Source organism: Nicotiana tabacum, chromosome 21 (genome assembly GCF_000715075.1).
Source record: "Nicotiana tabacum cultivar K326 chromosome 21, ASM71507v2, whole genome shotgun sequence".
Classification (NCBI taxonomy): Eukaryota; Viridiplantae; Streptophyta; class Magnoliopsida; order Solanales; family Solanaceae; genus Nicotiana; species Nicotiana tabacum.
The window spans coordinates 78462018-78534106 of NC_134100.1; the positions used below are offsets into that span (position 1 = coordinate 78462018).

General features: G+C 39.1%; 1 protein-coding gene across 1 annotated transcript; it reads right to left on the reverse strand.

Annotated features, from left to right (window-relative positions):
• Window positions 1–30428: 30428 nt before the first annotated feature.
• On the reverse strand, window positions 30429–41663 carry LOC107772731 (electron transfer flavoprotein-ubiquinone oxidoreductase, mitochondrial). The gene is made up of 17 exons (XM_016592210.2): window positions 41169–41663; window positions 41019–41095; window positions 40650–40756; window positions 38311–38392; window positions 38132–38240; window positions 37532–37578; window positions 37350–37424; window positions 35967–36152; window positions 35743–35835; window positions 35253–35355; window positions 33875–33999; window positions 33540–33589; window positions 33139–33205; window positions 31855–31934; window positions 31154–31282; window positions 31002–31068; window positions 30429–30714 (listed from the first exon to the last, which is right to left on the reverse strand). The coding sequence occupies exons 1-17, from the start codon at window positions 41515–41517 to the stop codon at window positions 30631–30633; spliced, it is 1830 nt and encodes a 609-aa protein (XP_016447696.1). The 5' UTR covers window positions 41518–41663; the 3' UTR covers window positions 30429–30630.
• Window positions 41664–72089: the final 30426 nt, after the last annotated feature.

A 72089-nucleotide genomic window follows, 5' to 3' on the forward strand; every position in this document is an offset into this window, starting at 1 on the left:
CATCGGCACCATTGGCCACAAGTATACCTTTCACTATTGGCACGTTGGCCACACTTTATATCCCCAATTCACTGATTTCACTTCCAAACATCTTTATAGGTTATCAACAATAAGACATTCCCAATCAAGACTTTAGGTACACATATGAGCAATTAAGAGTCTTAAGAATATTGAGGTTTTCTCACACAATTTGGCATACTAGCTTTCATTTGAAATACGATTCAAAGCCACAACATTTTAATACGCAACCCATACTTTTGAAACTCACGGTAACATTATGGAATTCAATTCCAAGAGAGAAAGTTTAGCCAACATACCTCAATTGAGCTTTTCTTAAATTACTACAATATTCCGAAAATTCTAGCAATCCCAATCTATTTGAGACATAACAAAATTGAACCATAATTAGGAAGATATTCATGGTCTCAGCTCATTTGAGCATTTTATCAAACACTAGGTGTGCAAATTTAACCACAAAGTTCTTCTACAAGATTTTCTTCACTCCACAACCCAATCCTTACTTATTTAAGTTCAACAATCTTCCCACAATTCTTATTGGTACATGCATGTATAAATAATACTCTAATACCCATGAATCATACTCCCAATCAACCATCTTCTACCCAAATTCGAAATTGAAAGCTAGGGTATGGAACCTTACCTCTTAGATGAAGAACTTGTGGGTTTCCCTTGTTAATCTTCCAAGGTTTGAGCAAGACTTGATGAATAATTAGCCTAGGGTTTTCTCTCTCTCTAAAACACTCTCCCTTCTCTCTAAAACATCAGAATATTTGCTCAAAAATGACCCTTTGCGTGTATTTAACGAAATAGGGTCGGGTTTTAAAAACTCAAAAATAAAGCTCCGGAATAGGTTCTGCGGTGGCATATGCGACTGCATAATGGTTATGCGGACCACATATCGGTCTCATAATTGGTGTCCAAAATGACCAAAACTTTGCCTGAGCCTGCGGTCACTATGCGGTCCGCATAACTGTTCTGCGGTCTCATAGTACACCGCATAATAGTTATGCGGTCGCATAGTCGACCGCATAATTACTTCCAACTGACCCAAATAACTGTGTCACTGTGCAGCCATTATGCGGTCCGCAGAGTGATTCTGCGGTCGCATAATGGACCGCAGAAATGCACAGTTTCGCCAAATATTTTTCTTTAATTTCCGGTGCATTGTTCAACCTAAAAGGTCTGAGCTGCGGCTCGCAAACTCGCCGCGAAGAATTTCTATAATCCTCAAACACGTAAGCCTAGTCCGGCACCATGAAACATTATTTTCTTTGCAAATTTTACCGGGTTTTACACTTAAATTCTTCAAAATTTTCCGGGGTGTTACATTCTCCCCCGCTTAGGATCATTCGTCCTCGAATGAGAGTCAAAACCTATTATTAACATCTTATGCAACTCAGTTTGTTTCATACCACATTCGAGCAGCCCCAAATTTGACTAACTCCCAAAAATTTCAAATATTTCGCCAGAGTTTCCCTTGTAACTAGGCCTATCCACCTGTCAAAGAGCCCAAAAAACACACCCTAACAACATATACGTAAGCCAACGATGTAACATAATACAAGATTTCAGATTTCATAAGGCCTGATGTGACTACATATACTTTACCTTTCTTAACAATTCACACAATATATTCATAGACAAATCTTTTAGAATAACCCGTTCACTTTCTTCCATTCTAAATCTCTATGTCAAATACCGAAGTAAACCTTTGGCAACCTCCAACAATTACTTTAAGATGTACTAGCTTGAATATTACCATAAAACTTCCTATCAAATATATATGATCACTGAATGACGCTTCTTCTTTGACATGATTGAACCTTCAACCCCCACTGGTTTCTATAAATATGAACAACGAGGTTCGAGATTGGCTAAAATTATTCAAAAATCCATCAAGGTACTGAGCACGGTATTTCAGGAGGTTATATCCTAAGAGACATGAAGGTTACTACCAATAGTGATGACATTGTTAATCATTGTGATGACATCATTGATTCGACACATGAGTCATAGAGTTTCCTAGTAGGCATTGATAATGTCGGGACCATGTTCATGATTCTAAGATTTAAATAAATGAGTCATTTTAGACATGTGGCATATGGGAGGTATAATCGGAAGGATAAAGACATTAGCGTCAGTTATTCTTGGAAAGCTATGAGTCATGAAGAGGACAACTATAAATATGAACAACGAGGTTCGAGATTTACTAAAATTATTCAAAAATCTATCAAGGTACTGAGCATGGTATTTCAGGAGGTTATATCCTAAGAAACATGAAGGTTACTACCAATGGTGCTGACATGGTTAATCATTGTGATGACATCATTGATTCAACACATGAGGCATAGAATTGCCTAGTAGGCATCGATAAAAAGGAATCTCTGCCACAAGCCTACGAGGATGAAAAAGAAGTTGAGCACTTGTGATATTATTATCATTCTGACAGCTTAACCCTTCACAATAGTTGATCCTATATGAGAGGACTAGAGATATGACGAATCTGTCTTTCAATTCAACATGCTCATGATATGTGTTAGAATCTGAAACATTCACAAGTGAAACCACATAGCTAGGATATCCTAATATTGGGGTTGAGGGACTTACTTGTTGTCCCTTGACTATTGGGGCAGTGCCTTAGCTGGTGGCCCTTGACTCCGCACCCGAAACATTCATCTGTGCCACGTCGGCACACCCCCAAATGACGCCCCCCACACTTGGGACATGGGGACCTTTGTTGCAGCTGAGAATCCCCATTTGACTGGACCTGCTGATTAGACCCTTGGTTGCCTTGGTTACTATGGCCCCACCGCTTCTGATCAGGCCCTGATGCTAGTACTCTAGCTGAAGACTGAGCAATAGACTGCACGGGTCTCTATGACACTCTCTTATGTAATGCCTTTCCACCACTACCCCTGACTATATGAGCCACTAAGATTGCCCGTGGATCGGGTCTTTTTGTTATTATCTAGCTCTCTCTTTCTTTTTAACTTTCGATCCTCTGTAGCTTGAGCAAATGCCACCATTTTCCATAATTCATATCAGAATTCAAGGTAGTCGTAGCGGTCTTATTAATTACCAAGGGACTAAGCCTTTGCACAAACCGGCGCACTCTAGCCTCCATAGTGGGCAACATGTAAATAGCATACTTGGACAGGTGCGCGAATTTCATATGGTACTCCCATACACTCAGGCTACCTTGCCTCAGGCTCTCAAACTTAGCGGCACGGGCCGCCTTAGTTTCAGCATGCAAAAAGTGGTCAATGAAAGCATCGGTAAATTCACTCCACCTTGCGGGGAGCTCCCTTCTTCACGGGACTCCTCACATAGTTCAGACCAAGAATACGCCACCTCTTTCAGGCGGTAGGAGGCCAATTCCACTGACTCTGTTTCATTAGCACGCATAACTCTAAGAGTCTTGTGCATCTCATCAATGAAATCCTGGGGATCTTCCTCTGGGTTAGTACCCGTGAATACTGGAGGATCCAATTGGAGAAACCCGTTCACCCTAGAACTAGTAGAATCCCCTGGCTGACTGGAAGAAGTGGGTGCAACATTTGACCTCTGGGTCTGGGAAGCCACTATTTGTGCCAACATCTGTATGGCTCCCCTAACATCAACATCAAAAACACCAGAATCGAAAGCTGGAGTTAGAGCTGGAGGTGGAACTGGAATACCAGTTGGAGGAACTGTTGCACCTTCAGTAGGTGTAGGGACATGTGCAGTTTGATCAGTTGTAGTAGAATCAGGCAGTGTAGTAACTAGAGGAATATCCTCACTCCTTGAGTGACGCATCATCAATTATATGATCAACTGCCACTCCTGGGGTGACATTGGCCATTTGTCCAGTTCTTGCATTCTTTTTAGGCGCCATATATTGAAAGTTAAAGTAAGGCATCAGTTAACGGAGGAACAATCTTACAATCAACTTTATCACACGATTAAGGACATGAAAGAAGGGTATTATTCCTAAATGCCCATGTAGCATCCTAATTATAGATGTGGTCGATAACACACCGATAATAAGGACTCTACTAGACACGACTCTGAGACATCCTAGGATATTTTAAAATCTTAGGCTCTGATACCAAGTTTGTCACGCCCCAAAACTGAGGAGCGCGACCGGCGCTCAACCGAGTGAACCCAACTGAGCAAGCCTAATTTATTTCTACCCAAATTCGTTAGTGAATAAAGCAGAGAAGTACTCCGCTAATCAAATACTGAAGAGATTTCAATAACCGCTTCTATTTCATTCCCATTACCAGCATCATTCAATATTTCCAAAATAGTACGAGTTTATAGATTTAATGAAAAATATGTATTCAAACACCAGCAGTTCTAATCCAATTCCCAATATCAAATACCACCCATAACCTGTCTACGGAGCCTCTAAGTATAACTGAAGAATAATATGGAAATGCCGGCAACAAGGCCCCGGATATACCTCAACCACAAAGTACATAAGAAACAAAAGATACATGACCCAAAAATGAAGTGGGACTCACCAAATCGGCTGAAAGGACTGTACTGCTATCACTGATCAATGCCACCTACTGTAGAACCACCTGCATCCATTAAAGATGCAGCACCCCCGGCAAAAGGGACGTTAGTACTGTCGAATAGCACTAGTATGTATAGCTAGAAATCCTCTTTCAAAATAGAATGCCCATATGATCTATACGTGGAACACATAATATAATGTAATTGAAACAACCTGTACAAACAAGGACAACAAAAGGGGCACCTATTGTCTGCATTAATAATATGTCTCATTAGACCGTCCTTAGTGTTCACATATCATATTATACACTTATGTGTTTCATAGACCGTCCATAGTCTTTATTCATACCGTACACCTATACCTCTTATACGCAATGCACCTATGCATTTCATAGACCGTCCATAGGATTTCATAACACAATGTACCTATGTGTTCATAGACCGTCCACAGGATTTCATAACATAATATACCTATGTGTTTCATAGACCGTCCACAGGATTTCATAACACAATGTACCTATGCGTTCATAGACCGTCCACACGATTTCATAACACAATATACTTATGCGTTCATAGACCGTCCACACGATTTCATAACATAATATACCTATGCGTTTCATAGACCGTCTATAGGGTTTCATAGCATAATATACCTATGCGTTTCATAGACTGTCCATAGGGTTTCATAACACAATATACCTATGCGTTTCAAAGACCGTCCATAGGGTTTCATAACACAATATACCTATGCGTTTCAAAGACCGTCCATAGGGTTTCATAACACAATATACCTATGCGTTTCAAAGACCGTCCATAGGGTTTCATAACACATTGCAAACAAAAGTACAAATACGTACATCTCATAACCTTTCACATCACATATCACCTAATCCGTACTTTCAATCACTTACAACATTATTATTTCATTGGCTCTCTTGGCCAAACATATGATTCTTTATTCATGGCGCAATGGCCGTATTTTATATTCCACACTTTCATTTATTCCCTTTCATAGATCATCATCATAATTATCAACAAGTAGAATATTCCGGAAATCACAACTTTAAGTTCATTAGTAATGAAGGCTTTAAACATAATTGATTTCTTTCCAATAAATGGAGTAAAATGATTGGCAATCGAAGCACAAATTAAAATCAAACACAATTTTCACTCACGAATATGTAAGAATGCAAAGCACATTGAATATTACTTACAAAGCATAGCATTAGCTAAAACAGCCACATATGGGCATCACTTAAGTTCATAAACTTTTAGCCGATTATATTGTCGAAGTCAATTTTGGAATAGTTGAGTCAAAGCTCATTTCATAATCTTTCTCACATTATTTCATTACATCGGCACCATAGGCCACAAGTATATCTTTCACTATTGGCACATTGGCCACACTTTATATCCCCAATTCACTGATTTCACTTCCAAACATCTTTATAGGTTATCAACAATAAGACATTCCCAATCAAGACTTTAGGTACACATATGAGCAATTAAGAGTCTTAAGAATATTGAGGTTTTATCACACAATTTGGCATACTAGCTTTCATTTGAAATACGATTTAAAGCCACAACATTTTAATACGCAACCCATACTTTTGAAACTCACGATAATATTATGGAATTCAATTTCAAGAGAGAAAGTTTAGCCAACATACCTCAATTGAGCTTTTCTTAAATTACTACAACGTTCCGGAAATTCTAGCAATCCCAATCTATTTGAGACATAACAAAATTGAACCATAATTAGGAAGATATTCATGGTCTCATCTCATTTGAGCATTTTATCAAACACTAGGTGTGCAAATTTAACCACAAGGTTCTTCTACAAGATTTCCTTCACTCCACAACCCAATCCTTACTTTTTTAAGTTCAACAATCTTCTCACAATTCTTATTGGTACATGCATGTATAAATAATACTCTAATACCCATGAATCATACTCCCAATCAATCATCTTCTACCCAAATTCGAAATTGAAAGCTAGGGTATGGAACCTTACCTCTTAGATGAAGAACTTGTGGGTTTTCCTTGTTAATCTTCCAAGGTTTGAGCAAGACTTGATGAATAATTACCCTAGGGTTTTCTCTCTCTCTAAAACACTCTCCCTTCTCTCTAAAACATCAGAATATTTGCTCAAAAATGACCCTTTGCGTGTATTTAACGAAATAGGGTCGGGTTTTAAAAACTCAAAAATAAAGCTCCGGAATAGGTTCTGCGGTGGCATATGCGACTGCATAATGGTTATGCGGACCGCATATCGGTCTCATAATTGGTGTTCAAAATGACCAAATCTTTGCCTGAGTCTGCGGTCACTATGCGGTCCGCATAACTGTTCTGCGGTCTCATAGTACACCACATAACAGTTATGCAGTCGCATAGTCGACCGCATAATTGCTTCCAACTGACCCAAATAACTGCGTCACTCTGCAGCCATTATGCGGTCCGCAGAGTGATTCTGCGGTCTCATAATGGACCGCAGAAATGCACAGTTCCGCCAAATATTTTTCTTTAATTTTCGGTGCATTGTTCAACCCAAAAGGTCCCAGCCGCGGCTCGCAAACTCGCCGAAGAGTTTCTATAATCATCAAACATGTAAACCTAGTCCGACACCATGAAATATGATTTTCTTTGCAAATTTTACCGGGCTTTACACTTAAATTCTCCAAAATTTTTCGGGGTGTTACAAATAACTAAAATGTGCTAGTCATTTATAGGCAAGAAAAAACACATAACGTGGTATGTAACCGCGCTATGCTTCGCGTGCTAATGATTCTTTACGATACAATAATGCTTTTCCAGAAGACAGCTTTTCCAGAACGGCGGCTTTATCAGGTTGACAAGACAAAACACACAACGTGGTAAGTAATCGCACTATGCTTCGCGTGCTAATGATTCTTTACGGTACAATAATGCTTTTCCAGAAGATAACTTTTCCAGAATGGCAACTTTATCAGGTTGACAAGACAATACACATAACGTGGTATGTAACCGCGCTATGCTTCGCGTGCTAATGATTCATTACGGTACAATAAGAAAGCTTCTTAAACTGAACCAAGTCATATGTATTTGAAAGACCTTTTGAATAAACATTAAAGCATCCATTAAAAAAATGCCACTACGTGTATTAATGTTAAATATCAAAAATATTATTTTGAAGGTTTTTTAAAAAAAAATGCGTTTATGTTAGATTGTTGTATTGAAGTATTAATGTTAAATATCAAAAAATTTAACATCAATGGAAACATAATTTTATTTCATACATTCTGCAAGATAAACAAGTACTTACACTTATTACAACCACATAACAGAATAAAAACACTATGTGTATCCTTGATTGTTGGGCACATTAGATGAACTTCCACCAGGAGCAGGATTACCACCGACACCCAAACCAGCTGAAGGACATTTACGACGGTCGTGTCCTGTTTGCGAGCATATGCCACATTTACGCGCATAAACGATATCACCAACATCCATTTGGTTCTGTATACGCTTTCTTTTTTGCACTTGTAGCTTACGCAAATACTCCTTATTACACACCATTTTAAATGGTTCCGGCGGCCAATAATGCTCAGCACCCACTGGTTGCAACTGGCCACTATAGGTATTTAAGTATGCAGTAACACTATATTGCTTATCCACGTACCGGGTTGCCTCGAAACCTGTATGTTGAAAGTACTTCATGGCATGTGAGCACGGTATATGGTAGATGGACCATTTCCCACAAGAACACAACCTGCTGGCTTCATTTATGGTGTGTGTATTATTCCCCCGGTTTTGATGGATAGCGGTGCGAACTTCAAAAATATTTCGCTCGTTGGAATACTGTAAAAATGAATGCCAATGTGCTCGCCTACTGTATTTCTCAAATATTTTCATTGGTATTGGCATAAATTCAACACCCCTCTCCATCAATTCTGATGCACCTCTATGCCTTTCAACAAACCTCTCTGCCATCTGTTTGAATGACATCCGCACCATGGCAGTGACAGGCAATCCACGTGCAGACTTCAATAACCAGTTGAAAGACTCTGATACATTTGTAATAAGGGTTCCCCATCGTCTGCCACCATCCGCATGCAATGTCCACTTGTCAAAGTCATGTCGCATCAACCAATGATAAGCTCTTTCGTCTTCCTGCCTGATAGATTCCATGCGCCTCCTGAATTTGCACTCCTAGTGATCAATTGCATCCATCCACATTAAATCATGCAAGTCCTTGTTGGGATATGCCTTCTGGAATATGGCCTTCAGGTGCCTCACATAGTAACGGTGGTATGCATACGGTTCCTTCCATTCAGGCAAATACTGTACAGAACTTAAAATACCGCCATGCCGATCAGATATTAGACAAATACCTGAACGTTGTTTGACAACGTGCTGCTTCAAGTGGTTCAAAAATAGCATCCACGTCTCTTGGATTTCATTGGCACAAATAGAAAAAGCTAGGGGAAATATTTGTCCATTAGCATCTACTGCAACGGCGATCAATAGCTTAATATCATACTTTCCATAGACATGAGTGTCGTCTATGGATATTACCGGCCAGCAATGCACAAAACCATCAATTGCTGGTTTGAAGGCCCAGAACACGTATCTGAATATATATTCTGGTATTCACGGACTCTACTCAAGCTTCCATTCAACAATAGTCCCGGGGTTAAAGTGTTGCAATGCGGCCATGTACCTGGGTAGAGATGCAAATGACTTATCCCAGTCACCGTAAACAATTTCAAACGCACGTTTGCGCCCGAGAAATGCCTTTCTTTTGGTAATGGTACACCCATATTCCTGGTGGACAAATGTAATACACTCTTTGATATTGTACCTTATGGAGGCTTCAATGTGTGGAATCAAGACAAGAGAAATCAAGTCAACATCCAAGTTAAAGTGATTTCCGTTAAATGTGTCCATTTCACAATTGTGGGTGCCAATGTATTTACCCACAACCCACATATCTGTTTTCTTCTTCCTCACACGCAGCATCCAATTACAACCCGTAAACCATCTACGGCAAACATCCTTGTATACATCCGGAGATGACTGCCATACCATCATCTCACGGCATTCTTTTATGCTGTACATTTTCACCGCCCTGATTAGGCACGCCTTATCAGGAAAAAGCATGCCCTTTGATAGCACTGTTGGTCTAGATTCATCCCACATTGCTGATCGAATTTTGTCAATATCCCTTGTGAGGGCATCCACATCCGGCATACTTGGAAAATGATCAAGGTAGGTAATATGCCTCGAATGAAACGGCACGTGGGACTCGTATACTTTTGGTCTAATGGGAGGTAGAGCATGTTCCCTCGTCAAATCAGGTTCGGCATTCTCTTCCTCCTCAACATCACCCTCATCAAGGAAGGGTGTGTCATCTCCAGACTCATCGGCATTGTTGTCATAATCACTATTCTCTTCCTGACTCTGCGCATCTACCAGATCCCGATTAAATACGCTGTCTTCGGGCAATTGAGTAAGGGCAGGACCATCAAGTTACTCGTTTCACTGCACAACCAAAGAAATAATGAGTTACTCAAATTGGTCCAAACAATACATATAACTTTATATATTCACTTACAAATCATAATGCGTTGATATCCTAGGATGCACATTATCTTGTTGATGCTGACTCCCGGATGGACCGCCATGATCCAACACACCAAAACTCAGCATATTCCAACTCACCGTTGGTTCTTAACTTGTAAAATTCGTATCTGGTCGGTACCCCAGTGGAATATATGAGTGTTAATACAAATACAATACACAAAAATATACATCGTAACACAGTAGGAAAATTGAAGTTTACCTCTCTGCTTGTGGATTATGTATACTAGGGGAGAAATTATTTTCTCGCTCCTCATTCACTCGTGGAGATGAGGTTAGATCCGGCCAAACTCTTTCAGCCGGAACCTGTTCGGCTAAAACTGCTCCAAAATAACCACCCGATGATTTTCCTACTTTGCGCAACCACATTATTACGAACATCTTCAGCCTTGACGTACATTTCCAACATTTTTATCACAATAAATTCCCGGTATTCATTTGAAGTCCTCAAAAAATCTCTCAAAGTTTCATCGTCTTCGATGTTAAACTTAGCATAACAAGCAACTCCTTGCGGAGTCACAGATTATGGATATCTTCCGGTTATTTTAAGATTCACCGAACGTTTGTTCACACTTATTTTTTTACATAACAACGATACCAATGTATCGTACTCCATTGTAAGTGGCAACTTAACATGAGACTGTGGAGATAAACTATAGCTTACTGAGTTATTCACCACCACAACCTCACCCCCCCCCCCAATATAATGAAATCCTAATTCTTCGCTCTTCAGACATTATGACAAAAATGCAAAACGACTAAACAAACAAAAATTTCACAACACTTAGAGTAATTCTGAATAGATTTTTACAAAATCCTTAACGTCCTTCTATAAGGCAAAAACCATTCCGGGGGGTGAATTATTTGAGGTATAGCATCTTAGCTTAAGACGCTATACCCAGTTGAATTATTGTTATGTCAATTAAGTCCAAAAAAATTATTTGTGGGCCCACAATAATACATATAGCGTGTTTTAAAAAAATGCTATATATATAGCGTCGTTTTAAAAGACGCAATACCTAACTGGCCAAACGGTCGTTAAGGTATAACGTCTTTTAAAACGACACTATATATATTTTGGTCACTATGTATTTTTTCACATATTTTTGTTCTTTGAGTCCAAAAATGCATTATTTTGGTTCTGGACTCTTCGGGGGAAACCTTAAGTCAAGCCATCAGAATGATTCATTTAACTAACAATGAAGCATAGTACGAAGCTTTGATTACAGGGTTCGAATTGGCCCGGGGGCTTGACTCCGAAGTCATCGAAATCAAATGTGATTCGTAGTTGGTAGTGAATCAGGTCTACGGAATTTTTGACACCAAAGAAGAATGTATGCAGCAATACGTGGTAAAAGTACAGGCTTTATTGGCACGATTCCGAGAGTGGTCAATTACTCATATCCCGAGGGAATATAACGCGGAAGAAGATGCATTGGCAAATTTGGGCTCATCGACAGAAGTCCAGGGATCGGAATCAGGAATGGTAGTAAAACTGGTGAACTCAGTCTTGGACACAGATAGTTACTATGAGGTGAATTCGAACAGTTTGGTGTGGGACTAGAGAAACGAAATAATCGATTATCTCGAGCATGGAAAGTTGCCCGAAGACCCCAAAGCATCAAGAGCGTTGCACGCCAAAGCTGCACGTTATATCTTCAAAAACTGCCAATTATACAGAAAATCCTTTCAAGGCACATTGTCCCGGTGCTTAGGAGCATCAGAAGCTAACTATATCATGAGAGAAGTCCATGAAGGGATATGTGGCAACCACTCGGGTGCAGATTCTTTGGTGCTGGAATTAGTTCGGGCAGGATATCACTGGCCCCGTATAGAACAAGATGCTAAAAACTTCTTACGAAAATGTGATAAGTGCCAATGTTATGCACCACTAGTACATCAACCGGCAGAATCCCTACATTTGGTTCTGTCCCCATGGTCGTTCATGAAATGGGGGATGGACATCATCGGACCAATACCACCTGCTCACGGAAAGGTAAGGTTTCTTTTAATTTTGACTGACTATTTTCTAAATGGGTGGAAGCAGGTCCTTATCTGAAGATCGAAGAACGCGAAGTGGTCGACTTCTTGTGGAAAAACATAATTTGCAGGTTCGGAATACCAAAAGATATTGCATGCGACAATGGGTCGCAGTTTATCGGTGCATAAGTTACAAAGTTCCTTGAAGATTTGAAGATAAAGAGGATTACCTCTTCACCTTATCATCCGAGCGCAAATGGTCAAGCAGAGTCAACAAACAAAGTGATTATACAAAATCTAAAGAAAATGTTGGAAGCGACAAAAGGCAACTAGCCCGAAGAATTACCTGGGGTTCTATGGTCCTACCGAACAACGGCCAAGTCAAGCGTAGGAGAAAGTAATTTTTCCCTTATGTACGGCGCAGAAGCTTAGATACCGGTGGAAGTAGGGGAACCAACCTTAAGGTATTTCCAGGCAAACAAAGAATCAAACAATGAAGCAATGCTAATCAACTTGGAGCTACTCAAGGAATGCAGGGACTTGGCGCATGTCAGAATCGCGGCTCAAAAGCAGAGAATAGATCGATATTATAATCGAAGAGCCAACCTCCGTTATTTCAAAGTAAGAGACTTGGTCTTGAGAAAGGTAACTCAAAACACACGGGAACTCAACGCGGGCAAGTTAGGCCAAACATGGGAAGGCCCTTACCGGGTTTTCTCTATTACTGGGAAAGGATCATACGAGTTGGAGAACCAAAATGGAGACAAGTTGCCCAACAACTGGAACGTGGCTCACCTCAAAAGATATTACTGCTGACAAACAACAGTCAAACGGAAAGTATGTGCTGCACTCTTTTTCCCTTCGTTCAGTTTTTGTCCCAATTGGGTTTTTCTTACAAGGTTTTTAACGAGGAGGCGACGGAAAGTATACTACAAAGACAGCAGTGATAAGACCTTTCATAACAAGACAAACGAACAAGTTTCCACTCGGGGATGATTAGATCATCTTTTCTTCGATAGCAAATTTCCACGGGAAGTTTAGTTTGCTACCGAATGGAAGTTACCCGACCGTTCACGAACACAAACCACTAGAAGACTGTTAGGTATTCTTTTGCTTGATGGCATGGGTTCCTATGGGGAAACAAGATATGTTGTCGAGTGAAGGATTACCTAGCAATTCATTGGTAGGATCTTCGAAGATACAAGACCTCCAATGTTACAATTCACATTCTTCGCATTCGAACACTGGGGGAATGATATAAGAATATGGCAACACCGAATGCCACGTCAACTGGGGAACGAAAACCCGAGAACATAATACATCATCGGGACCGGGGACTGCGAATCCAGCCCCGTAGTAACAAGTTGTACAAGATAACCACAAGTCATTGGCAATTTCTTTTCTGCATAGCAAAATGCTTATGTACTTTTGAAAATATAAGGAATTAAATGAAATGAAATCCTTTTGTTTTATCTTGTTTCTTGTCTGAACAATGAGTTAATTTTGCATCTAAGTACTTCAAATGTTAGTGCCGTAATGTACAGGAGACGTCCTCTTTAAGAGCACCGTAAACATAAGAGGGCCATCTCTTATAAAAACCCTCACGTTAAAGGGTTGGTTCCTGAAGAATCAATGCCCGGAATCTATAATGCCATCGTGGAAAAATACACCGGAAGCCGCATACGAAAAAGACACAAAAAGCAAACTTGCGCAAATACTCATGGAAACCCTCGCAAAAAAGGGATAATACTCGGAACCAAAATGCCTCGAAGGAAAGGCATCCGAGATTACATAAAGCACGAACAGAACAATATGTGCAAAATACTTGAGCAAGTATGAAAGTTAAAGACTTGCATGAATATTCAAACGAAAGCAAGACTTAAACGATACTTGAGCAAAAATATGTTTTTATTTACAAAGACACAACAAAATGATAAAGGTACAAAATAGAAAAAGAAGGAAAAAGTTAAACTGCAGCATCTCCAGAATCAGGAGGAAGAGAAATATTTGCATCCCTGGGAGTAAAAGATGATTCCATCGATGGCTCAACGTGTTCCCCATCTTGGTCTTTGGCATCATCACTTTCCAACCCCTCTTCAGTTTTCGAAAACTTGGAACATGAATCAGAAGAACTTGGAGCATCAGACTGCTCCGGGAGTCCATTTTTTGCAGCCAACTCAAGCTCTCGGTCATTAGCAATTTAGGCATCAATGTCAATGATACCATTCTTGGCCTCTTCCAAGGTTTTTCTCCATGTACTATACATGGAATAAGTTTTTTCAACAATGAGGGAAGTCGCTCGGCGCTTGAGTTCTTCTTTGATCTGAGTAATTTCGGTGGAAAGGTTTTCCCCGGCGGACCTAGCAGACTTGAGACTAATGTCGAGTTCACGGACAGTTGAACTAAAGAGCCTATTATACTCGATAGTTTTCCTGTATTTCTCTTCTAGCTGGGCATGTTTCGCCACCACAGCAACAAGTTCTTCACTTTTGGAGTTTAAGGCTGCTTCCAAATTAATCACTCTTTCAGCGGAGGCAGCCTCACACTCAGTCGCAGCAAGAATGGTGTCCTGGACTTCAGCCCATGTCACGACCCGAAATTCCCACCTTCGAACCGTGATGGCGCCTAATATTTCACTTGCTAGGCAAGCCAACGTTAGAATAATATTATCCATTTTAAAATAATTTTTAGATTTATTAATAACAAAGAAATAAATGCGAAAGTAAAGTCTGAAATATAGTGAATAATCCATAAAACTAACGATGTCTAAATACCATCCCAGAATTGGTGTCACAAGTGCACGAGCTTCTAGAATAATACAAATAAAGGTCTAGATAAAATAAAGTTATCTGAAAACAAACACACAGCTAAAGTAAAGTAGACGGGGACTTCAGAACTGCGGACGTCGTGCAGTTATACCTCAAGTCTCCTCTAGTAGTTGAAATCCGAGCAATTCTATGGTACTCCGCTGGGACCAACTCCGAAATCTGTACAAGAAGTGCAGAGTACAGTATCAGTACAACCGACCCCATGTACTGGTAAGTGTCGAGCCTAACCTCGACGAAGTAGTGATGAGGCTAAGGCAGGTCACTTAAATTAACATGTACGCAATAATAGTAATAACCACAATAATAGTATTAAATCAGGTAACTCATTTCTAATAGTTGAAGCCAACTCAGCAGTCATAACCAATTATTATTTCAATCAATTTTCGTTGCAGCGTGCAACCCGCTCCCACAACATATTCATTTTTAATCCTCCCATATATTTATTTTAATCAAGTATATATAGACTTTTAAATAAGTCTGTTGCGGCGAACAACCCGATCCCCCAATATGGACTTTTAATAAGTCTATTGCGGCGTGCAACCCGATCCCCCAATATAGACTTTTAATAAGTCTGTTGCGGCGTGCAACCCGATCCCCCAATATATTCATTTCAATCAATTCTGTTGCGGTGTGCAACCCGCTCCTCCAATATATCTATTTACCAATTCTTATAGAAGAAATTGCCCCAATAAATGTAATAATTAATATAAAAATTTTAAGACAACAAGCACACAATAATTATGATTTAATTATGAAACAAACAATGACAAATAGTAATTTATTATGGAAATCATGGAGAAAATAGGCAGTTTACTATTTAATATGCTAAAGGTCAAGTAGCAATTAATGCACATAAATCAAATCAGCATGTAGCTATTATTGCAGGAATTCAAGAATTAATATTTGACAAAGAATATGAGAGAAACAATTATCATAACAATTAATTCGTGTATTAAAACAAATTTATGATTTTTAAATAATTATGCAAACAATTAATTTGACGATTTATAGACACTCGTCACCTCGTCTATACGTCGTTCACATGCATTTCACATAACAAATAATTTAAGGGTTCTATTCCATCAAGTCAAGGTTAACCACGACACTTACCTCGCTTTGCAATTTCAATCAATTATTTGACCACGGCTTTTCCTTTTGAATTTGTCTCCAAAAGCGTCAAATCTATTCACAAATAATTCGATATACTCAATACGAATCATAGGAATTAATTCCATATGAATTTACTAATTTTTCGGATAAAATCCGAAATTCACTTTAAAAATTGACAAAGGGGCCCACGTCTCAAATCTCGAAAAATACTTACGAAATCCGAACACCCATTTCGAGACGAGTCCAATCATACAAAAAATATCAAATTCCGATGTCAAATGGACCTTCAAATCTTAAATTTTTATTTTTGGAAGATTTTATAAAAATCTGATTTTTCTCCCAAACTTTCATGGATTCATGATGTAAATGAGCATGGAATAATGAAATATAATCAATATAGGATAAGTAACACTTACTCTAATATTTTCCCGTGAAAATTGCCCAAGAATCGCCTGACCCGAGCTCAAAAATGGAAAATGATTGAAAATGGGACGAATCCCATTTTCCAGAACATAAGTTCTGTTTCTCGGATTTTTACTCATCATGATTGCGGAAATTCGTTCGCGATCGCGTACAATACTATGCGATCTCATAGTATAAATTTTCATCCGTGCTCAACAAGCCTTCGCGATTGCGATTAAGGAAACTAGAACTGGAAATACCAGATTTTTCCAAAGTTTCAAAACACCCGTAGCCTATCCGAAACTCACCCGAGCTCTCAGGGCTCCAAACCAAACATACACACAAGTCCTAAAATATCATACGAACTTTCTCGCGCGATCAAATCGCCAAAATAACACCTAGAACTACGAATTGAATACCAAATCAAATGAAATTTTCAAAAAAACTTTAAAACAAATATTTTTTACAACCGGACGTCCGAATCACGTCAAATCAACTCCGTTTCTCACCAATTTCGGCAGACAAGTCATAAATATTATAGTGGACCTATACCGGGCTCCGAAACCAAAATACAGACCCGGTGTCAATAAATCCAATATCAGTAAATTCTTAAAAATCATTAAGCTTTCAAACTTTTAATGTTTCATCAAAATTCCATATCTTGGGCTAGGGACCTCGGAATTCGATTCCGAGCATACGCACAAGTCCCAAATCACGATACGGACCTACCGGAATTGTCAAAACACTGATCTGAGTCCGTTTTCTCAAAATATTGATCAAAGTCAACTCAGTTAAGTTTTAAAGCTCTATTTCACATTTTAATCCATTTTTCATACAAAAACATTCCGGAAAATTATATGGACTGCGCATGCAAGTCGAGAAATGATAAATAGTGCTTTTCGAGGTCTTAGAATACATAATTACTTATTGAGTTTAAATATGACACTTTGGGTCATCACATTCTTCACCTCTAAAACAAACGTTCGTCCTCGAACGGAGTTAGAAAAAGTACCTGAGTTGGAGAAAAGATGTGGATATTTACTCCGCATGTCTGACTCGGACTCCCAGGTAGATGCCTCTACCGGCTGACCTCTCCATTGTACCCAAACTGAAGGATAACTCTTAGACCTTAACTGTCGGACCTGCCGGGCTAAAATAGCCACCGGCTCCTCCTCGTAAGTCAAATCTTTGTCCAATTGGACTGAACTAAAATTTAACACATGGGACGGATCACCATGATATTTCTGGAGCATAGACACATGGAACACCGTATGAACTGCTATAAACTAGGTGGTAATGCAAGCATGTAGGCTACTTGACCCACCCTTTCAAGAATTGCAAAGGGTCCGATATACCTAGGGCTCAACTTGCCCTTCTTTCCGAACCTCATTACACCTTTCATAGGTGAAACCCGGAGCAATATTCTTTCTCCAACCATGAATGCAATATCACGAACTTTACGGTCGGCATAACTCTTTTGCCTAGACTGAGTTGTGCGAAGTCGATTCTGAATAATCTTGACCTTATCCAAGGCATCATGTACCAAATCGGTACCTAACAACCAAGCCTCTCCCGGTTCAAACCAGCCAACTGGCGAACGGAATTGCCTTCCATATAATGCCTCATATGGAGCCATCTGAATGCTCTACTGGTAGCTAATATTATAAGCAAACTCCGCAAGTGGCAAGAACTGATCCCAAGTACCTCCAAAGTCCATAACACAAGCGCAAAGCATATCTTCAATATCTTAATGGTGAGCTCTGACTGTCCGTCTGTCTGTGGATGAAATGTTGTACTCAACTCAACCCACGTGCCTAACTCACATTGTACAGCCCTCCAGAAGTGTGAGGTAAACTGCATACCTCGATCTGAAATAATAGACACGGGCACACCGTCAAGGCGGACAATCTCACGAATGTAAATTTTAGCTAACCTTTCTGAAGAATAGGTAACTTCCACTGGAATGAAATGTGCTGAATTGGTTAACCTGTCCATAATGACCCAAACTGCGTCAAATTTTCTCTGAGTCTGTGGGAATCCAACAACAAAATTTATAGTGATACGCTCCCATTTCCACTCAAGAATTTCTAACTTCTGAAGCAAACCACTAGGTTTCTGATGCTCGTACTTAACTTGCTGACAATTCAGACACTGAGCTACATATGCAACTATATCCTTTTTCATTCTCCTCCACCAATAATGTTGCCGCAAATCTTGATATATTTTGGCGGTACCTGGATGAATAGAATACCTGGAACTGTGTGCCTCTTCAAGAATTAATTCATGAAGCCCATCAATATTAGGCACACAAATACGACCCTGCATTCGTAGAACTTCATCTTTCCCTACAAAAACTTGTTTGGCATTACTGTGCCACACCATGTCCTTAAGGACAAGTAAATGAGGATCATCATACTGCCGCTCTCTGATGTGCTCATATAAAGAAGACTGATCGACTGTGCAAGCTAGAACCCGACTGGGTTCTGAAACATCTAACCTCACGAACTGATTAGGCAAGGTCTGAACATCTACGGCTAATGGCCTCTCACTAACCGGAATATACACAAGACTGCCCATACTCACAGCCTTTCTACTCAAAGCATCGGCCACCACATTGGCCTTTCCGGGGTGATACAAAATGGTGATATCATAGTCTTTCAACAATTCCAACCATCTTCTCTGCCTCAAATTAAGATCTTTTTGTTTGAACAGATACTGAAGGCTACGATGATCAGTAAATACCTCACACGAGACACCGTAGAGATAATGCCTCAAAATCTTTAGTGCCTGAATAATGGTTGCCAATTCTAAGTCATGAACAGGATAATTCTTCTTGTGAACTTTCAACTGTCGCGACGCATATGCAATCACCCTTCCATCTTGCATTAATACTATACCAAGCCCAATGTGAGATGCGTCACAATATACCGTATACGATCCTGAACCTGTGGGTAATACCAACTCTGGCGTCGTAGTCAAAGAGGTCTTAAGCTTTTGAAAGCTCAACTCATACTCGTCTGACCATATGAATGGGACAGCTTTCTGGGTCAGTCTGGTCAATGGGCTTGCTATAGATGAAAACCCTTCCACGAACTGACTATAGTAACCTGCTAAACCCAGGAAACTACGCATCTCTGTAACTGAAGTAGGTCTAGGCCAATTCTGAACATCCTCTATCTTCTTAGGATCCACCTTTATGCCTTTTGCCGATACAACATGCCCCAAAAAGGCAACTGTGTCTAACCAAAACTCACATTTTGAAAATTTGGCATATAACTGATTATTCTTCAAAGTATGAAGCACACTCTGAAGATGCTGCTCATGCTCCTCTCGACTGCTGGAGTAAATCAAGATATCATCAATAAATACAACCATAAAAGAATCCAAATAGGTCTTGAACACCTGATTCATCAAATCCATAAATGCTGCAGGGGCATTTGTCAATCCAAATGACATCACTAGGAATTCGCAATGCCCATACCGAGTTCGGAAAGTTATTTTAGGGACATCAGATGCCCTAATCTTCAACTGATGGTAACCAGACTTTCAAATCAATCTTCGAAAATACCTTGGCACCCTGAAGCTGATCAAATAAGTCATTAATTCTTGGCAACGGATATTTGTTTTTGATAGTGGCCTTGTTCAACTGTCGATAATCTATACACATCAGCATAGAGCCATATTTCTTCTTTACAAATAGTATTGGTGCACCCCAGGGCGAGACCCTAGGTCTAATGAATCCCTGATCAAGAAAGTCTTGTAACTCCTCATTCAATTTTTTCAACTCCGGCGGGGCCATACGGTATGGTGGGATAGAAATGGGCTGAGTGCCCGGAGCAAAATCAATACAGAAGTCAATATCTCTATTGGGTGGCATTCCCGGCAAATCTGCAGAAAATATTTCTGGAAATTCATGCACCACTGGTACTGAGTCCATAGAAGGAACATCCATGCTGGGATCGCGAATATAAGCCAAATACGCTAGACACCCTTTCTCGACCATACACTGAGCTTTCATATAAGAAATAACCTTGCTGGCAGAATGGCCAGAAGTTCCTTTCCACTCTAACTGAGGTAACCTTGGCATGGCTAGGGTCACTGTCGTGGCATGGCAATCCAATATAGCATGATAAGGTGACAGCCAATCCATACCCAAGATGACATCAAAATCTACCATATCAAGAAATAGAAGATCCACACTAGTCTTAAGACTATCAATAGTAACCACACACGAACGATAGACATTATCTACTATAACAGAGTCTCCCACCGGTGTAGATACACACATATATGCACTCAGAGAATCACAAGGCACAACCAAATATGAAGCAAAATAGGAGGACACATAGGAATAAGTATATTCTGGATCAAATAGAACTGAAGCATCTCTATGGAAAACTGAAATAATACCTGTGATCACAGCATCAGATGACTCGGCCTCAGGCCTAGCTGGAAAAGCATAAAATCGGGGGTGAGCCCTACCATTCTGAATTGCGTCCCTAGGATGGCTTCTAGCTGGCTGGCCTCCACCTCTAACGGTCTGACCTCTACCTCTAATGGCCTGACCTCTACCTCTATCTAGATGAGCAGGCGGTGAAGCAACCAGTGCCGGTATGACGGCACGAGAATCCTGCCAAGATCTATTACTCACCAACCTAGGGCAATACCTCCTGATGTGACCAATGTTCCCGCACTCATAACACCCATCCTGATGTCGGCTGCTGTTACTGCTGACCCGAACGGGCCGAATAACCATTGTAGTGACTCTGGAGTGGTGGTGCACTGATAGGAGCTGAATGTGCAATAAATGTTGGCTGCCCAGAGTAAGGCATAATAGGATCGTGACTCCCTGAAGCACCGGGAGATGCATGAAGTGCTGAATGAAATGGTCTGGGAGGATAACCCCTACCAAAATTACCCCTGCCTCCAGGCGAGGCACCACTAAAATTACTGAACTGACGAGGCCTCTTATCAGACCTCTGCCCTCTCTCCTGTGCAAGAACCATCTCGATCATCCCCGTGATATTAGTAGTTGCCTGAAAAGAAATCTCGCCTCCGATTTCCTTGGCCACCTGAAGACTGATAGGGTGAGTGAGTCCCTCAATAAATCTCCTCACTCTCTCTCCCTCAGTAGGTAGTAAAAGGAGAGCATGACAGGGCCAAATCCACAAAACAGAACTCATACTGAGTAACAGTCATACTTCCCTGCTGTAGACGCTCAAATTGCTAGCGGTAATCCTATCTCAGTGTGATAGGAAGGAACTTCTTCAGAAATAGTTGAGAGAACTGCTCCCAAGTAAGTGCAGGCGATCCGACTGGTCTGGTCAATGTATAATCTCTCCACCACTTCTTGGCGAAACCCGTTATCTGAAATACAGCAAAATCAACCCCATTGGTCTCAACTATACCCATGTTCCGCAGCACCTCATGGCAGCGTTCAAGATAATCATGTGGGTCCTCAGAAGGTGTACCACTGAAGTGAACTGGAAAGATCTTAGTGAACTTATCCAGTCTCAATAAGGCCTCAAAAGACATGGCGGGCCTATCACCAGTCTGTGCCGCAACAACTAGCTAAACTATCCCAACTGGCGGGGCTACTGGAGCCTAATTCTGGGGAGCCATCTGCTCCAGAGCGGGAGTAGTGGGAGTTTGTGATCCTCCCCCAGCCTGTGAGACGGCCGGTGCCACTGGAAATGTACGATTTTGGGCCACACCCTCCATAAGACTCACCAAACGGACTAGAGGGTCCTGAAGTACTAGAGTAGCTATGAATCCTTTCGGAACCTGAACTGGTCTGACTGGTACATTCTAAACTGGAACCTCGCCTGAAGATCCACCCGAGGTTCTACAACAGGTGCAGCTGCCCGAGATCTAAATTGAGCTCTACCTCTGTCTCTGTCTCTGCCTCGGCCTCTAGCACGACCTCGGCCTCGATATCTACCCCTGGCCATAGTTGCCACCGGGGGCTCTAGTCCCTGTCCATCAGTAAATGTATTACGTATTCTCACCATCTGTGAGAGAATAAGAGTAGAATGGTTCAATCATCGATGATAGAATAAAATTGCACGATAGAATAAGAAAGAAGTGATATTGTTCCTAAACTTTATAGCCTCTGAGAGATAAGTACAGACATCTCCATACCGATCCTTCAGACTCTACTAAGCTTGCTCATGACTCATGAGACCTATGTAACCTAGCGCTCTGATACCAACTGTCACGACCCGAAATTCTCACCTTCGGACCGTGATGGCGCCTAACATTTCACTTGTTAGGCAAGCCAACGTTAAAATAATATTATCCATGTTAAAACAATTTTTAAATTTATTAATAACAAAGAAACAAATGCGGAAGTAAAGTATGAAATGTAGTGAATAATCCATAAAAATAACGGTGTCTAAATACCATCCCAGAATAATACAAATAAAGGTCTAGATAAAATAAAGTTGTCTGAAAATAAACACACAGCTAAAGTAAAGTAGACGGGGACTTCAGAACTGCGAACGCCGTGCAGTTATACCTCAAGTCTCCTCTGGTAGTTGAAATTCGAGCAATTCTATGGTACTCCGCTGGGACCAACTCCGAAATCTGTACAAGAAGTGTAGAGTACAGTATCAGTACAACCGACCCCATGCACCTATAAGTGTCGAGCCTAACCTCGACGAAGTAGTGACGAGGCTAAGGCAGGTCACTTACATTAACATGTACGCAATAATAGTAATAACCACAATAATAGTATTAAATCAGGTAACTCATTTCTAATAGTTGAAGCCAACTCAGCAGTCATAACCAATTATTATTTCAATCAATTTCCGTTGCAGCGTGCAACCTACTCCCACAACATATTCATTGTCAATCCTCTCATATATTTATTTTAATCAAGTATATATAGACTTTTAAATAAGTCTGTTGCGGCGAATAACTCGATCCCCCCAATATGGACTTTTAAATAAGTCTGTTGCGGCGTGCAACCCGATCCCCCAATATGGACTTTTAATAAGTCCGTTGTGGTGTGCAACCCGATCCCCTAATATATTCAATTCAATCAATTATGTTGCGGCGTGCAACCCGCTCCTCCAATATATCCATTTACCAATTCTTATAGAAGAAATTGTCCGAATAAATGCAACAATTAATATAAAAAATTTATGACAACAAGCATACAGTAATTATGATTTAATTATGAAACAAACAATGACAAATAGCAATTTATTATGGTAATTAGGGAAAAAATAGGCAGTTTACTATTTAATATGCTAAAGGTCAAGTAACAATTAATGCACATAAATCAAATCAGCATGTAGCAATTATTGCAGGAATTCAAGAATTAATATTTGACAAAGAATACGAGAGAAACAAGTATCATAACAATTAATTCGTGTATTAAAACAAATTTAGGATTTTCAAATAATTATGCAAATAATTAATTTGATGATGTATAGACACTCGTCACCTCGCCTATACGTCGTTCACATGCATTTCATATAACAAATAATTTAAGGGTTCTATTCCCTCAAGTCAAGGTTAACCACGACACTTACCTCGCTTTGCAATTTTAATCAATTATTCGACCACGACTTTTCCTTTTGAATTTTTCTCTAAAAGCGTCAAATCTATTCACAAATAATTTGATATACTCAATACAAATCATAGGAATTAATTCCATATGAATTTACTAACTTTCCGGATAAAATCCGAAATTCACTTTAAAAATTGACAGTGGGGTCCTCGTCTCAAATCTCGGAAAAACTTACGAAATCCGAACACCCATTCTGAGACGAGTCCAATCATACAAAAAAAATCAAATTCCGATGTCAAATGGACCTTCAAATCTTAAATTTTTATTTTTGGAAGATTTTATAAAAATCTGATTTTTCTCCCAAACTTTCACGGATTCATGATATAAATGAGCATGGAATCATGAAATTTAATCAATATTGGATAAGGAACACTTACCCCAATATTTTCCCGTAAAAATTGCCCAAGAATCGCCTTACCCGAGCTCAAAAATGGAAAATGGTTGAAAATGGGACGAATCCCATTTTCTAGAACTTAAGTTTTGTTTCTCGAATTTTTACTCATCGCGATCGCGGAAATTCGTCCGCGATCGCGTAGAACAACTTTTTCCCATGTTTGTTTAACTCTACGCGATCGAGTAAATGGCCATGCGATCGCAAAGAATATTTTCTCAACCTTACGCAATCGCGTACAGGCTTATGCGATCGCGTAGCACAATTTCAGTGATTCAGCTTCTGCCTCATTCCTTCTACGCGATCGCAGCTTGGCCCTAGCGTTCACAGTGCCTTAGCTTTTCCAACTGTGCGATCGCGTACAATACTATGCGATCGCATAGTACAAATTTTCATTCGTGCTCAACAAGCCTTCGCGATCGCGATTAAGGAAACCAGAACTAGAAATACCAGATTTTTTCAAAAGTTTCAAAACACTCGTAGCTTATATGAAACTCACCTGAGCCCTCGGGGCTCCAAACCAAACATGCACACAAGTCCTAAAATATCATACGAACTTGTTGCGCGATCAAATCGCCAAAATAACACCTAAAACTATGAATTAAACACCAAATCGAATGAAATTTTCAAGAAAACTTTAAAACTTATATTTTCACAACCGAACATTCGAATCACGTCAAATCAACTCCGTTTCTCACCAATTTCGGCAGACAAGTCATAAATATTATAGTGGACCTATACCGGGCTTCGGAACCAAAATATGGACCAGGTGTCAATAAATCCAACATCAGTAAATTCTTAAAAATCATTAAGCTTTTAAACTTTTAATTTTTCATCAAAATTCCATATCTCGAGTTAGGGACCTCGGAATTCGATTCCAGGCATACGCTCAAGTCCCAAATCACGATACGGACCTACCGGAATTGTCAAAACACTGATCCAAGTCCGTTTGCTCAAAATGTTGACCAAAGTCAACTCGATTGAGTTTTAAAGCTCTATATCACATTTTAATCCATTTTTCACACAAAACTTTTCAAAAAATTATATGGATTGCGCATGCAAGTCGAGGAATGATAAATAGTGATTTTCGAGGCCTTAGAACACAGAATTACTTACTAAATTTAAAGATGACATTTTGGGTCATCACAACCCATTTAGCCTTGGCTTCATCAAATCTAACCGTCAGCGGGCCAACTTCTTGGCTGAGGGTTATCACTTCTTGCTCACTTTGCTGTAAACGAGCTTCCAAAACATCAGCCTTCGTGGCTCTCGTTTCCAGTTCTGAGAGACGGAGAATGGTTTGGTCCCGTTCTAAGAAAAGCTGATCCTGTTCAGAAGTAAGTCCTTCCTTCTCACGAATCAACCTTTGAAGGCCTTCAGAAGCATGAAAGTTGGTCTGTAAAACAAGAAGAGGTAAAACTCAAAATACATTCATTCAAAAGCAGGGGAAATAACAGAGGAAGAAAGAAACGTAGCGGTGCGGCATTATGTATAGCATTGTTCAACAAACACTCTCCCGAGAGTGTTTGAATCCTTTCCCAATCCTTCTCTGAAACCAAAGGCTTCAGATAGTTAGCAAGCTCCACTGGCCGGGAAAGAAGATTGTACTCGATAGAGACCGAAAGAGTAACATTCCTCCTTTTCTGAGGATCTTCAGATGGGGCAGCATAATTTCGCCCCAAATTCCCATGAACTAGGGACTGTGGAGGAGGGATACCTTCTTTATGGTCAGGTGCGGACGATGGAGATGATATTGCTGGTGGAAGAGTGGATGAATATAGAAGTAATGTAGCAGTTGCTGGTGTTGGAGAAGGTGGTGATGAAGCTGATGGGGTAGAAGAATGAGAAACAGCTACGTCAAAAGCAGCACTGGATGTTGGGTGCTCGCCAACCGAAGACGGCAAGGACTCGGTACTCTGCTCACAGTACCAGGCACAACAATTGGGGCCCGAAAATGGGAGTTGGCATTATCTACCAAATCAAATTCTCCCCAAAGTGCCAAGACATCATCCTCGGTTGGTATGAATGTCTCAGCAGGTTGAGCATCCTGTTGAGATGATAAGGATTGTCGCCTCCAATGAAGAGAAGCTCCCTCATCACTAGCTTCTTCATCATCATCAATCATCACAGTGTCTATGACCGGCCCGAAAGGAGGACTAGGTATCATCGTCACCGGAGATAGCTCGGGGACAGCAGTCTTCACCCGCTTATTATTTTCGCCGGTCGTAGAGGAACGTCTTCTCTTTGGTTGCTTGTTCTCTAGCCGGGGACTCTGTGAAGAAACGTTTGTGCCCGAAGCAGGCCCGGAGATGCCTGTTCGAGTAAGTGCTTCCTGAAGCAGCCTCACTACAGTAGTAGGGTCAGCCAAAACGTCCTCCTCGGGGACAGTAACAGAGCCCGCAGGTAAACTTAATTTCATAAACAAGTCAGAAGAGTTCAATCAATATGCAAAGCAGAGAAATATGGAAGCGAGTTAAGTTCAAATTACCGTAATTTTTGGTCATCCACCCGTACTTAAGGGTCAGTTCTTTCCATAAACGAGTCTCGGGCGTCGTAACATCTAAGATCTTCTGAACCCACCGGCCCAAGCCTTCTACCACCGGTGGGATCCATCGAGTCATTGTAACATACGAAGGTTGAAGGATCAATACATCCATGAGAGAATATTAAGTAAGAGAAAATATATTTTAAAAAAATCTTACGAGTACGATTCCAAGCTCTCGGAAGGGATGATGTCGTTGACGGAATGATGTTATTAGTGGCAGTTGCAACGTACCGTTCCGTCCACCCACGGTCGTTGTCATCATCCATGCTAGTCAACAGATCATGGTGGCTACGTTTGCAGAGGTTTATCATACCTCCCCGAAAAATCTTGGGGAGTAAAGGTTCATCATACGAGCTAATGATAGCTCTTCCCCAGTTTCCTGACACATGCGTCGAAGGCAGGCAACCGTCCTCCATACTGAAGGGCTTAGCTGTGCCAAGTACACTTGGTAGCGAAGGCAAAATTCAGCAATCACGGAATCAAGCTCTCCCGCTCAAAGAAAAAGCATCCAAAGTAAAGGGATACGTGTAAAAGTATGTAAAACCTTCCTTGGGAAGGTTCACTCGCTCCGATAGATCGGGAGCGATGATATCCAATTCATGGCAACGGCAATCTTCCTTCATAACGGGAATTCTGGAAGGACGAATGGAAGAAGGGTACCTGCTAACAGCCCATGTACGAGGGTTAGCAGAAGGGAATTTCTCCTCAAAATCCTTTGCGGTATTGAGTCTTTTTGGTATGATGGAATCTACGGTTGGAGCGACAAAGTCATCTGTTTTGTTTTTGCCTTTCGAAGAACCAGTACGTTTTGAGGAGGAATCCATCGAAAAAGAGAAAGGGTTTTTGTTTGAAGAAGATGAAGACTCAGTAGGCGAAATGAGATGAAAGAAGTTGGAATGCAAGGGGGGAAGTTGATACGTATAAGTAAAAAATTTGGCGGCTAAATCCTTGGCTAAGATTACCTCGATAATCGGCAAAAGGCGAGCTAAATCATGGGAAGACACGTGTTCGGAGCATTAAATGCGGAGAGACAGACGTCTAATCAACCGTTAGTGGCCTTCAAAAGGAATTATAGTAATTTCCGCCAAAAGAGTGTTTCTACCAACATCCCGGTAACACAAAGTAATGTAATCGGAAAGCAGAGAAACTATCTGTATAGGAAAAAATATGGCATGACACGTGGCCGCTTAAAGGAAGGACATGTGGAACACAAGATGGAGATGGCCACTGAACAAAGCTATTCCGCTTGTCACCGGAAGGAATAAAGATCATAAAAGGAGTAGTAAATACTTTGCGTCCGGTAACATTAATACAAAATATTTTGCAGCATTAAGGATGATGGCACGTTACAAGGAATTTGGCATTTATGTCTAACGTTACATCTTCATCAATGGCCCTCATAATTGACATTAAAGAAGGGCATGATCCTAGGATTCCTTCCCTAGACATAGCTATAAATAGAAAGCTCAGTTATCATTATAAGGGACATGAATTTTCTGGCTAACTTACACTATACTCTATACAGCATTTTAATATAATTTTATTCTCTCGCTTTTGATCTCATTATTGTTGTACCCAAAAATCCAGTTCCTGGACTCATCAGCTCTGTCATTTCATCTACATTCTAAGGCTAAGTATTTTATATCTCACCAGTTATTTCGTTATCTTTTGGATCAAATTAATTCACTTGTCTATAAACCACGAACAAATTCAACTGTACCGTTTTAGGGTAAACAGCTCCTCTTACCATATTAGATACCAAAGTTTTCTAGCGATCTTCACACCCTCTACCAGACACTATATATTGAAAAATAATAAGCAAAATCCTTTACTTGATCTTAAAATATAAAATACAGCAAGAACACAAATCCAGGAACAATATATATTACCATAAATATATAACACTATATCGTGAGTACCTGATGAATCTCAGTGGACCTTGAACATTTGAATATTTTACCAATTGGTTCATAAATTACCAAATATCTAAAGGACAAGAGCGTCCGTTTGGCCATAGATTTTGACTTTCATTTTTTCAAAAAAAAATTGAAAACATTATTTGTTTATGGAATGTGAATATGTTTTGGAGGGAAAAATCAAAACATTTCAAGTACCCAAAAACTGGTTTAAGGCAATATTTGGTAAAAATAGCACGGGCTAGCCGGTTTTCGGACTGTTAATTGAAAAATAGCTAGCGTTTGCAAAGTCATTGAAAAATAGCCACTATTTTGCTGCAACACGGAAAGTTCCAGCATAATATACTGGAGATTGGTGCACCTGTGTATGAACTTCCAGCATATTATGCTGAAACTCCAGCACACGGAAAGTGACAGCATAATATACTGGAGATTGGAGCACTTGTGTATGAACTTCCAGCATATTATGTTGGACCAGTATATTATGCTGGAAGTTCACATGTAAAAAATTTGAACTCCGGTATATTATGCTGGAATATTTTTCGGATTTTGAACAGTGTTTTCGTTCAGATTTATCTTTACATGAAAAGTGGTTAAATTTCGATTACTTTTGAAATTGTGGCTATTGTTCAATTACCACTTGTAAATCTGGCTATTTTTGAATTTCATCCTGAGTGAAAATTTCTCATTTACAAAACTTCAAATTTTTTTCAAATAAAATACATGTCCAAACACAACTTCAATATTTCCAAAAATTATTTTTCAACAAAATTTCAAAAACGCTTTTTTCAAGTTTCAATCAATTCTATGTCCAAACGCTAGCGAACTATGATCAAGCACAATACACATTGACAAACACGAAGCACCACCGGTGGTCAACTCAAAAAGTGTAGGTGACTCCTATCCTTTTCAACCCTAAACTAAATTACGAGCCCTCAGGGGCGGAGCTAGTCTTGTCCATCGAGAGTCAATTAACACGCCTTAGTTAGAAATTACAATGCGTAGATAGGTAAAAAAAAAAAAGATTTTTATGTATATATAATATATGTTGAATCTGCTTTTTCTTATCTTCACATCTTTAGAACCATAGTCCAGCTCAGATAGTAGGAGCATATTCTGTAACTCAATTGCCTAATGCTACTACAAGCTCCCAAGTAACTTCTGTTTGTTGTCCTAACTAGAGATAATTGCATTTTCAAGCTCTTTAGCTTGTCATTCACAAATTGCCCAGATACTTTGCAAGAGCCACATACATTGACCCCATATTTCGATTTTTCCGAACCCATTCCCCCTTCAAAAAAGAAAAGACATTTAGGCAAAGATGCCATTTGTGGTACTAAAATTTCTAAATGTCATTGTTTTTTTATTTTCAAATCAAAATATTATCTCCGAACCACTTATTAACATTTGCTTTTACTCCCATACAGGGCCAAAATTCACTCGTCAAAACCACAAAGTGTGAAGATTGTTCATTCGTTGATTATAATTTACCTCCGTACCCACAAAATAGGCAAAAGTTCAAGGAAAGATCAAGATGGTTCTCACCATCCAAATTAAAAATGTTTTTGCAACAACCTTATTCTTGATTTCCTCTTTCTTGAATTTATTTACAATCCAGCAATGTCTATTACCCAAGATGAAGTATATGAGTGCGAAAAATTTCACTTTCGAACTTTTCTATTCATCTTAAAGGGTTATCGGAGAATCCATTTTAGTAGTTCATGAGGGATGAAAGTCATCTACATGATTGTGTAACCAGGGCCGCCTCCACCTTCTGGAACTGTCCATTCAATATTCTGTCTCGGATCTTTAATACTGCAGGCCTGAAATAATACAGACTTAATACTGTTAACCTGGATGCCAATATGAAGTGTCATCAAGTAGCCTATAAGCATAAAAACTAAGCGAGTGAACAGTAGAGTCGTTGAATTGCCATAGAACTGTCAGCAAGAACCCTTGCAGCTTGCGATGCACACAGTATGTTTTATGGATATTATTGCAGCTTAGAGATGTCTACACCGGGATTTGAAACATATGTCATGGCTTTAACATGTAAAAGCTTTAACTTAGTGCTGGAAGATTGGACCAGGGAGACAAGACAGCATTTTACCTTGCAGTGCAAGCAGTTTTGAGCATTGATCTGTAACTTTAAGTCACCCGTCTCATCCGGTATGTACCTATCATTTTGAAGAGGATAATTAAAAAAATGCGCCCCACATGAGAAGGAAATGGAAAAAAATATTATCTAGATGAGAATATTACTCATAAACTCGTGCAGGACAATATCGTGCCTCAGGTCCAGCATACTTGGGCAAGTTGACATTTTCTGGAACTGTAGGATCTTTCAGAAGAAGATGAGATGGTTGGTCATGATCATGATTTGTGTTGCTCCTACAGGAAGGCAATTAGAAAGAAAAACCAGCAGTTTATTATGAAAGAAGATCTGTCCACCAAGACAGGAGGGGCTAAAAGGAAAGATCTTTTAGTCCTTGCAGCATACAGAAAGAAGACAATGCATGGGAACTTCTTTAGCCCTGATACATTACGTGTCGAATTAGTGCTTTAACCAAATGAGTCTTACCGCACATGTATAAGTAATTTATTTGGCATGGTAATGGTGATATGTTCAACCGTGATGTAACTTCTATTTAAAAAAAATTAACCTGTCTTCACAAACCTTAATCTAGAGTTCTCACATGATGACAAGACTTGATAAGATTTCAATTGGCTAGATTAGTTCCTGATCAACTCTCTAGAAATTCTTTGTTCTGGGAAAGTATGCACCAATAGAAAAAATCTTCATCATATTGCAGCGTCTTTGACCAAACTTTTCGATTTAGTAGCTACAAATTCATTTTCATATAGGGGAAATATAGCTATAATACAATTTGCGGGAGAACGAACAAATTAATCACCTACCGGCTCACTAAGGTATCAGAAAATGTTCGTGACAGACATTTTACCTGTATAGAGAGGTCGGTACATCAAAAGATACAGCACCATCTGGCTTCGGGTACTCAATTGGTGAGAATAATTGTGCTTCCTGCAGATAAGGACAATTCATGTAATTTCGGTAGCCAAACACTTGATTTGCGAGCTATACGCTGCAATTTCAGAACATAATCAACTTCCTTCAAAAAGAGCACACTTATTCTGAGCTAGATATTGTGATACAAATGGACATGGAAGATTTCAGAATTGGCTTTGTTAGAATTAGTTCATGTATAGTGTCCCACATTGGTATAGAAGGCTTTAGGTATATGTAAACATTGAATATAAATTGGGTTGTTGTAAAACACTTGACGTATAGTAATAATATATTTTTTCCCATGCTTTCTCACATGGTATCAGAGCAACTAGTGAGAAATCCCCGCTGTGCAGTAACCAGCGAGTCCGGGACAGTCACCGTGCCTTTTTTCCGGTGAATTTCAGGCTGTTTTTGCATCACCTCTTCTCCGGTGATTTATCTTTTACGAAAAGTAACACCACCAGCAGGTGCGGAATTCTCAGGCGACCAAACCCCAGAAAACCACACCAATGCTTTTCATTTTTCCATCTAAACGGCTAAAAACTACTACTCTGCATGAACAAGAATATGCTCATTCGCAAATGAGTCCTCGTAGCATTACCAATGCTTCAGTTTCTAACTTCACTGTGACATTAATAGGCATTACTCTTTTAACCCTCAGTGCCATCAAATTTCATAAAAAACAGAAATCAATGACAAGTCAACCAGAGTGCACTCCTTGCACAATAAGCAAATCAAAGAAAGGCCCTACCACTAAGCTTCATAATTGTGCTCCAGTGTCTTCAAAAGGATGAAGAATCACTTCAAAAAAACATATAGAATTGCCCCAAAAGAAAGGAAAACAATATCTGAATTTCATTTTGCTGATGAAGTTCATGTTGGGTAATGCTAAATCCATGCAGGATCTGCTGGAAAGCTAAAAAAAGAGCAATTAAAGGGGCATGGTCTGTGGTACTGTGCAGTCTAGAGAAATTCTAAAAGATGCTACAGGAGGACTCTTGGAGGGAAAAAAGAACATTGACTCAAGTGAAACGTTTTTATGCTTTTGTACAATTGTCGGAGCTCACATGACATAACAACTTGTATAATATGATTATTTAAAGTTTGTGGAGGATACCACTTTAAGATGTCCTTCCCAGTCCACAACCAGAGCTAAATAATATATATGCTTTACCAAGCAAAATAAAGCATCTGGTATCACGATAAAAGAATTCCTTACACTTGTAGCTTCATAATCAGGTTTCCCATGCTTCAGAGTGACTGGAGATCTTCCCTTGAGTATGTAACTGCCAAATATAAGCTGATCCATTTATCATACAGGTCTAGAAGTTGGTATTAAATAAAAAACCATGAGTGTTGAAAAGACGTTGTGACTAAGAGTATGTTTGGTAAGGAAAAACACCAAAAGAATTTTGTCTCACTATCCAACATTCTAAAATTTAGAAACTATTTCAAACGGACTTTAGGAGAAAAAGATAAGCAAAGAAAATCGCTTTTCCCCTATTAATGAAAAATATTTTTTCAAGGAAAATATATTTTGGTATTTAGTAGCCAGAAAATGACTAATTTTCTGGAAATTCTTCATATCAAACACACCCTAAGCAAAAGGCAGAATCTTACTGCTCTATGGCACTTATAGCCAAACCAGGATAGAGCCCATACTCAAATGCCTGCAGCAGAGAAGTTAATAAAGAAAGAAGATTAAACGGGTAATATTAACAAACGTCCTGTAGCTAATCTAACTGAAAAAATAGTAGCTGAATTCAATATATAAGAGGCAACAAAAAGTTGGTTGCCAGAGCCATTTGTCTCACCAAAATCAGGAAAAGCATAGAGGTGCTCCCTTCCAGCAAAACATTATGCACTATTCTCAAAAAGTACTATACTTTTGAGATGATGCAATGTGATGATTACCTACCAAATATGCTCAAAGGTTTTCAAAACAGAACACTCACAGGACGATAGTTCCTTGCAGTATATAGTTCTTCCCATATCCATGAACTTCGTAAATTGTCCCAAAAATAGTCCATCTTCAAACCTTCTTGGAGCGTGCTGAATACAGATTCTGCCGCTAGCATTCCTGTCAGACAATTTGAAGTTAATAGGTGCATCATTTACTTTCTTGAGGATAAGCAGAAAAAAAAAAGTAGGGAAAATCCCATGCTTAATATCTTGTCCCGTACTCATAGGAGTACGATAAAGAGTTTTCAGATGCATCGTTAGCTATGAAGCCGTGAAGCCCTATATGTTGAAGACTTACAATTTTGGAGAATCAAATACTCGGAAATATGTAATTCTTAACCAAGCAGGCATTACAAAGTTTTTGTCCAAGGAGAATGGCCTTAGCCAATTAGAAACGAAATCTAAACTGGTTTCTCTTTTTTTCCTTTTTGGTATGCTATTAACTGTTAAAGCGACTAGTAACAGAAAAGAGAATAGTACAAGCAGTTCTAATCAATAATGAAGGTAGAATGGTACACCTCCCCCACCCCACCCCACCCCCACCCCCCCACCCCAAAAAAAAAAATAAGAAAAGCACTCCAATAAGGGAAATGTAGGCCCAAATTCTTAATTCGATTTTTACAAAATATGACACTTGTAAGTTTTCAAGTTTGCATAGTCATGGATTAGTAGAAAAAGATGAAACAAAAAGGGGGAAAGAAAAAGAGAGAGAGATAGTGGAAATTATTCTCTAAGAAGAATACAAAACCCCCTCCAACAAAACTGGGTACACCATTCAAAAGAAGAGCTTGTTCATAGTCAATAAGTTAAAGTAATCACCAAGTCAGACATTTTTTGAACTAGTTTAAAAATTGAGACGTAGTTGTTATTATTGTTGTATCAATTCAGACGTTTCACTACTCACCACTAGAAAACTTACCGGTTCATAAACACAAACACAAGAAATGACTCATGCTTGATGAAATAAACTTTCGAATTATAAGGACTACTCCCTCCATTTCAAAAAGAATAAATGTTTTCCCCTTTTTTAATCCGTTTCTAAAAGAATGACCTATTTTTAAATTTGGAAACAATGTAACTTTAAACTTCTCCTTTTACTCTTAATGAGATGATTTATGGCCACACAAATATCTATGATTGTTTTAGATCATAAGTTTCAAAAGTCTTTCATGCTCATAAGTTTTAGATCATTAGCTGCCTCCCTGAATCTTGCACTCAAATAGCTTAAACTATTAATTCTGCCAAGCAACAATTTTAAAATTACTGAACACCGTGAATTTTGCAGTAGAATAACATAAATTTTCAATTAATAGGCTATTCCGAATTCTGATTAGCCAGGTTAAAACTAAGTACAAGAACCATAGGTAATACCTGATTTCATAGCTGTGTGAGTTCCCTTAATCTTTGGTACATTTAAGAAGCCAGCTGAGCATCCTATAATTGCTCCACCAGGGAAAACTGGATATGGAATAGACTGAAATTTAACCAAATTATTTGTATTTGTATGACTAAGAATAAGTTACAAATACATGTCTCAGGTATGTCAGAATAATATGGGAAGAAAGCTATGTGCATTTGATTCAATTTATCAAATGTGTTCTCATATTGAACTGATAATCACAAAGTTCTTTAATAAATTTACTAAGCACATTTGAGTTCAGGAAAAATGGCAACGCTAGGCATCACTCATCCTTGTCAGCCACAGCATAGATGTGGACATTATTATATGGCAAAGTCCATAATGCACCAGTTCTGACTTCTGAGTACAATCAGAAACACATTGTTGAAAATGGGTGCCACAACTATGACAAGCAAGATGTGAAATCCATAAAATAATAAGAAAAAGTATTATCCAGCACACCTGATAACCTCCTTCATTTAAACACCGAGCACCATATTGGAGAACAGTTCCACCCTCAAGAAGCGGTCTAATAGCAGGATGACATTTAAACCTCTGAGATTAGGATATGAAAGGTAGGTAACTAGATGCTTAAAGCAAAAGAAACTTGAACTAATTTAAATAACTTGTTCTTTGAGCGAGGACCAAGGGGGACACTATATAAACAATAGCATCCTCATATTTACCTGATATTCCTCGTAAGGATTCAAGAAAGGGTTGTGATAATTTAGAGCAACCACAAAGCCGACCGCAACCTGTCTGTCTTTCATATGGTACAAGAAGGAACCTCCATAGGTCTTCTGGTCCAAAGGCCAACCAAGTGTGTGAAGCACAGAACCAGGCTGATGTTTGTCTACATCAATCTCCCAGACCTGAGCTAGAAACAAGTTCAGGAATCCACTAAGTTGATATAAGTTCATAGTCCATTTAAAGTTTCAAATGCAGGGTGATGTATATTTGAAATAACTCCCTCTTTATAAGTTTATGAGAACCTAAATGAACAAGCATAGAGAAAATATCTAACTAGACTGCGAAAACCAATCAATGCAGGGAGCTGGCAACTGGAAATTTCTTTTAAAGGATGAGAAGAAAACAATTACTAGTAACATAGCTGTATTGATACCTTGCTATATCAGGTTATCCATGACTGTTAATGGGAATGAATTTCTTTTTTTCCTTTTCTTATAACGTTATCTCGGGGCCAACTTGTCCACCTCGACTGTTGTATCGATTGCCTGTTACCTTCCACCAGCACAGGTACCGGGTAACTCTGCCCACCGAGGCTTAGGCCGATAGGAAAATATCACATAAGTTTTTTGTCTCTGTTGGGATTTACATCCTGGTTTCCCATGATTTTCACCCACTTCATTGACCATTAGGCTACATTCTTAGGTGCTTAATGAAAATGGATTTTAGTAATGAAGTTCCGTGTAAATCATGATATCCGTCTAAAGGAAGTTAATGTCTCCAAGAAAGCCTAAAGCACAGCAAGCTCAACATTCTCTGTCTCTTGCAAACAGACAAACAACAACAAGAAACCTAGTGAAAATTCCACAAGTGGGGCGTCTCTTTTCTGGGTTCAACAGTATTCACAAGAAAAAAGAGAAATTGAAGAAAAAAATGATTTTACTAAAAGTAAGGAAAATATATAGGTTAACTTGTTAGAAGCAAAATTGATGCAAAATGTGCGAGTTTTCCAACTCACGAATAGCATGGTGTTCTTAATTCCTTCTTCTAGATTGCCGTCCAAAATGGGACTTATCTCTAAGCACCTAATAATCGATATACGTACCAGGTCTAATAAAAGTAGGGAAGTAACGCCTGCAAAGGGAAGTTTATCTCTGGTTTAAAATTTGCATGTTGGTGAAGTTGCATTTTCTACATACCCCCCTCCCCCCTCTTTTTGTAGTGGTCAGGTCAGGAGACTAACCAGATCTTATTATGAGCTTTATGATTTTCAGGCTGAATCAGGAATTGGATAGAATGACAAATCTAATAAACAGATACTTCTGTCTCTTACATATCAAGAAGCAAAAAGGAGAAAAGAAAAAAGATTAAAAGAAAAATACCTCTTTAATTCCTAAAGCATAGGTCTGATGTTGTCCCTGCCCTTTCTCTCTCAAGTTGTACTTCTTGATTACTTTCTGTCAGGAAACATAAGAGTCAACAAACTCAGTACTAAAATTTAAACTGCTGTATAAACCACAAAAATCATTTATGATAAAGACAAAAAAATAAACTTTCTGCATACATCTGATAAAGATCCTCTACATCCTTCTGCTAGGAGTGTAACACGCCCTGCACACCATCATAGAAGATGGGCCTTAGCAAATTAGGAAGTATGGAAAAGAGCCAAATGGTATCCTGGTCTAAAGGCATACAATTAGCATTTATTTTGCTTGTCCTTCATACGAAAACCTTTTTGATCCATAAAGCTCCATATGAACAGCATCATATTCCAACTGTTACTAACTAAACTGGAGTTCAAGTTTTCATTTGTATCTAATGAATTCCCGTAACACCATAAATACTGACTAGAAGCTTCAAGACTACGTAAACTGAGCTGGAGTTTTTTCATGGAAGTATTGAGTCATTTGATTAACTGTTGAGATGTTTGATTAACTTTCTTTCAAGAATCTTTATAGGGCACAAATAACGTTTGATAATTATACTCACTTTTCCATGGACTAGAGACAAACTGCACATCAAATTATATTTTGGGACTAGTTAACCACTTAACATCAAAGTAAAGGAAGATTTAAATTCCATTCACCAGTCATCAAACAAACCGCAGTAACTGTGGATATAATGTAACTTCAACAAAACAAAAAAATTGAGTAATAGAACTTGCCCTTCAGTGCAACACCACGCTGGTAGTTCTCTTTTCTGGAACCATCTTTAGCCACTCCCATATCATTAGTAGCGATACCAGTAACTTCATTGTGTTCGTTGAATAAAATCTGAAACTTTTCTACCTTAGCAAGTAAAAAACAGAAATATTGAAATAATCCAGAATGACAAGACTAGCACCTCACTAGCAGCAAAACCAGGGTATATTTCTACTCCTAGTTCTTCAGCTTTCTGCCCCAACCAACGAACTAACTGACTCAAACTGCATTACCATGATTGTTATGATTTAATGTCTGGAAATGTCATAACTATATCAGCAAAATGCACATCTCATCAAATAAGTCATTTGTCCATGCACATTTCTGTCTGTACGATGATATCAGAGTGGGTATGGACAAACAAACCTGTTAGTGGGGATCCCCATCTAGTGCTTTAATTCTTACATATTTGCTAGGGCAACTGAAATCGCTTCACTGCTCGCATGACAAATGTCATACAGAAGGACACCCATCAAGCGCTAGTGAAGGCCAAAATGGACCGAGTTAACTATTGGACTAGTTCCTTACCCTTCCAAATATTGTTCACTCACTAATTCAATGCATATATGAATGTGCTTTAGCCCATCAATCATTCTCTATAAGTTGAAGCTTCATGGTTAGTAAAACAACATAGGAGTGTAAGATGGTAACAAGTTAACTGGTAGGTCAAAATTCACGCCCATGGAATACTTTGCTCCTTTTCAGCTTTCAAAAAGCACACAATCCAGTACATACACATTTCCATATCTCAAACTTGACTAGAAACGTCTTAAAGTTAGTCGATTGAGGGCTAAAGGGAGGTTTTGTGGGGGTGTTTGGAGGCTAGAGGTGTACATGTTGCCTACGTTACGTTGATTAAGGATATGTATGATGGAGTAAAGACCCGAGTGAGGACGGTGGGTGGGGACTCGGACCATTTTCCGATTATGATGGGGTTGCATCAGGGGTCGGCACTCAGCCCTTTTTTGTTTGCTCTGGCGATGGACGTACTGACGCGCCATATCCAAGGGTAAGTGCCGTGGTGCATGCTATTTGCAGATGATATTGTATTGATTGACGAGACGCGAGACGGTGTGAACGCGCAATTAGAAGTATGGAGGCAGACCCTGGAATCTAAAGGTTTCAAGTTGAGCAGGACCAAGACAAAATACTTGGAGTATAAGTTCAGTGGCGAGACTCAAGGAGGGAAAGGGGAAGTGAGGCTGGACTCGCAGGTCATCCCTAGGAGAGGAAGTTTTAAGTACCTTGGGTCTATTATTCAGGTGGGTGGAGAGATTGATGAAGATGTCACACATCGTACTGGGGCGGGATAAATGAAATGGAGACTCGCTTCCGGTGTTTTGTGTGACAAGAAGGTGCAACCGAAACTTAAGCGTAAGTTCTACAGAGTGGTGGTCAGACCAACGATATTGTATGGGGCTGAGTGTTGGCCAATCAAGATCGCTCATGTCCAGAAGATAAAGGCAGCAGAGATGAGGATGTTGAGATGGATGTGCGGGCACACCATGTTAGATAGGATCAGAAATGAGGTTATTCACGACAAGGTGGGTGTGTCCCCTATTGAGGACAAGATGCGGGAAGCGCGGCTTAGGTGGTTTGGTCATGTGAGGAAGAGGAGCACAGACGCCCAGGAGATAGGTGTGAGAGGTTGACATTGGAGGGCCTACGGATAGGTACAGGTAGGCCAAAGAAGAGGTGGGGAGAGGTGATTAGGCAAGATATGGCGCAACTTCAGTTGACCGAGGACATGACCCTTGATAGGAAGGTATGGAGGTCGAGGATTAGGGTAGTAGAGTAGGTAGTCTAGAGTGTTCATAACAGTAGTATTGGCACGCAGTCACGCTTTCTGTTGGTAGTAGGTTTTTATGACTAACCGTTGTTTTCTTTCATTGTTGATTACCTTACTATCTTGTGGTTTTTATTCTGCTTTTATATGGCTTTTGGTACTGTCCTTTCTTGTTTATATTTTCATTAATGTGGTGCTTATGCTTTCCTGAGCCGTGGGTATATTGGAAACAGCCTCTCTATCCTCACAAGGTAGGGTTAAGGTACACACTACCCTCCCCAGACCCCACGGTGTGGGATAATACTGGATATGTTGTTGTTGTTGATTGGGGGCTTGTGGCCAATTTAAGAACCAACTATTCTCTTAAAAGTTCAAACTATCCAACTTCTTCACCAAAGCGCCCACAAAGCGAGGCGAAGCGCTCAACATATTTTGAGCTGAGCTTCAGGGTTTAAGCGCGCCTTTGACATCACTGGCTTAAATACCATTCATGCATCAAGATTAATATGGAGTCAATAAATTAGGATGATATTTACGGAACATTTTGAGAAAATGCAAGACACTATATAAGAATCTTTTCTTCAAAATCCCCGACTGAACCCAACACCAATTAAAAAATAAACGAGAAACCAAGACTAGCAATTTGAGACAAAGGAGTAATATGCACACTTGATTCCATGGTTCAAAGTAGATACCTTATGACATAGTTTCCTTTATTATGAAATGGGCTTGGAAGCGAAAAGGCACGATTTTTGGAAAGTAGCCAAAAATCATCAGAAGTAACAGGAACATCAATAGGAGCCTGCAATCAGAAATGGAGCCGGGTTTACATATGATATAAGTAAAGCCACACTACACAGGACCAAATTGTTATTTGCAACTTCTTATACTAGTGGTTGTTTGAATGCCAAAGACAGTGAAATCATTTCAAGAATTGACTATGCATAAATAATCACATGAACTATGTATGTCCGGATAGAGCCTTTTCAAGTTCTGTAGATGGCTGCATTTCTATGGGGGGAGGGGGTACTTTTTCAATTCAGGATTGTTAAAGGGTAGGGTACCTCTTCCTGTTTCCAGCGGGGAAAGAGTTCATCCAAAGCCCGGGGCTCAAATACGTTTCCTGACAAGATATGAGCACCTGTCCAATCCAATGAAATCAAATTAACAACCACAATTTCATCTTTGGAATATAAGAATATAAATTAACGTACCCAATTCAGCTCCTTTCTCAACAACACACACAGATAAATCAGCGTCCTTTTGTTGGCACAACTGTTTGAGCCTAATAGCAGCTGATAACCCAGCAGGTCCACCTCCAACTATCACCACATCGTATTTAATTGCTTCTCTACTATCCGATTCACTACTACTACTACTGTAACTCCTAACCGATCTTTGATTCCAAGATTCTAATTTTGACTTATGGATAAAGCTTGAATCTTTACCCAACAAGTTTGGCAAAATTGAATTGGGTGAATATGGAGGCTGTGCTGATCTATAGAGGGATTTTGAACGACATAATAATTTGAATTTCGAAGATGAATTGATGAGCCTGTACATGATGACTCAGTGTTTTCAGTTGAGTATGGAACTATGAAGAAGATGATACGATATGCTACTGTTACAAGTTTGGAAGATGCTAATGCTGTGAAGTTGGTGATATTATTAAGGAAAATATTATGTCCGTCGTTACGAAAGTGTAAGGTAAATTCATAAAATATTATTAATATTAGGTAATTAGCTATTTGTATCAAAAAAATTCAAGTTTTTACTTTCTTTTGAGTGGTGTTATTAGAATAGGTTGGGTACATCATAAAGAGGTTGAATCTCAGTTTTGGAATGATAGTTTTGAGATGGTTTGAATTAAAAATTAAAAATAAAATATGAACAATAAAAAATAATATGTGCATCATATGTGTGTATCACTTGTTTATCAGATATGTATCATATTTGTATCAAATGTGTATCGCATGTATATCCATATATACATGCATGTGAGATATATGTGCGATACATGTTTGATACATGTGTCGCAGAAGAACTTTATGAACTCGATTTTAACTATGAATTTTGATACTAATTTAGTCCAAATCATCTCCAATCTTCTTCAAATTTTATATATTGACTCATCTATATATTTTCAATGAATCTCAATCATACCCATTAAAAATTGTCCTTTTTTGCTTAGATTTTTGAAATTATATATATATATATATGTATTTTATCACCTTATTTGCTATCTCATTTATGAAATTTCCTTTCCGTCTTGCATCTAATGTTGCTAATCATGCTTAAAAATATGATAGGAGATCTTTGTGTGTGATTCTTAGAGAGAAAGAACCTTATTTCTTTGTGTTTTTAATTTTTATATGTATATATATATATATATATATATATATTTTATCACCTTATTTGCTATCTCATTTATGAAATTTCCTTTCCGTCTTGCATCTAATGTTGCTAATCATGCTTAAAAATATGATAGGAGATCTTTGTGTGTGATTCTTAGAGAGAAAGAACCTTATTTCTTTGTGTTTTTAATTTTTATATGTGCTTGGCTAGTTTTGGTAAGTCTATGATTAATGGCTAGAGGTTGATAAGTTGGGACTTTTTTGGGACATTTCTGTAAGATTCCCTATTATAATTACCCAATTACTTCTTCTACGTTACACTCTGTTTGGATCATTGTTACACATCGTTTTATAATGTATTGTATTGTATTATACTGTATCATATCATTTTAGGAATACAACGTTTGGATAGATTGTAGTGTTTGTTATTGTTAAATAATATTTTATTGTTTGGTTTGACTGTATCGTTCTGTACTGTAAACTGATAAGTTTACTAAAATATCCTCGGTTGTTTAAATATTAAATTTATCAAGAATTACGCATAAAAATAATTAAATAAAATCGTTTTCTACTAATTTATCATATGTCTTATAAATAGATCAAGCAATTAAACTCATACAAATTCAAACAAAATTAGTGGAACAAGTTAATAATATTTAAAACATTAATAAGTACACTCAATTCCTAACTAGATCATAATAATAATTAGAAATGTAAGAACAAAGATAATTAGAATTGGAGATAAAATCAAATTAGGAGAAAAACGAAACAAAAAAAGGCAAAACACTTTTGATGTTATAGTTGGAAGCGGCAGAAGTTCTAGAAAAAAAGGGACGAAGACAAAGTGGGTTATAGGTTGGAGATTTGGAGTTAAAATTAAAAAAAAAAGGTAAAGGGTAAAATAGAATTATGGAGTAATAAGTTAGGGCATAATTGAAAAAAAAAATAGAAAACAATCCCACCATACCAAATCGGTTGTTTCAAAAAATGAGACTTTTCATTGTTCTGGTACAATGGATTTAACAATACAATACAACCAATTTTAATGAAACAATCAAAACAAACATTGTTTTGGGATAACAATACAATATGATACAATGGGTAGCAACCATCCAAACAAGTTCTGAGTCTAATTAGTTATGTTGTTTACGTTTTAGCTTGTAAGTTTCCTTTTATTAGTTTTTGTAACGATCCGACCAATCGTTTTAAGTTTTTGTACTGAGGGCATAAGTAGCTCTCTATGATGTATTATGACTTGTGTTAATCGTCGGTTTTGGTTTTTGGGTTATTCGGAATCTATTTGGAAGAATAAATTTCATGTTGCAGCTTAATTGCAGTTATGTGCTGTCACGACCCAAAATCCAACTAGTCGTGATAGCACCTAACCCAACCCGCTAGGTAAGCCAATTATCAACTCTCCAATTCCAATGAAATTTAACAAGACAATTAAGTAAAAGAAATATCTAAATCTTATACATTCCTCAAGGACCGGTAGTACACACTCAGTACCGAGTAGGGCCAATCCAGCCCGTAGGGAAGATCCATCCCCAGGTATAAATACTTCGGACAAGATCCATTTCCAGGGAAGATCCATCCCTCAATATAAATCAACCGCGCTCACTGGGTGGGTGTGTGCAGACTCCGGAGGGACTCCTTCAGCCCAAGCGCTATCATAAATCAGTATAACCGTTGCGGCGTGCAGCCCGATCCCATAATGTCACTCATAATCAGGCCCCTCGGCTTCACTCAGTCATCAATCTCTCCAGTCTCTCTCTCTCTCGGGCTCACAAAGTCATGAAACTTGCCCGAAAATGATGATATGATGTATAAATAAATAGCAACAGAGACTGAGATATGATATGCATATGAATGCGTATGACTGAGTATGTAATACAATGAAAGCAGATAACTCAACAGCAGAAATGACCTCAGTGGGTCCTAACAGAATAAGCATGTAGCCTAGGCATGGCTTCTAACATGAATCATAGCTCGATAACTCTAGTACGTAGAGATTTCATGATTACAGATAAGTTCAGGTAACTACACAGTACCACAGAAATAACGAAATCATAGTTTACACGGTGCACGCCCACATATGCGTCACCTCAACACCAAACACATAATACGTATAGTCAAGGTTCATACCCTCAACTCCAAGATTAAAAGAGTTACTTACCTCGAACAAGATAAATCCAATGCCGAGCAAGCTAAACAATGCTCCAGAACATCCATTATACGCGTATCAACTTCTGAACGGCTCGAATCTAGCCACAATAAATTTGATTCAGTCCATACAATTATAGGAATTAATTCCATATCAAAATACTAATATTTTCCCACAAAGTCCGAAATTACACTCCAAACATTGTCCGTGGGGCCCACATCTCGAAATCCGACGAAACTCACAAAATCTGACAACCCATCCAATTACAAGTTCAACCATACTAATTTCACTCAATTCCGACTCCGAATCGATGTTCAAATCTCGAAAATTTATTTTATGAAATTGTAGAAAATTCCTCCGATATCTCTTGAAAAATCAATAATCTAACACCGGAAATGAATATTAATTCATGAAATATAATCACAAGGGAGTCAAGAATACTTACCCCAAGTTGTGTGGAAAAAATCCTCTCCAATATTGCCCAAACCGAGCTCCAAAATCCAAAAATGGGTGAAAATAACGAACCCTCGAACTTAAAGGGTTATGACCAGTCATTCCGCTTCTGCGGACAAGAGGCCGCATCTGCGACCTTCGCTTTTGCAGAAAAAGGCACGCATTTGCGAGATAGGCCACTTCTGCGATAGTCATGGCCGCATCTGCGATTCTCGCTTCTGCGCACGTGAATCGCACATGTGGTTGCGCAGGTACATCCAAGCACCCGCATCTGCGATCCTCACACCCAGCTCCCCTTCACGCTTCTGCGATAACACTGTCATTTTTGCGGCGCCGCACCTGCGCCCAACACTCCGCAGATGCGGTCACACCAGAACCAGAAATGTTTAGCAATGCAACATGAAGTGAAAATGATCTGAACCTCGTCTGAAACTCACCCGAGCTACTCGAGACCCCGTCCAAATATACCGACAAGTCCCATAACATAACACGGACCTACTCGAGGACTCAAATTATCTCAAACAATGTCAAAATCACAAATCATACTCCAAGTCAAGCCTAATGAACTTTGAAATTTTCCATATTCTACAAACAACGTCGAAACCTATCAAATCAAGTCTGATTGACCTCAAATTTTGCACACAAGTCATAAATGACATAACAGACCTATTCCCATTTCCAGAATCAGATTCCGACCCCCATATCAAAAGTCAACTCCCCTGTGATACCAAGTTTATCACGCCCCAACCTCGGGAAGCACGACCGACGCTCAACCGAGTGAACCCGACTGAGCAAGCTTGTTAGATACTTTCTACCCAACTAACCCATGATAAAAAAAAAGACGTGATTTTATTAATTATACAGTAGGAATCTCATTCATACAATCCTAAATCGTTTCATTAGTCATTGCGCCTTTAAGTCTCAAAATACTCATTTCTTATAGTTTGAGTGGAACAAGTGATCAAACACAACATAACTTGTTTAGCATTCCCAACACCCATATACAACCCACATTGTGTCTACAGAGCCTTTAAAGATACAAAAGAGAGTAAATATGGTGCCGGCAACAAGGCTCCGGCTATACCTCAAAAAAGGTGACCATAATATAAACAAAAGGTACAATACATGACCCCGGAATGAAATGGGGCTCACCGAGTCTGCTGAGAAGAGGATGCAGTATAATCCGTGATAAGCATTGTCTGCTATTTAACCACCTGCATCCATTTAAATATGCAGCGCCCCCGACAAAAGGGACGTTAGTACCGTCGAATAGCACTAGTATGTATAGCTAAACACCAACTTAATAGAATGAAAAATAATACAAGAGGAACAGTCAAAAATGCAATAAGAGCTCTCAAATAATATTAAAACATCAATTTAAAGGTCATATAAGTTTTCAAGTCTACTTCCACGATATTAGGTTGGGTGATCTTTAGTGCCGATATTCCACAATTCACAATGCCTCCGTATTCTTACACTGAGTCCGATCTCGACCCGATCTGCTAGGTTGTCTCATTTGAGACATCAACCATAACCACAATTTTAATTATCATTTCCAGCACAGTACCACCATGTGTAAGACATGGCGTCTGATCACAGCCCGATCGACTAGGTCGTCTCACCTAAGACGTTACCATTTTCAGTCAACCATCTCGCATCATACTTCTTTCATATCTTTCAATTCATTGGCACTAGTGATCACGATTACAAAGTCTTTCTTGGCACTTGGCCGTATTTCATAATTCCATACCCCTTTTCCACATTCAATATCATTATCATTATCAATAAACAATAAGGCTTCCCATTCAAGACATTAAATTGACATATGAGCAATTTGGGAATCTTAGGCACATAGAGGCTTTTCTTACAAATTGGGCATAACAACCTTTATTTCGATCTTGACATGAAGTCATAACATTTCTAACACATATTCCACATTTTTTAACACATCCTCAATAACAAGATAACATGATGAAACATTTAGAATAAATATTGAACTTACATCCTTCAACACAAACACATTAGAAATCGTCAATTCTATAATGATCAAGGGCTTACTCCAATTACGTGAACACCGTGGGATTCGATTCTAAGAAGAAGGGGGGTTTAGCCAACATACTTTAATTGAGCTTCTTAAAACTCTAAGATGTTCTGGAATATTAGCCACTTCAATCTTTTTTAGAAATATAAAACAATTGAACCAAAATTAGGAAGATAACATGGTTTAAGCTCATTTGAGCATATTATCAAACACTAAATGTGCATCAATATTTTAAGGCCCTTTTTGTGGAGGATTCCATCATTCCCCAACCCATTCTCAATCATTTTTAGCTCACAATATTCCCACATATTTCAAGGATACATGCATGCAAGACAACAACCCCCACACCCAATAATTGTCTTTCCAATTACCCCAATTTTGCAAAATTTCGAAATTGAGAGCTAGGACATAGATTCTTACCTTTAGGGTGAAGACTTCCTTTGTTAATCCTCAATGATTGAGCAAGAATTGATGGACACTGGTTGAAGGTTGCTCCCCCACTCTAAGAACTCTCCCTCTCACTCTAATATATCAGAAATGTGCTTAAAATGGTCTTTGGGGTGTGTTTTAACGGAATAGGGTCGGGTTTAAAAACCCCACAACAAAGCTCGGGGACATGTTCTGCGGTCGCGTATGCGACCGCATAGTCGTTATGCGGTCCGCGGAATGACCACGAAAATAGGGGCCAGAACTGGAAAGAATCTGATCTGGTGTGCGGTCACTATGCGGCTCGCAGACCTGTTCTGCGGTCGCATAATGCACCGCAGAACCTCCCTCCAAAAAATCCCAAGGCGGGATATGCGACAAGAATGCAGCCCACGAAACGGTTATGCGGTCGCATAATGGCCGCGAAATTGGGCATAAAAAATGCCCCAGTAATCTGTCCCACTCTGCGGTCCGCAGAGTGGTTCTCCGACAGCAGAATGGGCCGCAGAAATGCGTACTTCTGCCCAATATTTTCCTTCAACTCCTAGCGCACTGTTCAATCCAAAAAGTCTGAACCGCGGCGAGCAAGCTTGCCGCGAAGAATTTCTACTATTATTAACCTTTACGCCTACTTTGGCATCAAGGAACCCGGGTTTTTAGGAAACATTTTATGGTCCCTTACAAATACTTGCCCCGATTCCCGCACATGGGCTCAAACCTCACCTATATGCACATTCATAGCGTGTAGATATCACAAATAATTAATGCAACAGTGCCTCTACTGAATTTAAATAAAATACTCACCTCAAATAGGTCGCAACCCTGAAACAATATGCTTCTGAGAACTCCCAGTTTCCAAATTTATAGGACACATAAATCATCATAACTGATCCCAATTCTAGCATTCGAATGACTAAAACATCTTTCATGCACGATCATCCCACGACGAATACTTCTATAATTCTTCTGTTCCACATAGCATTAATTTAAATAGCAGCAGTCTATCAACCATGTGAGTACTGCAATACCGATGACATCCGTAAGTCAAAACACAATGCCCCTTCTGAAATGCGCACCCTTCTCTGGAATTACCGAGCAATTATAACATTCGTCTAAATAACTGAAATTGACCATTCTTCCCAAACTTCGTGACCTTCCCTTTAAGACTGAACTGCCATCTTGTACATGTAAATCTTAACCCCGCACAACATATCACATCTAATTACCCACAAGAACCGAGCATACTATTACCATACTCGTCTAGCCTACTACCCAGTTGTCCTATTTTCTCTGAGTTTCTTATGAATTACCCTCAAGTTGACACTTCTCCTTGTCAGAACACTACAATCCTTACCTAAAGCTCACTACAAGACATACTAACATAAAATCGCATCGCCCTAAGGCCCGTAAGTTACTGTATTCTTCTTAAGCACCCACATAAGTACCACAACCGAAACGCACACTCTGAAAATACCTTATGTGAATTTAAAATTGTTCCTCTTCCCTTTCGTATACCGAAATGTAGAATCCATAGTCATACAAAATCACCGCAAGTCCGGACACCATCCAATGTAAATAATCAATTCTAGCGATATACGAATCCAAAAAATTTTCAATTGCCACTTATACATTTTTGAATCCATTAGCACCTTCTCAAGAGTCACCCACTTTGCTCAATTCTAAATTGCACCGCCCAAACGAGTTGAAAGACACGTGCCCCATTAACACAGAAACACTCAAAGAGGTAACCCTGCCTTAACACCACTGATCAAATTCATACTCCGTGCGCACTACATCATTCACAAATAACAACTCACTTAACCCATGATTTTCATATACTCATAAAGCGCAATATAACCCGTATTTACTCGAGTCATCCTCGATCTCAACTTCTGCAAGTCATAACTAATCCACAAGTATGCCTCAGAAAAAACTAAAATTTAATATATAGCCATGAAATTAAGGCGTTCGCAGCAGGCTCCCCCACTTGGCTCAAAGCCATAGAACAAAACGTTCCATAACCCACAATACCCATACTCTATTGCTTCCATAATACCGCAGTCAGTTCAACGAAAATTATTTTTAAGCTCATGCAACACCAACCATAAGATACCTCAATTATCCGCTAAACTTGCATTTAATCTCTTGACAGTCAAGTCAACTTTCTCAACCGGATTCAAATTCAAATCTCAACACATACCCCACTGGTAGATAAGAAACTCTCCACTCACATTATAAGGAACACACCTACGTAGATTACTCCGCAAGGGATAACCCACCTACTTAGCCTCAAATTGGTATCTTGTAATACCCTTTCGCAGTCCCAATTACTATGCAATCACTTAGTCTATCTGAGTCCAAACTCATTAACAAGACATGAGAATTTAATTTGTCCCAAAATTTAACAACGTGATAGATCCTTCAAAACATTCATACTCGAGAATGTACGTCACATCAAAACGAAAGTCAAGCACCCAATGGCCCCTCATTTACATTTCAAGGAAACACTTCTCATCACATTCAAATCATCTTAACACATTCCGCAATCACATCATACTCATCACAAAGCCATTCCACCACTCATCGAGCCACAAATTTCATTCGTAGCGACATTACCGGACTTAGAAGTCCAAAAGCACGTGCTCACACAACCGAAATCCCCGTGCTCAAGCCACAGTCATAACCCGACCTCAAGTCCTCCAGGCTATCCCATCATCAGCACATAAAAATCACATCTCGCACTTCATCCATGGAATCATAAGCCATCGATGCACAGTTGATATCGAGCGCTCATGTACGCATACGAATGCGTGGAAGGAATTCAAAGAGTTATGTTTCAAGCTGAATCAATTTTGCACGACACGGAAAGAAAGATGGGAAATTATCCTAAATGCCCTGTAGCCTCTCAAAGATAAGTATGGACGTCATCATACTTATTCGCAAGACTCTACTAGACATTTGCTCATGACTTGTAGAACCTATGAACCTAGAGCTCTGATACCACCTTGTCACGACCCAAAATTCAACTAGTCGTGATGGCACCTAACTCAACCCGCTAGGTAAGCCAGTTATTAACTATCCAATTCAAATGAAATTTAACAAGACAATTAAGTAAAACAAAATATCTGAATCTTATACATTCCCCAAGGACTGGTAGTACAAATCATGAGCTTCTAAGATTAGAATTTATAAAGCTGGTATGAAATAAATACATCATCTATTCGAAATGTACATAAATATATTTTTATGAATCTAAGGCTACCATGAACAAGAGGCAGCTACTATCGAAATGCATGTACGTCTTCAATTCCATCTCCCGTCAATCATAGTAACATCAACAACCAACATCTGCACGCAAGGTGCAGAAGTGTAGTATGGGTACAACCGACCCCATGTACTCAATAAGTAACAAACCAAACATTAGGTTGAAAGTAGTGACGTGCTGTAACAAAGGTTGGGTCCAACACCAATAGCCAACAACAGTCCATAACAGCGTAAAGTAAGGAATAAAAGAAGTAACTCAGAGATAGAATGCTCATCTTAATCATGATTTCTGAAAAATAGTTATGCCTTTCAAGTATATTAGTGAAAACCCAGGTCATTTACCGAAGTTGCCAAAAATATGAGTAAGTTTAAAAACAGTAATTTTTCCCAAAAAATCCTTTCAACCATAGATAAAATGTTCCATTTTTCTTTCCAGATAGAAAGTATAAAATGCATCTCTATGCCCATATGTCAACACGTGTGAGAAGTTATGAATGACGTGATATCGTATCGCATGAGAAAAATACATCTCTATGCTTGTATGTCATGTGTACATGTCAATGCAGTGTATCTCAGAGACGAACTCATATACTCACACTCTCAGAGTACTCAATCTCACTGTCTCACACTTTTCACTCATCATACTCAATCACTCGGTACTGTATATGGCCAATCCAGCCCAGGGAAGATCCATCCCAGAATATATACATCAACTGACCTTCAGTCACTCAGTACCGAGTAGGGCCAATCCAGCCCGCGGGGAAGATCTATCCCTAGGTATAAATTCTTCGGACAAGATCCATTTCCAGGAAAGATCCATCCCTCAATATAAATCAACTGCGCTCACTAGGTGTGTGTGCAGACTCCGGAGGGGCTCCTTCAGCCCATGCGCTATCATAAATCAGTATAACCAATGCGGCGTGCAGCACGATCCCATAATGTCACTCATAATCAGGCCTTTGGCCACACTTAGTTATCAATCTCTCCGGTCTCTTTCTCTATCGGGCTCACAAAGTCATGAAACTAGCCCGAAAATGATGATATGATGTATAAATAAAATGCAACAGATTAAAAGAGTTACTTAAGACGAAACACATAACACATATAGTCAAGGTTCATACCCTCAGTTCCAAGATTAAAAGAGTTACTTACCTCGAACAAGACGAATCCAATGCCGAGCAAGCTAAACAATGCTCCAGAACTTCCATTCTGCGCGTATCAACTTCTGAACGGCTCAAATCTAGCCACAATATATTTGATTCAGTCCACACAATTATAGAAATTAATTCTATATCAAAATACTAATATTTTCCCACAAAGTCCGAAATTACACTCAAAAAATTGCCCGTGGGGCCCACGTCTCGGAATCTGATGAAACTCACAAAATCCGACAACCCATCCAATTACAAGTTCAACCATACTAATTTCACTTAATTCTAACTCCGAATCGATGTTCAAATCTCGAAAATGCATTTTATGAAATTGTAGAAAATTCCTCCGATTTCTCTTAAAAAATCTATAATCTAACGCCGAAAACGAATATTAATTCATGAAATATAGTCATAAGGGAGTCAAGAACAGTTACCTCAAGTTGTGTGGAAATATTTCGCTCCAATATCGCCCAAACCGAGCTCCCAAATCCAAAAATGGGTGAATGTCAAAATCACAAATTACCTCAAACAATGTCAAAATCACAAAGCATACTTCAATTCAAGCCTAATGAACTTTGAAATTTTCCAAATTCTACAAACAACGTCGAAACCTATCAAATCAAGTTCGATTGACCTCAAATTTTGCACACAAGTCATAAATGACATAACAGACCTATTCCCATTTCCAGAATCTGATTCCGACCCCGATATCAAAAGTCAACTCCCCGGTCAAACTTTCCAAAAATTCAACTTTCGCCATTTCAAGTCTTATTCCACTACGGACCTCCAAATAATTTTTTGTATACGTTCCTAAGTCCAAAATTATCATATGGAGCTATTGAAATCATCAGAATTCAAATCTGAGGCCGTTTACATATAAGTCAATATCCGGTCGACTTTTCCAACTTAAGCTTTCCATTATGAGACTAAGTGTTTCAATTCATTTCAAACTCTCTCCGGACCCGAACTAACTAATCTGATAGGTCATAATACAGTTATAAAGCACAAATAGAGCAGTAAATGGGGGAACGGGGCTGTAATACTCAAAACGACCGGCCGGGTCATTACATGTGCTCAATCGCATTCATCATTTCATATCATATCTCAGTCTCTGTTATCATATATTGTCAAATCTCGTATCATTGATTTGGGCTGCGTAGTATGAGTGTTGTGAGCCCGAGAGACTAGAGAGATTGATGACTGAGTGAGGTCGAGGGCCTATTGTGAGTGATATTTGTGGGATCGGTCTGCACGCCGCAACAAGCTTTATTTATTCATGCGAGGATTTGGCTTATTATAGCGCTTGGGCTGGATCGTCTCCTCCGGAGTCTGCACACCCATAGTGGGCGCAATTGCTAGCAATCATTTGCATTGGGCTGGATCTGCCCTGGTTCATTTGCATTAGGCTGGATCTTGCCTAGTTTATTTGCATTTTGGTTTATTTGCATTGGACTGGATCTGCTATGGTTTATTTGCATCTTTGGGCTGGATCTACCTTAGTTTATTTGCATGTAGGCTCGAATTTACATGTGGACTCGATCTGCCCTGTACAATATTGAGTGACTGAGTGTGCTGAGTATTGAGCATGATGAGTGAGAATACGAGACAGTGAGATGGAGTACTCTGAGAGGGTGAGTACATGAGTTCATCATTGAGATGCATTGCATTTGACATGCGTACTTGAGATACATGTATATAGATGCATTTTCTTCCGCTACCCGGCTGTGGTGACATTTATGATTTCACCTGTATATTGACATGTAGGCTTTGAGATGTATTTTCCTCATGCTATCTGAAGATGAAACATCTTATTTATTGTTGAAAGGTTTTTGGGAAAAATCACGACTTTCAAACTTATTCATATACTTTTGGTGTTTTTGGTGGAAGATTTGGGATTTACTATTATACTTGAAAACCATGCCTATCTTTCCGTAACTGTGAACGAGTTGAGCATCTTACCTCTGAGTTATTTTCATGTACCATTTTATTATTATTGTTATGGTTGTTGCTGGTTATTGGAGTTGGACTCTAACCCTTGTCCCAGCTCGTCACTACTTTCAACCTAATGTTAGGTTTGTTACTTATTGAGTACATGGGGGCGGTTGTACTCATACTACATTTCTGCACCTTGCGTGCAGCTAATGGATGCTGATGTTGATGTGCACGGCGATAGCTGGATCCGAAGATGTACTTGTGTTCCGGTCATAGCTGCCTATTGATCTTGGTAGCTTTAGAGATTTAATCTGTTCCTGTATAGTTCAAACAGATGATGTACTTTAATTCATACCAGCTTTGTAATTCTAATCTTAGTTCTCATGATTTGTACTATTAGTCCTTGTGGAGTTGTGTAAAATTCAGTTATCTCATCTTTGATTCACATAAGTGTTATTATATTATGTTATTTTGTTAATTGGCTTACCTAGTAGGTTTGGGTTAGGTGCCATCACAACGGTTTGAATTTTGGGTCATGACAAGTTGGTATCAGAGCTCTAGGTTCATAGGTTCTACAAGTCATGAGCAAGTGCCTAGTATAGTCTTGCGGATCGGTCTGATGACGTCCATACCTATATTCAAGAGGCTACATGGCATTTAGGATAAATTTCCCATCTTTCTTTCCTTATCATGCGACATTGATTCAGCTTGAAGCATAACTCTTTGAATTCCTTCCACACATTCGTATGCGCATGTGAGCGCTCAATATCAGCTGTGCATTGACGACTTGTGATTCCATAGATGAGGTGCGAGATGTGATTTTGGTGTGCTGATGATGGGCCATTCTGGAGGACTTGAGGCCGGGTTATGGCTGTAGCTTGGGCACGTGGATTTCGGTTGTGTGAGCATGTGCTTTTGGACTTATATGTCCAGTAGCGTCCCTATGAATAGAATTTGTGACTCAATGAGTGGCTGGGTGGCTATATGAGGAGTATGAAGTGACTGCAGGATATGTCCAGATGGTTTGATTGTGACGAGAATAGTTTGCTTGAGATGTAAAAAGGACTATTGGGTGCTAGATTACTATCTTGATGTGACGTATAGTCTCGAGTTGTGAGTGTGTTGAAAGATTTTTCTTGTTATTTCATTTGTGGAACGAAGTAGATTTTTATGACTTGTTTGATGAGTTCAGACTCAGGAAGATTAAGTGATGGCGTAGTAGTTGTGGCTGTAAAAGGGTATAGCAAGATGTCAGTTTGAGGCTAAGCATGTGGGTTATCTCCTGCGAAGTAATCTACGGAGGTGGAGGTGTGATCCTTATAATGTTTTGTGGAGAGTTTCTTTTATACCAGGGGGGTATATGTGTTGAGATTTGAATTTGAATTTGGTTGAGAGAGTTTACCTAATCATCATATGGATGTATGCGAGCTTAGTAGATGATTTGAGGTACTATATGGTTTGTGTTATGTGAGCTTATGAAGGGTTAGTTGAATCTCCTGCGGTATTATGGCAGTAATAGAGTATGGGCATGGTCAGTTATCAGATGTTCTATTCTATGGCATTGAGCCAAGTGGGGAAGTATGCTATTGACGATTTGATTGCATGGTTACATGTTGTATTGGTTTTGGTCTGAGGCATACTTGTGGATCACTTATGACTTGCAGAGGTTGGTTTTGAGGATGACTCGAGTAAGGGAATTTCAGAATACGGGTTATATTGCACTTTATGAGTATATGAAAATCATGAAAATGATTGAGTTGTTATGTGTGAAGGATGTAGTGTGCATGGAGTATGAATTTGATCTGTTATTTTAAGGCATGGTTACTTCTTTGGGTGTTGTTGTGCTAATGGGGCACAGGTCGTTCGACCCATTAGGTCAGTGCAGCTGAGATTTGAGCAGGGTGGATGACGCTCGAGAAAGTTCTAATGGATTCAAGATTTTTATGTAGCAATTAAGAATTTTGCGGATTTGTATATGGCTAAAATCTGATATTTGCATGGGATGGTGTCGAGACTCACGTTATTTTTATATCATTATGGATTTTGCATTTCAGTATCAGAAAGGTGGATGAAACGGCTTTAGATTCACCAAAGGTCTCTTAAGAGTGGGTATCTCGGTTGTGGTACGTTTGGGTGCATAAGAGGGAATACAGAGGCTTATGAGCCTTTGGGCGGTGTGGTCTTATTCTAGGATCTTGTGGGGTGAGTTTTGGTTGAGGATCATGGTATAATGGCGAGGAGGAGTGTCAACTTGAGGATGATTCGGACGGAACTCAGAGAAATAGTACAACTTGGTAGTATGTTGGATCAACAAGATAATAGATATGATCGGTTCTTTGGGTACTTATGATGTGGCGAGGCTCTACATGTGTTTTGGTGTCAATACTCTTGGGTTTCGTGACTTTTGCGGCTTGGTTGAGTTAGAGAGACTCAGTTCTGATGGTTTGGTTGAGGGAAAATGGGTTTCGAAGAGTTCTTGATGGTTTCTATCATGGCTTGAGATGGATATTTCCTACCGACGTGAGGAGCATGTTGCGTATTGTGATATTCTCCTGGATGGGATCAAATGAAAGATTTCTGACTGATCGGGTATGTATTTCTGCTGGACTCAGAGTTGATTATGAGATTCTCGTACTTTTCATATGATGCCATGATAGTTGTGGTGTGTTATGCGGGATTGAGATTTGCATGTGCAAGGTCACGAGTCCGTTTCGATGGGAAGATCATAAATTCTTAGAGAGTATGGACGTCTTCCGAAGTTTATATGAATGCTATAACTATTTGGAAATTCCTGAGAAGGGTGCGCATTTCAGAAGGTGCATTGTGTTTAGACTTACAGATGCTTCATTGGTATTGCTGTACTCTCCTGGTTGATCGACTATTGGTAGTCAGATTTTGCTATGTGGCACGGAAGAATTATAGAAGTATTCCTCGTGGGATGATCATGTATGGGAGATGTGTTAGACATTCAGGCGGTAGAGTCAGGACCTGATATGGTGATTCATGTGTTCTATGGATTTGGAGTACGTGAATTCTCATAAGCAGATTGTTTCGTGGTTATGGACTGTGAAGATGTGGCTAAAGCTAGCCAGATGATGGCATGTGTTATGATTAGGTCATTGTGGGCTTTAGTAGGGTTATTTATCTATTTATGGATGACCAGAGTTGAGTTGGGGCCATTGGTAGGCCCAATGAGGATGTGTATTCTACATCGGGTCGGATTGGTTGATTCCACACTGCTGTTATTGAGGGATGTGCCATTCGGTTAGAGTTGAGCTTATTTGTGTTCTGAGATGCTCTATGAGTTACCCTTCTGTGTTACGAGTGGTTGTGATATGTTGGTTATAGGCACACATGGTGCGGGTCTATTTGGGCCTTATAGCGGAATTTGAGCGAGATGGATATTAAGGTGTTGAATGATTGATTGTGCATTTGGTTATGTTCTTTCCGGACTGTGTATTGTGTTATTGGTTCCTCCGTGGTTATGGTCATGTACCTTGGGTACTTGATGTCGAATTGCGCATGGTTATTGATTTGAGCATGATGCCTTGGGGTATTTCATATGGACCAGTGTTTGGATGAGTTCTTAGCATTTCGTTATGGCGGTACTTGCTGAGCTTCCGGGATGGTTCTCTCATTTGAGTCATTTTCCATGATTGAGTACATTTGAATTGTAGTGTATTGGTGCACTGATTGTACGGTTTGTGGCTCTAGGTAGTATTGGTGTGGCATGTCAGTAGGGTAGCTTGTATTTGAAAAGATGAGGTCGTCGGACCTAGAATGGGTGCTATCAGATTTGATTGCGGTATATTCGAAAGGACAATGTGGCTGATCGACTTAGAAATTGGCTATAGTTTTTGTCGAAGGAGAGGGAGATCCATGGCTTGTTGATCTAATGAGTGGTTATGAGTTTCTGCGTGTTTTTTTCATCATCGGCAATGTACGAAATTTTCAGAATGAGGTTTTGTTTGATATGAGGTTTATTACTAGTATTGAGTTGTTTTAAGCAGCTACTGTGATCGGAAATTTTGCTACAAGTATGCGAGTCTTGTGGTATGTCATGTGATTATATCTTGGATTATGGTTATGGCTTGATACAACTTGTTCAGACTTATAAAATATGCAGATGCGAGGTTCAGGGCCTGTAGGAATTTCGGATGTTGGAAGTTGGATTATGTGGTTTACGGGCTAAGGTTGAAGTAATGATCTTCAGTTATATTGCATTGTCAGGGCTACATGGAATAAGGTGACGTGGGATCACCCCCGGGTATGTGCATGGTAAGGTTACACGGTGATTTGATGGCTTTGGAACGACTCTCTGCATGTTCGAGAACAAACGTATGTTGAAGTGGGGGAGGATGTAACGAACCGACCGGTCATTTCGAGCATTTGCACTTCGCTCGGTAGTTTGAGGGCATGAGTAGCTCTGTATGATATATTATGACTAGTGTGAATCGTCGGTTTTGATTTCCAGGTTATTCGGAATCGATTTTGAAGAATGAATTTCATTGTTGAAGCTTTAAGTTGGAAGAGTTGACCAAGTTTAACTTTTGTGAATTTGAACCCAGAACGGAGTATTGATAGTTCCATTAGGTCCGGATGGTGATTTTGGACTCGGGTGTATGCCCGGATTTGCATTTGGATATTTCTAGAAGGTTTCAGCTCTAATTGGCGAAAGTTAAAAATTTGAAGGTTTGGAAAGTTCATAAGTTTGACCGGGAGTTGACTTTGATGGAATCGGGTTCGGATTGTGGTTCCGGGAATGAGAATAGCTTCATTATGTCATTTGTGACTTGTGTGAAAAATTTGAGTTCATTCCGAATTGATTTGATATGTTTCGGCGCGAGTTTTGAAAGTTAGAAGTTTAAAAGTTTATTAAGTTTGATTTGAGGTGTGATTCGTCGTTTCGATATTGTTATGTGTGATTTGAGGCCTCGAGTAGGTCCGTGTTATATTATGGGACTTGTTGGTATATTTGGACGGGGTCCCGAGGGGCTCGGGTAAATTTCGGACGTGTTTCAGATCATTTTCCATTCATGTGAGATGACTGGTTTTGCTGGACCTGATGTGGTCGCACCTGCGAGGTAATGGGCGCAGGTGCGATGGTCGCAGATGCGGTATCATGGCCGTAGAAGCGAGAAGAGGCTGGGTGAAGAAAACCGCAGAAGCGGAATATTTGGCGCCTCTGTGTGTCCGCAGGCGCGGGAATTCGATCGCAAAAGAGGATGGCGGCTTGTTTGGGAGTTCTCGCAGATGCGTATTTTACCCTCGCACATGCGATGGCGGAAGCGGAACAGTGTCCGCAGGTGCGAGAGGTCAGATGGCTTGTGGAGTCCGCAGAAGCGGAGTTCGTGTCGCAGAAGCGACGCCATAGAAGCGGCTCATATGTTCGCAAAAGCAAAAATGGCTGGGGCAGAAGCTTTAAATCGAGGGTTTGGTCATTTTATTCATATTTGGAGTTATAGACCTCGGATTGAGACGATTCTTGAAGCGATTTTTATCATATGGATTGGGGTAAGTGTTCTCTACTTGGTTTTGATTATCTTTCGTGATTCTATCTTTATTTTTGATAATTGGATTATGAGTTTTAAAGAGAAAATTTGGGATTTTAGCCTAAAGTTTCATAGAGTGAGTTTTTGAGTTTTGAAATTGATTCGGAGTCGGAATTGGGTAAAACTAGTATAGTTGGGCTCGTAATTGAATGGGTTGTCAGATTTTATGAGTTTCGTCGAGTTTTGAGGCGCGGGCCCGAGTTGGACTTTTGGGTTGATTTTGGGTTGATTTTGGGCTTTTGATTAAAGATTCGATCTTTATCGATTGGGTTTGTTTTCTTTGGAATTAATTGATCTATTTGAGTTGGTTTTGGCTAGTTTCGAGCCGTTCTGAGGTCGGTACGCACGAAATGGCATTTTTGGAGCATCGCTTGGCTTGCTTGGTATTGGATTTGGCTCGTTCGAGGTAAGTAATACTTCTAAACTTGGTGCTGAGGGTATGAAAGCCCGAATTAAGTGATATGTGATTGATATTGAGGTGACGTGCATGCTAGGTGACGGGCATGTGGGCGTGCACCGTGTAAATTATGATTTAGTCGATTCCATAGAATTGTGTAGCCATCTTATCTGAACATTTTTATTGTGCACTATGTGTTAGAGCACTTGAGCTGTAATTTATGCTAGAGATCATATTTAAGCTATATGTTGGCACTATTGGGACCCACAATGGTCATTCTTTGCTGTTGAGTTATTTGCTTAATTGCAGTTATGTGCTCAGTCGCATTCATCATTTCATATCATATCTTAGTCTCTGTTATCTTATATTGTCACATCTCGTATCATTGATTTGGGTTGTTTAGCATGAGTGTTGTGAGCTCGAGAGATTAGAGAGATTGATGACTAAGTGAGGCCGAGGGCGTGATTGTGAGGATATTTATGGGATCAGGCTGCACGCCGCAGCATGCTTTATTGATTCATGCCATGATTGGCTTATTATATAGCTCTTGGGCTGGATCGGCCCTTCAGGAGTCTACACAACCACAGTGGGCGCAATTGCTAGTAATCATTTGCATTGGGTTAGATCTGCCCTGATTCATTTGCATTGGGCTGGATCTTTCCTGGTTTATTTGCATTTTGGTTCGTTTGCATTGGGCTGGATCTGCCTTGGTTTATTTATATGTGGGCTCGATCTGCCCTGTACAGTATTGAGTGACTGAGTGTGCTGAGTATTGAGCATGATGAGTGAGAATACGAGACAGTGAGATGGAGTACTCTGAGAGGGTGAGTACATGAGTTCATCATTGAGATGCATTGCATTTGACATGCGTACTTGAGATACATGCATATAGATGCATTTCCTTCTGCTACCCGGTTTTGGGGACATTTATGATTTCACATGTATATTGACATGTAGGCTTTGAGATGTATTTTTCTCATGCTATCTGAAGATGAAACATCTTATTTATTGTTGAAAGGTTTTTGAGAAAAATTACGGTTTTCAAACTTATTCATATGCTTTTGGTGTTTTCGGTGGAAGATTTAGGATTTACTGTTATACTTGAAAACTATGCCTATCTTTCCGTAACTGTGAACGAGTTGAGCATCTTACCTCTGAGTTATTTTCATGTACCATTTTTATTATTATTGTTATGGCTGTTGCTGGTTATTGGAGTTGGACTCTGACCCTTGTCCCAGCTCGTCACTACTTTCAACCTAAGGTTATGTTTGTTACTTATTTAGTACATGGGGTCGGTTGTACTCATACTACAATTGTGCCTCTTGCATGCAGATGTTGGATGTTGATGTTGCTGTGCACGACGAGAGCTGGATCTGAAGATGTACATGCGTTCTGGTCATAGCTGCCTCTTGATCTTGGTAGCTTTAGAGTTTTAATCTGTTCCTGTATAGTTCAAAGAGATGATGTACTTTAATTCATACCAGCTTTGTAAATTCTAAATCGTAGAAGCTCATGATTTGTACTACCAGCCCTTGGGGAGTTGTATAAAATTCAGTTATCTCATCTTTGATTCACTTATTATATTATGTTATTTTGTTAATTGGCTTGCCTAGCGGGATGAATTAGGTTTTGGGTCATGACAGTTTTAGTCCCTCAACTACGTATGCGGTATTTAACTTGTAAATGAGCAGAGTAAAGTTATCAATGAAAAACCTTACTCCCTCCGTTTCAATTTATGTGAACCTATTTCCTTTTTAGTCCGTATAAAAAAAAAGACCTTTTTCCTTATTTGGATACAATTTACTTTTATATAATAATTTATAACCACACAAAATATATGTACCCTTTTATAACTTTGTATTTTATTAAATGGGTTCCGTAAATTGAAATTAGTTCCTTAGTTCCTTTTCTTCATAGCATTAGCTTATCCCTATTTAGCTTCTTTTTCTCTGAAATTCAGTATTTCTATCGGTGGTATTAGAGCATCGATTCTTTGATCTCTATTATAATGGACATCGAAAGATTTTTCTCACCAAATTGTTACTATAATAGCCCACGAACTGCACAACCATTGTTGAACGATGTAATGAATATTCCGGCTAATGCACCAGGTTCTAGACCTACAATTTTTTGCCGGAAAGTTATGCGCCTAATCAAGGTACTCATTCTTATGGCTACTGTAATTCGGGGTATTAGGCTCACTATAATGTTTACCTACAGCAGTTCAATCAACAACATCCTCTTTACACCTCAAATTTCACTCGACATCATCATTGGCAAGCCACGAGTTCACAACCTGCTCCTTATGCCTACCACCAGTCGGAGTTTGCCACTATTATTCCTAATTTTTGGATCACTGGGGTGGTTCCCTATGGAGGCATGGCTATGGGATCCTTATCTGGCAACATGGGTGTCCTTCCTACCACGAGAATGGTTGCAACCAACCATAGTCCCGAACATTTTCACTCGTCTTTGCCGACTCAACAGTAACCTATTTTTAACACTGTTAGTGTTGGGTCTCTTTCAATCGACTGCTCCACTAATGAAAAAATTGCCACAGATGAAAGACTAAGCAGTGCGTTCATTGTCGGTAATTTCACTAGTGATGTGATATATGAAGATCCAGAGAAAGAGAGATTGGAAGAACTCAAGGCGCAACCAGAAGTAAGGGAGACGCCACCGTCCAACGATGAATTTTGTTTACGGAGATTTGCAACTGATTTTATCCTTTCTCATGAGGTTGGTGCTCCTGAAATTCTATTTTTCAGTGTCACTGCTGCAAACATTGAAAATGTTATCCCTATAGAGTTGGGTTTTGCAAAATTTGGGCCCTCGAAAGACGAACAACATTTCTCTCTTGAGCACAAGATGTTTGATGAAATACCAATAAGAGATATAGTTAGCCCTGCCCTTGTGGCAAACTTGTTTCTGTCTTTGAAAATCTGATAGAATTTGGACCACTGGATATGGCGAGAATGGTAGATGCTGAACCAAAATCAAAGGTGGTTGTTATACCAGATATCTTGTCGGAAAAAAAGAGTTCGGAAGAAGTTGAATCTCTAAAAGAAGAGGAGTGTACTGCTCTTGAGGCATTGCTAGAACCAGTGGTTAATCCACCTAATAGTGATGACCTTGATTTGCAGAGTGAGAGTGTTGAAAGTGCTTACATCCACAAGATTAATAAAGTAGCGATGCCTTTTGTCGATTTAGTCTCTCGCTCCGATGATCGACTTAAAAGTAAAGCAACGGATTTTGTGGAGAAGACTTTTGCACTAGTTCTTATTTTGAGAAGTCAATTTTGAACAATATTGGGAGCATGATGAGATGGTGGTAGAGGTAGGTATTTCCACTCTTGAAGCTAAAGCTATGGGAATTGATGAAACTACTGAAATAGAGATTGAGCAACATGAGTTTTATCATATTGATCCAGGGATAGTTGTTGCTAATGAACAATACTTTGAAATATTTTCTGAATTGAGAATGAACACTAAGAAGCTTGAAGCAGTTGTTCTCGATAGTTTTTCTATTAAGAGCATTTATGGAAAAACTTCAGATGAGGCTGCTGTGGTTTTTTGTTCAATACTTGAGGCAATTAGGGAGCTTCCAGATTCAGTTGAGAATTATTTGGTTAGAATTGAGTTTCTAACAGACAATTTTCATGTTGCTCTAAAGCCAACTATTTTTAGTAATGAACCACCTGTTTATTCTAGCATTCCTAGGTATTATGTACAACTTCTTGTCCATTTTGGAATAAATGGTATAGGAACTGGACATCTTGAGATGGCTTTGATGATTACAGGAACTTCTAAAGTGTAGAATGGCTATTTTGAGGTGTCAGAAGAGCTGGTAAAGTAGGAGATTGGTGATATAGATTCTATCATTCAGTGGATATTTTTTAGTTCTTCTATTGAACGAGCAGTCTTCCTTAGTGCTTCATTGTTTATTCGTGACTGGAATGTGGTACAATGGGATCTTTTGAGCAGTTTTATTTTGTCAAAAGAAGATTTTGGGAAGCCTATGGCAATTGCTTCTATGCACAAATTGCGAGAACTAAACAACTCTGATTTTATTTCTACTTTGGCATCTTCATTGTCTGATGAACAATTTTCTATTTTCGGTTATGCCGTGAATGATGTGGAGTTAGCGAGACAAAGTGAATTGATGAAGAAGACTGCAAAAAGTGTAATATGGAAGTGTACAAATAATAAATCCCATTCTTTTGGATATAGTCACTGTTTAAAACATCAACTTCCACTTGCTTTCAACAAAGCTAAAGTTGTAGACATTTTTGATTATTTATTTTGTGACTTTAACCATAAATTTGTAGTTGGCGATGCTGAAATTAAAGAGTGGAATTACTTATCTAGTTGTTGATATTAGCCTACTAATTACATTGTCCCTCATTAGACATTGATATTCCATGGAAGGGTAGTGGTGCATGCATTATTCAATATTGTCCTATTGACCAAAAGTTGAAGCAATTGCTTTCAGGAGAAGATTTGCTGACTATTACCACTAAACTTCTTCTTCCAGTATTGGGAAAAAATCTTATTGTTGGAGACTTATCTGAGATCCCATTCAATCCAGGTGTGGTTATCTCTTCATTTTCTCAATCCAGGTGTTGGAGACTTTTATTTGATTTATATGCATGACCAAATAGTTTATTCATGTTCGTTGGCTGAAATTTCTAATGATGGTTCATACTATGTATCTCTGGAAAGAGATGTTATGGTGGCAACAACTGTCAACTTAGTTGTTGGAGAATAGCCAACAGATGTTTATACTGGAACTTCTCTAAGTGTTCATCACATTATCATAGGAAATAGTACCCATGACCATGCAACTGATTCCCATGCTTTATTAGCCAAACTATTAACTAATCAAGTTGAGAAGACATTGGTGAAGCAGATAATAGTAACCTCGGCGTATGAGGTTACCTATGTCGGGCGTCGTGAACAATTCAAAGAAGATTGGAGGAAAAGGGTCTTATCACTGATGATAGGCTTCTATTCAGTGCATTTTGCTATGCGGCTTAATCTTATCATGGTGCATCTGATTCTTTTGTTCAAGTGGACAGTTTAAGTATTGTGTCTAACACAAGCTGTGTGCTTAACTCTTCTGTTCAGCCGCAATTCTTGAATAACAGTGAGCACACTTTTATGTCAATTATAATTCCAACTAAAGGTTTATACTCTAGTAATTCAACACAAAAGGTTCTTGGTGTATTAATCACCCATGTGGGCTTAGGGATAAGTCATAGAGTGAGTTCTGAGATGGGCTTGATGATCCTCATAGCTACTTATCATTCAAAGATAAGTGGCATTTTGGATTACTTGGAGGCAATGGTTGGTGAAAATATGCAAAAGAAGTATGAAGTACTTGCTGTTCAATTGAGTAAACGGCACTTTTTATCTTTATTCATAAATGAACTATTGATGGCTATGAAAGAATAGAGTGATGATATCCACTTAGTGAAGAAGATGAAGATGGTATTCTCTGTTTGCTTGCTCTACAATGGGATGAGAAGAAAAGTGAAGACAGTCAAGAATTTAATACTTGAATACTGTGTTGGAGACATCAAATGGAGTAATTTTAATGTTCAGTTAACACATTCAGGAGTACAAGCCAATGTGGAGGAAGGACTATTAATGGTTGGAAAGGGATTGGTTTTTGATAATGGTGGGCATAACATCGAGATTGGACCTGGTTGTTTGCTTGAGCTAATGGAGCTTGACATGGGAGAGGCTGCAACTGTTTTAGATGCAACAAAAGCTCTTGCACAAATATGACATGCAAGAGTAGATGGGCATTTTATGGCTGTCGCTTGTGAGAATCTGAAGATTCAGTTTCTTAAACTTCATAACTGTCAAAAGCACCAACTTGTAATTGTTCTGATCCATACTGAAGTTATAGTAAACTTGCTGAGTTGTTTCATGACATTGACACTGAAATTACATTTGACAATGCTAGTACCAAGAAGTTGAGGTTGCTCCTCTTGTTGCTGAAGTTAACATGTCAAAATTATGAGAAATCTTGTATTCCATTTGGTATTGAAACATTGCTGAAGGGGAATAATACACAAGTTTGCCAACTTGCCACTGTTGTTCATAGCTTGCAGCTAGTGCCTTTTGAAGGACTATTGTGGTTTATTGCAGCTAAGGTTGAAACTTGAAAGCCTTCTAATTTTTTTTGATTCGTCAAAATTTCCATTTGATTCCGATGGAATTACCATCCTTGAGGACAAGGGTGATTATAAGGGGATGAATCTGATACGATATGCTACTGCTACAAGTTTGGAAGATACTAATGCTGTGAAGTTGCTGATATTATTATTTACCCAATTAGTTTTCTTATTCTACATTAATCCAATTAGTTATGTTGTTTACATTTTAGCTTGTAAGTTTTCTTTAATTAGTTTTATTCCCTCCACTACCTATGCAGTATTTAACTTGTAAATCAGCAGAGAAAAGTTATGAATGAAAAAACTTTGTTTTATTTGCCTTAGTTCCTTTTCTTCTTAGCTTTAGCTTAGCCCTAGTTAGCCGCTTCTTCTCTGAAATTCAGTATCTGTATCAGAAGACTGCTCTGATGATTTCAATAATTACTTTCTTATTATTTATAAAAGACACTTTGAGAAGCTTGCGGTCTTGAGGGTTAGATTTTGTATTTGCTTCTCCTCTTATCACACTGTGTTCTTTTGGAGTTTGGTGAGTTCTCCTTTTGTTTCTTTGTATACTAGTCGGGTTATGCCCGGGCCAACATCTATGTGGGCACCAACTTTTGGCATTCACCAACTTTTGAGCCTCTTTTAACTTAGGGTGTGTCTATGATATGTATATATCTCTCTTGGGTTATTTTTCGACAGTGGGTTTATCTTTGGAAAATTACCAGTTATGTCAGCCCGTAATTAAATTAGTACAAAAATTAACCAATTCATAAAATATTATCAATATTAGCCGATTAGTCATTTGTAGCAACAAAAAAAAAATCAAAATTTTGCTTTCTTTTGAGTGGGTTAGATAGATTGGATACATCTTAAGGAGTTTAAATCTCAGTTTTTGGATAATTTGGTAGAGTTTTGAGGTGGTTTGAATTGAAAATCTGAAGTAGAAGATGAACATGAAAAAAGATGATATGTATATCATATTATGTATCATTTGTGTATCACATTTGTATCATATTTGTATCAAATGTGTATCACATGTATATTCGTGTATACTTGTGTGTGAGATACATGCGTGATACATGTTTGATACGTGCGTCGCAGAAGTATTTTTTGAACTCGATTTTAACTACGAATTTTGATACCAAATAAGTCCAAATCACCTCCAATCTTTCTCAAATTTTGTATATTCACTCATTTATATATTTTCAATAAATTTCAACCATACCCATTGAAAAAGGTCCCCTTTTGCTTAGATTTTTAGAATTATGTATAATTTTTTTAATTAATATTTTATCACCGTGTTTTCTACATCATCCATAAAATTTTTCTTCCGTCTTGCATCTAATATTGCTGATCATGCTTAAAATATGGAAGGAGATCTTTGCGTGTGATTCTTGGAGAGAAAGAATCCTTATTTAGTTGGGTTTTCAATTTTTATATGTGTTTGGCTAGTTTTGGTAAGTCTATGATTAATGGATAGAGGTGGGTAAGTTAGGACTTATTTGGACATTTCAGTAAGATTCCTAAAAATAACTTGTCTTTAATTGAATCTTTAAATTATTTATTATTATTTAATTTAATTTTGATTAAATATCTTAGTAAATGACATATTTTCTTAAAAAGTGATTGTCACGACCCGAAATTCCCACCTTCGGGACCATGATAGCACCTAACATTCCACTTGGCAGACAAGCCAACGTTAGATTAGTTTTAAGCCATTTTTAAACAAATTAAATTTAACTGATGTCAATTACTGAATTAACTGAAATAAAATGCGGAAAGCCATAACAACTGAAATATCTAAATACGACCCCGAATATGGTGTCACAAGTGCACGAGCTACCAGAATAATATAGATAACGGTCTGAATGAGAGTAAAACTGTCTGAAAAAAAATACACAACTAAGATAAGGTAGAACGAGACTTCAAAGTTATGAACGCCGAGCAGTTGTACCCCAGGTCTCTGTACTGATAGTCAACCCGAGAAATCTACTAACCACCGTTGGGACCGACTCCAAAATCTGCACAAGAAGTGCAGAGTGTAGTATGAGTACAACCGACCCTATATACTCTGTAAGTGCCAAGCCTAACCTTGAAGAAGTAGTGACGAGGCTAAGGCGGTTCACTTATAATAACCTATACACAGTATAAAATAATGGTAGGAAAGGAAAATACGGAAACGAAATAAGGCAGTTAACTCATGAAAATAACTCAATCCTCAAAGAAAACCAGTAAATGCCAGAAATACCAATACTTAGAGTCTCGTACGAAAGTACTGAAGCCAACACAATACAATAAGGAATAGAAACACATAAATTGTTGCGGCGCGCAACCCGGATCCCACCGTACAACACTATCCTCCGTTATTCTACCATGTAAATATCAATAATAATAAGTAAATATATGTTGCAGCGCGCAACCCGATCCCACCATATAATCAGAGTCAATATCATAGTCCTCCCTTATTTCACCATATCAATCCACCTTTATTTCACCTGTTGTGGCGCGCAATCCGATCCAACCGTACAACATAAATCCTCCCTTATTCCACCTGTTGCGGCGTGCAACCCGATCCATAAATAAATCAATAAGTGCAATCAATTTAACAACTCAAATCACAAGAATCTCTACGATTATCGAATATACAAGCTACAATCAAGAGTGAATCTCGTACCAAATCATGAAAGGCTACAATTAATACTGAGCAACAAGACAAGTCAATTATATGACCGTTAAAGGGTACAAGTAAGACAATTAAGGCAAGTAGCAATTAATCATGGAAGAATGGAAGAGATTAATATTTTTAATGCGAGAATAATAATGACAAGTAGCAAGTTGAGGCATAAGAAGCAATTAAGGCATGTAACAGTCAAGACATGGAATAATATAATCAATGAAATACGGGTAGACATGGAAACAAATAATTGACGACGTATAGACACTCGTCACCTTGCATATACGCCGCTACTCATAAAATTCACATAGCACATAGCTCAAGGGTTCCTAATTCCCTCAAATCAAGGTTAGACCCAACACTTACCTCACTTCGCAGTCAACTCAAAATTCAACCACGATCTTGCCTTTCGAACAAGCCTCTAAACCAACAAAATCTAGCAAATTATTGACCAGACGATTCAAAATAAGCTTTATAAACTACTCACGAATGAAAGAAGATCAATTTAGATCATTATTGAAAAAGTCAACAAAAGTCAACCACAACCTCACTTGGTCAAAACCCGAGATTCGGACTAAAACCCAATCACCCATTCACCCCCGAGCCCGATTATGTAATTAGTTCGAAATCCGACCTCAATTTGATGTCTAAATCCCAAATTTATAAAAATCCATAATTCTACCCAAATCCCTAATTTCTACCATGAAAATCCTAGATTTGATGTTGAAATCTTATGAAATGTAATGGGTAATTGAAAAGAAGTAGATTAAAGTCACTTACTAATAAATTTAGGAAGAAAATCTCTTGGGAAAATCGCCTCTAGGGTGTTTAGGGTTTAGAGTTTGAAAGAAATTAGCGTACTCCCTTTTTTCACTCTTTAACCCAACTGCAGTTATCGCAATTGCGACACATAGTTCGCAATTGCGATGGCGACAATTGCGATCAACCCTTCGCAAATGCGAAAAGCCTCTAAGCCTGTTGGTATCGCAAATGCAATATTTTTATCACAAATTAGAACTAAGGTTGTCGCAAATGCGAACAATCAACTCGCAAATACGAGTTTGCCACAGTCCTTCCTTAGTCGCAAATGCGACTCAAAAGTTTGCAAATATGAACCTGCCCCCTTCGCATCTGCGGACTTCACTTCGCAAAAGCGAAGCTGACCCAGCCCTCACCATCTTCGCATATGCGAGCCTGACCTCGCATTTGCGATCAGGTCCTCGCAAATGCGAGATCTGCAGACCTGATGCACCAACACTCTTCTAAGTTCAAAAATCACTCCGTGGATTATCCGAAATTCACCCGAGCCCCTCGGGCTCCAAACCAAACATGCACACAAGTATAATAACATCATACGAACTCGCTCACATGATCAAAACACCAAACTAACACATAGAACTATGAATCAGACACCAAAACGAATAAAAGTTTCAATGAAACTTAAGAACATGCAATTTCTCAACCGGACGTCCGAATCACGTCAAATCAACTCCGTTTTGCACCAAATTTTGCAGACAAGTCATAAATACTGTAATAAACTTATACCAAGTTCCAAAACCAAAATCCGGACTTGGTAGCAACAAAGTGAAACTACGGTCAAACTTGAAATTTCTTTAGACCTTTAAACTTCTAGTTTTCGACAAATTATGATAAATCAAGTTAGGGACTTCCGAATTTGATTCTGGGCATACGCCCAAGTCCCAAATCACGATACGAACCCACCGGGACCGTCAAAATACTGATCCGAGTCTGTTTTCTCAAAACGTTGACCGAAGTTAACTAAAATAAATGTTTAAGGCACGATTTATATTTTTATCAATTTTTCATATAAAAACCTTTTGAAAAATGACACAGACTGTGCAAACAACCCAGGAATGCTAAACAGAGCTATTCAGGGTTTTAAAACACAGAATTTAGGGTTAAGACTATAAATGATCTATCGGGTCATCACATTCTCCACCTCTAAAACAAAATTTCGTCCTCGAACGGACATAAAAAAGTCCCAGACTGGTGAAAAGGTGTAGATATCTACTTCGCATGTCCAACTCAGACTCCCAAGTGGCTTCCTCGATCGGCTGACTTCTCCACTGCACTTGAACTGAAGGATAACTCTTAGACCTCAACTGCAGAACCTTCCGGGCTAGAATAGCCCACCGACTCCTCCTCGTAAGTCAAATCCTTGTCTAATTGGACTGAGCTGAAATCTAACGCCTGAGACGGATCACTGTGATACTTCCGGAACATGGACACATGGAACACCGGATGAACTGTTGATAAACTAGGTGGCAATACGAGCTTGTAGGCCACCTCACCCACTCTCTCGAGAATCTCAAAGGGTCCGATATACCTAGGGCTCAACTTGCCCTTCTTTCTAAACCTCATCACACCCTTCATGGGTGAAACCCGAAGCAATACCCTCTCTCTAACCATGAATGCAACATCACGAACTCTACGATTGGCATAACTCTTCTGCCTAGATTGATTTGTGCGAAGTCAATCCTAAATAATCTTGACCTTATCCATGGCATCATGTACAAAATCTGTACCCAACAACCGAGCCTCTCCCAGCTCAAACCATACAACTGGCAAACGACATCGCCTCCTGTATAATTCCTCATAGGGATCCATCTGAATGCTCGACTGGCAGTTGTTATTATAGGCAAACTCCGCAAGCGGCAAGAACTGATCCCAAGAACCCACAAAATCTATAAAGCAAGCGCAAAGCATATCCTCCAATATCTAAATAGTGTGCTCGAACTATCCATCTGTCTGGGGATGAAACGCTGTGCTCAACTGAACCTACATGCCCAACTCACGCTGTATGTACCTCCAGAAGTGCGAGGTGAACTACGTACCTCGATTAAAAATGATAGACACGGGCACACCGTGAAGACTGCCGATCTCGCAGATGTAGATCTAAGCTAATCACTCTGAAGAATAGGTAACTGCCACTGGAATGAAATGTGCCGACTTGGTCAACCTATCCACAATAACCCATACCGCGTCAAACTTCTTCTGAGTCCGTGGGAGTCCAACAACAAAATCCATAGTGATAATGTAGATCTAAGCCAATCACTCTGAAGAATAGGTAACTACCACTGGAATAAAATGTGCCGACTTGGTCAACCTGTCCACAATAACCCATACCGCATCAAACTTCTTCTGAGTCCGTGGGATTCCAACAACAAAATCCATAGTGATACGCGCCCACTTCCACTCAAGAATCTCTAGCTTCTGAAGAAAACCAGCAGGTCTCTGATGCTCGTATTTAACTTACTGACAATTTAGATACCGAGCTACATGTACAACTATATCCTTCTTCATCCTCCTCTACCAATAATGTTACTGCAAGTCCTGATACATCTTGGCGGCACCCGGATGAATATAATACTGGAAACTGTGGGCCTTCTCAAGAATCAACTCACGAAGTCCATCCATATTGGGCACACAAATACGACCCTTCATCCCCAAAATCCCATCATCCCTAACAGTAACCTGCTTGGTACCACCGTGCCACACCGTGCCATTAAGGACAAGCAAATGGGGATCATCATACTGATG

What these genes read in the sequence shown, in the direction of transcription:
- LOC107772731 (XM_016592210.2), bottom strand. Translation starts at nt 41,517, where the DNA reads ATGTACAGGCTCATCAATTCATCTTCGAAATTCAAATTATTATGTCGT. An exon ending in TGAGAAAGGAGCTGAATTGG is followed by an intron (nt 41,096 to 41,168) that starts GTACGTTAATTT and finishes TGGATTGGACAG; the next exon opens with GTGCTCATATCTTGTCAGGA. An exon ending in AAAGGAAACTATGTCATAAG is followed by an intron (nt 38,393 to 40,649) that starts GTATCTACTTTG and finishes ATGGTAATGCAG; the next exon opens with TTTGAGTCAGTTAGTTCGTT.